This window comes from Pezoporus wallicus, unplaced genomic scaffold (assembly GCF_028554395.1).
Source record: "Pezoporus wallicus isolate ANWC-B61680 ecotype Strahan unplaced genomic scaffold, APGP_CSIRO_Pwel_v1 scaffold_3294, whole genome shotgun sequence".
Lineage (NCBI taxonomy): Eukaryota > Metazoa > Chordata > Aves > Psittaciformes > Psittacidae > Pezoporus > Pezoporus wallicus.
In genome coordinates this window covers 13,240,791-13,298,022 of record NW_026635478.1, presented here as the reverse complement: position 1 = coordinate 13,298,022, position 57,232 = coordinate 13,240,791, and the positions used below count along the sequence as shown (strand labels likewise).

General features: G+C 38.1%; 3 protein-coding genes across 7 annotated transcripts; 1 reads left to right on the top strand and 2 right to left on the bottom strand.

The window, feature by feature from the left end:
• Window positions 1–2,162: 2,162 nt before the first annotated feature.
• ABHD18 (abhydrolase domain containing 18) lies at window positions 2,163–21,095 on the bottom strand. Of its 3 annotated transcripts, XM_057428562.1 has the most exons (14): window positions 21,034–21,095; window positions 20,048–20,156; window positions 16,966–17,050; window positions 16,099–16,199; window positions 14,439–14,517; window positions 14,265–14,349; window positions 13,442–13,469; window positions 11,029–11,167; window positions 10,183–10,272; window positions 9,358–9,459; window positions 7,666–8,038; window positions 5,486–5,648; window positions 4,684–4,867; window positions 2,163–2,943 (listed from the first exon to the last, which is right to left on the bottom strand). In XM_057428562.1, exons 2-13 carry the CDS (start codon window positions 20,137–20,139, stop codon window positions 4,816–4,818), a joined length of 1,389 nt encoding a protein of 462 aa, XP_057284545.1. In that variant the 5' UTR covers window positions 20,140–20,156; window positions 21,034–21,095; the 3' UTR covers window positions 2,163–2,943; window positions 4,684–4,815. The 3 variants fall into 3 exon arrangements, with proteins under 3 accessions (XP_057284545.1, XP_057284529.1, XP_057284537.1); XM_057428546.1 differs by lacking the exons at window positions 2,163–2,943; window positions 13,442–13,469; window positions 14,265–14,349; ... (2 more) ...; window positions 20,048–20,156; window positions 21,034–21,095 and having other exon boundaries at window positions 4,112–4,867; window positions 14,439–14,522; XM_057428554.1 differs by lacking the exons at window positions 2,163–2,943; window positions 13,442–13,469; window positions 14,265–14,349; ... (3 more) ...; window positions 20,048–20,156; window positions 21,034–21,095 and adding an exon at window positions 13,214–13,334 and having other exon boundaries at window positions 4,112–4,867.
• A 3,335-nt stretch (window positions 21,096–24,430) lies between these two features.
• On the top strand, window positions 24,431–34,908 carry MFSD8 (major facilitator superfamily domain containing 8). Of its 2 annotated transcripts, XM_057428512.1 has the most exons (12): window positions 24,431–24,544; window positions 26,056–26,141; window positions 27,148–27,191; window positions 28,336–28,576; window positions 28,855–28,968; window positions 29,882–30,026; window positions 30,657–30,715; window positions 31,745–31,853; window positions 32,922–33,056; window positions 33,432–33,535; window positions 33,692–33,951; window positions 34,677–34,908. In XM_057428512.1, the coding sequence occupies exons 1-12, from the start codon at window positions 24,453–24,455 to the stop codon at window positions 34,890–34,892; spliced, it is 1,605 nt and encodes a 534-aa protein (XP_057284495.1). In that variant the 5' UTR covers window positions 24,431–24,452; the 3' UTR covers window positions 34,893–34,908. The 2 variants fall into 2 exon arrangements, with proteins under 2 accessions (XP_057284495.1, XP_057284506.1); XM_057428523.1 differs by lacking the exon at window positions 32,922–33,056.
• A 3,096-nt stretch (window positions 34,909–38,004) lies between these two features.
• On the bottom strand, window positions 38,005–55,092 carry PLK4 (polo like kinase 4). Of its 2 annotated transcripts, none has more exons than XM_057428469.1 (16): window positions 54,910–55,092; window positions 53,997–54,092; window positions 53,163–53,258; window positions 52,574–52,688; window positions 49,831–50,860; window positions 47,715–47,815; window positions 45,871–46,247; window positions 45,032–45,136; window positions 44,543–44,645; window positions 43,590–43,739; window positions 42,552–42,682; window positions 41,732–41,823; window positions 41,231–41,372; window positions 39,428–39,568; window positions 38,884–38,990; window positions 38,005–38,157 (listed from the first exon to the last, which is right to left on the bottom strand). In XM_057428469.1, the coding sequence occupies exons 1-16, from the start codon at window positions 54,937–54,939 to the stop codon at window positions 38,058–38,060; spliced, it is 2,916 nt and encodes a 971-aa protein (XP_057284452.1). In that variant the 5' UTR covers window positions 54,940–55,092; the 3' UTR covers window positions 38,005–38,057. The 2 variants fall into 2 exon arrangements, with proteins under 2 accessions (XP_057284452.1, XP_057284461.1); XM_057428478.1 differs by having other exon boundaries at window positions 41,234–41,372.
• Between the last annotated feature and the right edge of the window lie 2,140 nt (window positions 55,093–57,232).

Sequence of the window (57,232 nt, the reverse complement as noted above, 5' to 3'; positions counted from 1 at the left end):
TGTAAGACTCAGAAGTTAAGCATGGGTTAGTGTGTTCTGAAAGTACAGGGGCCTACTTAAGCCACCCGTAAAAAGGGGATTAACCTCCCGTTTCCTTCTTTTCTCATACAACTGTTAGCAGGTAAGGAAGCAGACATAGGCCAGTTGGGACTTGAGGAACACTGCAATACTGCAGTGCAGGAACCTGAACAGACCCGGAAAAAAGCAAGAAACTGATTAAAAGTATGTTGGGGCAACCCTCCCTCCCCCCCCCCCCCCCAAAACAAAAACCTAACCACAGTAAAGGTGACTAGAATTGGGGCATCTTGGGGACTTTTTGTACATACTTGTTCTGCTAACTTTGTGTAGCAGAAGTCTTACTGTATACTTCATCAGGTGGACTGGGCCTGAAGAGTACGTAAAAAGCTTCTACATTTGCGCAAATCTAATCAGTAACTCTTTGTCCACTTTGTATCATCCCTCTTGTTATTTTCCAGAAGGGCAAGTCGGACTTCTTTGGCACAGCATTTAAAATAGTCGTTTTTTTGAAAAGCAGCTCGTTTACACTACACCAAACCAAGAGAGTAACAAGTGTTAGGAGCTGCTTTACATTTTAATGCTGATGTTTCATCTTGTGTAGAAGCGTACCAGGAAACACTGTAAACTACAGGATTGCATAATGTAGTAGGATTTTACTCATGGCACAGTTTTTCATGAGGCGTTACATGCCTACAGACTATAGGAACCTTGTTTCAATACGGTGTAACTTATCATTACAGCCGAGCTGACATACAACCTGACAGCTCGAGATAAAGAAACTTCCCTTCCCAGCCAACTGTAATTAAGATCAACATTTTAAAAAAGTTACACAAGACAGAAGCAATTAACAGAAATAAAAAATAGTATCAACTGCCTCAAAACATTAGCAGCTACTAAGCAAAAATAGCATTCCAAGGCTCCAGGGATTTTCACTTTCTAATCTTCTTAAAAAGTATCTATATACATAGGATCTGTAGAAGGGTTTGGATTGGAAGGGATCTTAAAGTTCATCTGGTTCCAACCCACTGCCAGAGACAGAGACACCTTCCACTAGACCAGGTTGCTCAAAGCCCCATCCAACCTGGTCTTGAACACTGCCAGGGATGGGACATGACACGGTATGACATTCCTGCAAGAAAAAGCAACAAGACTCCATTCCTCCATGTACTGGTACCTTTCTACAGTGATCTATCCTTGCTAAAAAAAAAAAATTAACAATTGCTGCCTAGTTACTTTTGAGGAACATTATTTTTCAGATTGAAGAAAATTACAAAAGGTTCCATCTGACAATGAATAGACATGTTCTGTTCTGAATGGTGATCAGCACTTAAGTGCCAGGAGAGAAACATGTAAACAAAACACTAAAACTACCTGGGTTACCCACAGGTAACACATCAGACCTAACCCTTTCAAATGCAGACAAAATGCACTACCCACTCTATTTGTCCTCATATTTTGTCAGTCTTAGTATTAGTACACAGAGGTGTTACCACAGTCTTCACTTTTCAGACAGCATAACTTAGCACCAAAATAAAATTGATCCTCAAAGATGCAGCTGCCATAACATTTACAGCTATCTGTTCAAAGCAGCCTTTCAGCTAGCATGTAATACCCCCTTTCCTGTGGATGTCTTTCAGCAGCAGCACTCCAAAATCTGACCACCACTGTCCCACTTTGCAAGAGCAACCACCAGCAGCAAGGGTAATTTTTTCAGCTGCTGCTGGACAGTCCTACACTACGCTCTGAGTTCACTGTGATACAACACACCCTTTCTCGGAACACAGCAGCAAGCAGGAAGATGTACAGATTTTAGACCCTCTTAAAGCAGAAGGGATTTTAAATAGATCTGGGAAATTCCAGCATAATGAAGCCACTGAAAAGTACAAATGTGGAATGACAATGGTATCTTAATTAGATGATATAAGCTTGTTCTCTTTATTAGGCACGGCATGTAGAAAAACATGACAGCAGTCTCACTGTTACATGAAGCTTATCTTGTACTGTAGATTAACTCCTTGTGCTACACAGTACTAGTAGGAATAAAAAGGATTAGAGGATGACATTGAGATGCATTCTGAATTCCTGTTAATCAGAAAGAAAAAGAAATTTAAAAAAAAAAAAAAATCACACCCAGTTTGTTGTTTTGTGTTTATTTTTTAATTGAAAAACATTCAAACAAAAATGATCAAGGCCAGTTTTACAATAAATTCAAGACATACAGGATGGCTTACCTGCTCTTTGGATTTAGTGCAAGAACCTTATTCCAACATTTTTCTCATGCAATTGCTGTATTAAAAATCACATTCTCATTCAACATCAAAGTGGATTAACAATTATGTTTTCTTAGGATTTAATCTTAAAATTTGGTTTAAAAAGTCAATTTTCCAAAGGTTAAAAAACATTTACACAGCAATATTCCCCCCTTCCCAGACCAGCTAAAAGCTTCCCGTGTCTGATAACTGCAGGAATAGATCATAGAGCTCATTTTTCCTTTTTGTTATTCTAACCTGAGAAATTTCTTACATGCTTCTTAGTGGGCTTTCGCTTTTGGCAACATTACTTCAGTCACATAACGAAGTGTGATTTCTCATTCTTCTCAGAGACTAGTTTTTCACTACTTATTCCAAAAGACACTCCCACAAGCAGGAGTTGCCTTAGCATAAATCTGGTTCTGTGAATTGCACGCCCTTTTGGCAATTTAAACCTTGTTAGTAATATCATCACAACACTAACCTCAGGATGTCAAGTTCCCATCAGTTGTGTAATTCCTAGTATTGTGCGCTTTGAAAATATTTACTTTGCATGTTATACTTTTGTAGCGTAGAGAAGTCGATGGATTTTGTGCTTACTCCTCTCCTTACAAAATCTATCTTTTCCACCTACCCATGCTTTTCCCTTGCCATCAGTTATCTCCTTTTCTCATAGCTGCAACAGAAACAGAACATAAAGCACACAAATACATTTACAATGCGAGATCTAAACAAGCTGGTGAACAGCAGACAATGGTCTTGTAAAACACCATTAGTAGATGAATGAGCTTGTAAAACATAAACCCCACAAATCTTTTAGTATTCAAGTGTTCAGTTTTTAAATTTGTAAGCTTACTTACATTTGATTCCTAACCTTCTGACATAGCGTTTTAATATATTTAAATGTGCTAGTCACTTCACACTTGCTCCTAATATATATAAAACCCAAAAATGTGTAAAGAAATTATGAAAGAAACACTTGAAAGAAACAACTTCCAACAGAATGTAACTTATTCTGCATTTTCAGTAAATTTGTATGTTAAATAATTTGGGTTATTACAAATTGTTGCAGTTCAGTTTTACCTGAACTTATCTGATCTTCTAGTGAACCATGTTTTCTTCCCAGACACTGCCAGACTAAAATTCAAGAGAATATATTTATGCAAACTGAGTTTTGTTTGCTTCATACTTTGTCTATTAAAAACCCTTACACTAGTAACAAATCAATGAACTGCTTTGATTTGAAAGGTGTGGGAGTCACATACCCCAAGAAATGGCTAGATCTTTCTGTTTGTTTCCATGCAACTGGTCACTACAGTATTAAAATTAATACTGAAGGCTTCAGTTTGCAACTTCTCTGCAAACTAGCTTTAAAAGAATGTCACAGGAGATTACCATGAAATAAGATGTGACAGCTGATGCATGACAACCTTTCATTCTACTGTAGTTTGTTGGCACTTTTGATCCCCAAAAGATGAAACAACAGACTTTGGATTTTATGAAATATAATACTTTTTTTTAAATTTCCCACCCAATTAAAAAAGTGTTGAAAAATGAGGAGCTAACTTAACCGTTTTAATAACCCTTAGTCTCACATGCATGTTTAATGTTATTGTGAAACTGTATTTTGCAATTCAGCACTGAGTACACTTTAAAAAGGACCTAAAAAACAGGTCTTTATAGCACCATGTAATCTGTTGCTGACTTTACTGCTTAGAATCAGACTTTTTGTGGCACTGCTTCTAAATAAAAAATATTATATTTTTATTTCCTCTCATGTTCTAAAAGAAAAAATCCAGAAGAACAAGTTCATGTTATCCAACCAAATGCATGTAAACAATTAATTACTAGACACTCCATTTTCACTTATTTTGGTCTTGTGTAACTGTTCAACAAACTGCTACATGATTCTTCCAGAATGGCACCATTTAATTCAGTGGCAGAAAAATCTCAAACTCATTGAATGAAAATACCTCTCTCTCGTTCTATTGAACTTTGAAAGTCTCTTTTTGCTACCTTTTCTACTATAGCTCTTTTTCAATTTGTAATAAGAGAAAATCAGTGACAAACACAAGAGGCTGAGTGCTGCCAAAGCCATTCTACAACACAATAGGGACAGCAAGGAGACAAGGAAGCAAGAGGTACCTGGAACAAACCAGAAAAATACTGAACGCAAGAGAGCACCTTGGCCCAACAGCAAATTTTACATTCTTTCAATACTTAGAGTGGTCTGTTTTCAACTGATACACAATCCAGAATTCATTCAGAATTAAAGGAACACACAATGTGATTAAACACAAAGTACATGAATCATTCATGAGCTAACAAATACTGCCATTTGTTTTTCACGGGTAAAGATGAAGCAAGCGTGTCAGAACGGCATCTGTTTGAAATGGAATTAGTGCTGGTACTTTACCATTTTTGATAATTGTTACCTAAACCAGTCAAAATCAGTGATCATCTACTCAGTGTTGCAAGAGGCTTCTTTTCCAAATATGAGTTCCAGTGAGTGGAAAATGAGAACAGTTTGAATACATTATGAAGATTTTTAAACTGCGTATTTCTGAAGAAAGCGGTCAAATGCATCATAAATTGCTTGTCTAAAACAAGGATAAAAAGAAGACAATTTGTATAATTTGGGAACGGGCAGATACAATTTGTGTATTTCCATATACTTACAAGTATATTTACAAAGCTATTATCACAGTTTTGAAACAACATTCAATAAGAATGAGATATTAAGTAACCTTTTCTCCTTCTCTTTCACTTCTGTAAATATATTTAGGTTTCGGAATGAGTAGAACTGTCTACCAACTTTAATACAAGTGCAAACATTAACAGATTTGGAGTTTTCCACTCAAACATGTCTGGAGATGGGTCAGACACATGCATAACTTATAATTTCTGAGCAAATAAGGCTCAGAAGTTTTAAACAGCATTAAACTAGTGGTTAGCATACCTTGACGTTGTAAATTGCTATTCCTTTTTGTTGTTGCTTAGACCTCCTAAATGGGATGTACAGCCTTACTAATTCCTTATATTAAAATTAACAGCACAACTATTTAGTAAATTCAGATCTGATAATTTGTTCTTCAAAGCAGTATTTGACATTTGTTACTTTAGAATAGTTGCAGACTTGCTTTTAGAAAAAAAATGTTGTGTCTTAAAATTCTGGGTTTAAGCTCTCAATCATAGTTAAACTTTCCCATTTATCTTACCTGAAGAGTCCTTGCTTGAACAGGTAGGCACTCACATGACCTCCATCCAAGTACCTAATTTCACATCCAGGCCAGATTTCTTGAAGACTGCGTACCCCAGTTCGAGGAATATATGCGTCCTCCTTTGCTTGTACAACTATGATTAAACTTGGGTCAACGGGAACTAAAGAAAAAACAAATCAAAACTGAATTAATCACAGGTAAAAAACAGAAACACATCAGCTGAGATTTCTGTTGTAAAAGTCCTCTCTATTTATAAAAAAATGAAATTATTCTAAGCTTTAATAAAATTATATTTTCTGAAGTCTCTAGTGGAATTTATCTGTTTTCTGACATTACAGTAGACACTATCACCAGTAGAGGCCATTAGTAGAAAAACAAACTAATCAACCCCTTTCCCTTCCTTAGAGCAGACAATTTCACAAGTGTTTGGAGAATAATGAGAATTGTCTTTATCAACAAAACTCTACTGCAATGAGATGAGTTCTTTGAGATTTTGTTTTCAGCAAAAAGAACTAAGAGACACCTGAAATTCAGCAAAGTAGGAGCTCCATATGATTTCTTTTTTCCTCAAGGATAAGAAAAAAGACAACTTTTAACACGAGAGGACAAAGTACAATGTGTATTCACTTTCTTTTCTGCTTCCTACACGTTTTAGTTAAAACATAAAAATCCCAACTTATTATTATATATATATATTTATTACTCATAACCAGAATTGCACTAATCATATTACTAACAGAAATAACAACAAAATGATGTTGAGAAAAATAACACAAAAATGAATTTGAACACAGCACAGTTCTACCTTCACAAAGAATATATGTGGTATGATAAAGAATGACCAGCCAAGATATTTTACAATGAGGGCTCACAAATAATTTAGACCCTTTCCTTTCATGTATATCAGATCACATATAGAGTACATGGAATACTAAGATAGATTCTAGTTTTCCATTCAACATTCCATGAAATCTGACTGCTAGGCAGACTTTCTGAAGCTCTTCTCTAGACACACTCCAAGGATACTCTGGTAGGGGATGCAATGTCTCCCAGAGCATGGAGATCTAGGAGACAAGTGACACAAAGGACTACATCACTTGGACAAGTGCATTGGGATCACAGATCCTCTTAAGTTTCAAGAAAGGCCAACACTTTAGCTAAGTGATACATTGATAAGTGTCTAGATAAACAGGAATGTTTGTACTTAGAATTAAGGCTTACAGGTTTTTTTCTGTTTACTGAAATAACTTTTAAAGCTTTAAGGAAAGCACTTACCTAGTATTTGTCACAAAGCATCCCTGGCTAGCAGTGATGTGGGACATTGTCCAAATCAAGAAATTGTCCAAATCAAGAAATCTGTGCTAGTGCAGAAATATTTGGGTATATTCAGTGGAGCACTAAATGCCAGGGTCTCAGTATCAAGAACATTTTGCCATTCAAAGACAGCACTGTCAGAAACATGTCTGAAGTCAAAGTACGTTTCTAGGACATGTTGAGAGCCCTCACACCAGCATAACCCTTTCAATCAGCAACAGGAAGAAATCACTTGTTTGCATTGCCTGCAAGTGGGCCATTGAAAGGGGTTTGTCCCAGACAAAAGGAAACTCAGGTTCATGAGATTTAAGGGTTGCTGGGCTACAGCTCCCTCTATGGCTGTCTTGGGAAACACAATATTCACTAGGCTGCACAGTCCCATTATGAACTTCTGTGTATTTTTACAAGTCACAGTTGTCTAATCCAAGCTTGGTTCTCACCTTTTAGGGTACTTTCTAGCTGAAATCAGTAACAGATTTCTGCTTTACGAGATTTACTTGAATCTATTAGGAGATTAGCTACCTCTAGATATTACTCACATCACACAGATTCTTTTATTCTTAAATAATACAAATGTGCACTAACTCATATCTGAAAATAGCAACCGCAATGCACGCTACAAATGAGTAAAGGTATTGAAAGGCAAATTTTTAATTCACTTTATCATTAGTTGGCCATTAATAATAAACAGAAAAACAATTAGGAAATGGAGTGGTAAAGAGCTGCTACTGAATAACTCTCAAGATATTCTATTTCAGCTAAATTGCCAGCAGGTTTACACAACAGAGAATAGAAAAAATACCTTTCTTTCCATCATGTTATTCATTTTCCCAAACTGCACATTAAAACAAGTAAATACATACCTGAGAAGTTAGCTACATGGGTACATTCATCCATTACTCCTTTCATGAACCTTAAGGATTCTCTCTGTAAAGTGTCACTCTTTCTCTTTTTATTTATCCTGTGTTCTTGTGAGCTGCTTAAGTTTTTTTTGCTATTGCTACTGGTTGAAAATGTTTGATTTATGCACTGCATTTTAGGAGCATCTTGTGCTAAGAGTCTTTCTGATGAGGCACTTAGAGTACTTGTGGTAAAGCTGTGAACAGCTTCTTTAGATACAGTTTTGCTTGAGGAATCAAGGTTGAACATTTTTGAAGTCATGTCCACATCCTTCAGGCTGTCTACACTGTCAGGGAAGTTTTTAACAAAGTCTTGTCCCATCTTGAAGGAATCCGTCTAAACAAAGACAACCGGTCATTATTCATTAAGGGCTTCCCCTTTAAAACAGTTGATTAATCTTATTTTTAAGATAAATTCAGTATCAAAAAAAGGAAAAAAAAATATATATAAATGGTACTGTTCACAGTACTTGTTATTTCCAGCATTAAATCCTGATCGTTATAACCTCTTTATAATTTCATTCTGCCTTGCTTTTGGCTTAAAAAATTAAGTATTTACATATAGTAGCTTATTATACAAATGTTTGGGTTTAATTCTATATTAAACCTGAATTTATAATTGCATTCATTTAAGCTTAAATTTCTGGGCAATAAACACATGTGACCAGGTCTAATGTTAGGTTTAGCACTGAAAAATCTACCATCTCTAACCACTAGGAAGACACAAGCTGAACATCTTTCATTTTTGTCTGCTCCATCAGTGTTCCTGGCGTGTATTTTACTTAAAACGGCAAGTGCTTAAGTAACTATCTCCAACCCAGCCCCTCTTCTCTAGTCATAGGATATTTGAAAAAGGACTGTCACAAAGCTAAGAATCTTAGGAAAAGTGATTTATCAGAATTGGCTAGAAGACATTGTTGCAACATATAAACAATTCTCAAAAAGTTATCACTCCAATCTAAAAGAGCCATGAAGCAACAAAATTCCCCTTGGGAAAAGCCTTTCAACCCTAGTAAAAAAGAGACAAGAAAGCAAGAACTAATACATAGACAATAAATTATATTTCGTAAGGAGGAAGTAGCCGATTACAAAGCTCTCCCTCATGTGTATCCCAAATGCCTGTGCATTAAAAGTCTAAAGCTGAGGGAGGGCTAACAGCACCCATAAAAACAGAAATAGACAGACCTAGAAAAGTAACTTAATGTTGCTATGTATTAAAAATATTCTACAGCATTGAATATTTGGAAGCAGTTGCTTCAAAGGGCAATAAGTCATGTTTTAATGTTTACATGCCAGGCTCTTGGTTTTCCAGACTATAAAGCCAGTTACTGGGAAATGTTATCTACAGTGTCAATGTTTTGATTAAATTAATTTTATGTTGCAGATTACACTACATGTAGTCACGGGAAAAAACTTGTAGCAATGTCTATACTTAACACACATTGTACACACAAAACATTAACTTCTGTTTTTCAGAAGGTTTTCCTTCAAAGATTAAATTTATCAAAGGCTTGTTTCCTTACATTGTTGTTTCCTTATGGAAACTACAGGCAAACATGGTTTAGTTAACAATTGGCTACTTTTCCTGAAAGTAAAAAGTGACATTATTTATAAGATCAGCAGTATTAGCCAATAGGGAAAATAAACTATACTTACTCCACAGTATTCAAGCATTTGAATGATTTCTTCTTCATAAACAGTTTGTGTAAAATACTGTTTCTCTAGCTCTCTCCAGTTCACCGCTTTGCTCAGCACACCCTGAGATGATAAACACAAGTGTCTGGTACACAAGTAAAACCCATACATCATTTTCAGTGATACTCAGACAAAATTGATCTGTTCCTCTCTGGGACTTGATTTTTCCAGTGGAATTCTGCTCAAGTTTCCAGATAACCCTTAAATATACTGTGATTCAATCATAACCACTTATTACAGCATAGGACATGGAAACCTACCAACCTTTAAAAAAACAAGCAACACAAAAAAGGGGGGGGAAAGAAGGCAGAAAACAGTCCAACGTAGGGGTTACACACATCTAAACTGTGCTAAACCCATGATGGGCGTCAAAGCCAGTTTTTTCATTCACCTACCCCAGCAGCAGCAGCGATAACAGGATACCACTCATGGTAGTAGTGGCATTGTTACTCATTTATTTAAGCCAGGCTTGGAACAGAAGAAAACATGTTTTCATGGCATGCTTCCTCATCACCTCACAATTCAGAGCAGGATTCTAATCACTGTCCCACAAACCAGCCCCAGCCCCTCATTTGGTAAATGACCCACTGAAGTAGCTCCAAGCTACCTTCCTTATCATGTGTTGTATATCCTGAGCAGGAAGGGTGGGTTTTGCCACCAGTCACTAATAGAGGCCGAAGGGTAACTAAATGCCCTAACTGAAAAGGTAAATGTGGCCAAGCCAAACTTCTTAACTTACTTATCTGATTACATTCTAGCATATGAACAAAAATACATGTTAATTACCGTAGTAAAGACTGCAGAAGCTGTTGACCAGGAAAGACACGGAATCAATGGCAATGGTTTAGGCCAGTTTGTCACTGCCAGTGAAGCCATCTAGAATCAAAGGCACTTATTACGTATTTTAATATAGAATTCACAATATGGTAAAAAGTACTCTTTTACCTTCAATTTATTTGTTTCTACAGTATCAAACAAATACACAGTGCCAAAGCAAAACAGAGATATGTTGTTTTAATATGCTTTGTACCTATGTTGCATAGACAAATGATTATCTGTAAAGACGCAAGCAGTAATATTTTAACTGTCATTAGTCTTTCAAGCATGTTACTAACACACTGCTGTTTTAGTTTGAATATGCAACAGTGTGATACACAAAATCTTAACCACTTCACCACAGAAATCTTCTGTGATCAACTGAGGAAAACAAGATGAGTTGAGAATAGAACTGACACCAAAAGTCACCTCAATTACAACATGACTACAAACAGGAGGTATTTCACACAGCGCATTCAAGCACAGAAGTTTAAGCAAGAAGGATGGAAGGAAAACTATCAACTGATCAGTACAGACCTTCTTTCAGAAAACATTTCTCCCTCCTCTCCTTGTGGAAAATACCATAATTATAGCTTATATTCTTATTAAGGCTGCCAGGAGATAGCTGACAAAGGGTTCCATGAGGATTATACCGATTCAGCACCACAGAACATGAGAATTGGAAAATTTTTTTTCCTCACAACTCTGTTTACTTTGAAATACTTCTGAGGGGAACACTATAAAACAAATTATTTCCATATGCTAAATGATCAAATGAGAAGTTAAAACAAAAATTACTGAAATATAAAGGCTTACATGTCCTCCCATGGATATTCCTGTCATCCCTAGTGGTCCATAGCCTTCTCTCTCTAGCCAGTGCAAAAGAGCTGCCGACTCTAGAACAAGAGCTCCTCCCATCACGAACAGGTCCGAGACATTCTTTAAACATGACCGTCTTTTCTCCCAAGAAAAGGAAAATATAGCATTTATTTTCTAAGATTAGATTTTGACAGTTCTCATCACTCTATACATACTTTCATACAAAGCCTTTTTACAGTCCCAGAGAACTTTGGAGCTCAACTTTCCTGTTGATTCAGCAGGAGAAAAAAAGCAAGTCCAGATTCTCTGGCACATGTACATTTTCATCTAAGTGAGGACTAGAAACAAGATACCTGCTAAGCTTCCAGCATAATAAACATTAGAATCTCATTAGTAGTACTCTTCTGTCCTGTAAACCTATAACAGATCTTTCAGAAGTGGAATCAAAGCGATACAATCCTAGACTACACTCACACATCTCATTTGCAGAAACAGGGTTTTTTTTTTTTTCTTTTTCTTATTTTTTCCCTATTATTTACCTGTTTTACATCATTAAAAAATTGCACACAACATTTGAAGACCCATAAGTATGTCAGCTTTGCAAGCACTCATCAGTGTCACTGTAAGACTGAAATTGTGAAGCGGGAAGTTTGCACGGTACTGAGAAATTCATGTAGGGTACTGTAAAGCATTAAAACACAGAAGAAACAAACAAAAAAAAGGTAAAAAGCTATTCAGCTGAACCATCAGAGGCGCTAAAAAGGGGGGGGGGGGGGGGAAGTGTTTTACAAATCAATTAACACATCTCTAATTTAGGGAAGGGAGCTGTGTATTTTCAGTATCACACAGGTTACAAAAGGCTACTTACTGGCTTCTTCTGCCAGCATGCAATCACATTTGAGACACTCTGAAGCACAAGGACAAAGCTTACTGTGCGAGTCACAGAAATGAACTGCGCTGCTGCAGGCCAGTATTTATAAGCTAATGTAATTCTTTCCTACAGCTTTGTTATGAGATTCTTCAGTTCCCTCCAGCTGCTATATTTATTAAATAGCTACAAGCATATTAACTAAGCCTAAGCTGCTGCTCTGCAACTTTGTACCAAAGAAGTAACAACTGCTGATTGTGGTATTAGACTGAGCACTCCCCTCTCAAAGAATCCTCCTCTACAACACGCATATACAAAGTCCTCAAGCTGGACAACTGAGAACTGAGCCAGAAATATCCTCACCAAAATATTTAGTTTATCCTTCTGCATCAGACTCTCAGTAACTGGAGAAAACCCACCAATGGATGGATTTCAAAACACACTCGCCTGTCACTTTCCTATAATCTTCTACTTCTAAATGCAATAATAAATACACATTTAAGCAGTTTTCCTATCAAAAAAAGCAATTTTACAACAATTCTCTTCATTGGTTAATGTCAAACTTTTTTCTTTAAAAAAGTGATCCTTACGCCAAAATAGATAGAAATCTGCAACTGCTTTGAAAACGAAACAATTTTTAAATGGATTTTTTTCTTCCTTTAAAGTATTTTTTTAAGCTTTTGGATTCAGAAAATCCAAATAAAATCTAGAAAATGTAAAATGCTGTAGTATGAGACAGTGCTCCAGGTCAAGTCCTAACAGAAAGGACAGGGTTAAAAATAAATCACCTTCCATGCATTTTCTACTCATGTTAATGTCCAAGTTCAGATTAAAACACCAACTCATATTTGGACTTTAAGAAATAGTAGTTGACTAATACTGCAGCGTTGTCTCAGACACATACCCTGCTTAATTTTGTTAATACTCCAGTGCTTCAGAAAACGTGAAAAGCAAAAAACCAGGACCACCTAATTAGGCTTCTGAATTCATATTTAAGAAACTGAGGAAGGAAGTCCTGTAAAATACTGAACATTGCACAGCTTCCACTGATTAACAAACAAGCAACACCACATTTATTTACATGTCTGACTGCAAATCTTTAAAATACCTTGGAAAAGCAAAATCTTAGCAATTATAATAGGGAAATACATCTGCACAAAGCTTATCCACAGTTGTCTGTATTATAATTGCAGTATTTGTACATGTACAGTTGTGAACAGGAAAATAAATTGGTACATGCATTGCATACATTTCAATAAACTGGTGCGTGCATTCACACAATTTGCTTCATCTCACTCTACACTGAATGCTCACCCAGTGCAAACTTCCTTGATCACTGTGATCTCTTAACACAAGAAATGACAAAGCAGTCTAGCAGAGAGTAGACAATTTCACATTAGCAGGTTACAAGTGCTCTATGCTTGGGACATATTTTTTTCTTAATAAATTATCAAAGTTTACACCACTTTGAGCTTCTTGAAGGAAAAATGAAAGGTGGTATTTCAAAAGGACAGCATCTATGAATGTAACAGTAATACTTACAATTGATCCTTAGGTTTTCTACAGCCATGTAGAAGACTCAAGTTAAAGAAAGTAAAAAGTTTCTACATAAAAACTGGCAATTAAACAAACAAACAAACAAAATTAAATAAATCACAAATAGCACAGATTAATTAAAATTTGGAACTGAAACCCCAAACATTTAACTGGAACTTACATGTAGTTTAATGATGTAGTCTGCAATGTAAGATTTTACTTTTGTTAGGCATATGGGTAGGAAAAAAGTGTAACTAGGCATCGTATTTAATAAAACTGAATAGCAGTATTATAGAACTTACTGATGAGTTGATGACAGGACAGAAATTCACCTTTTTTTTTTTTTTCAACCCACCCCAATTTTAAATGGTAGCAACAAGTTTCCTCAAAGTCCCTGAGGTACCAAAGGGCTGCATTTGAGAAAGGAAGGCCAGAGAGGCAACCTTCTGGATGTGTTGATGACAGGAAAGAAGTCACACAGTATGATGCCGAATGAAGGCATAGCTTTCACTCTGTCATGGCTAAAGGGATCATACCAGTACTTTGATCAGCACATGGATTCATACCAGAACTTTAATCACTGCAGTAAGAAGCTGTCAAAGACATTTTTAAAAACGTCAAAAATCAGAAAAGCAGTACTTGGTATAAAAGCAGTGCATTGTATTAACTGTGTTCCACAATGTGTTTTTGCAATACACTGCTCTTTGCTTCTGTCCACTTGAGAAGTCCACTGGAAATCAATCCACAAAGTAGATATTATACCAGTGTCATAAGTCTTCTACCTTCCAATGAGAATAGAATAACTATGGTGCTTTTCACAGAAGGATATAATAAGGGTTTTCTAGCAATAAGGAAGCCATACAGGCTTCTTTAATCATTGGGCGTGCCATTAATGTGCGTCTCCTCCAGAAGTGCTAAAGATAAGATGCACAAACATATATTAAGATAAAATCTGAATCTTAAATTACTCAGTAACAATCAATTTTACATTTTGCATACTCACATGGTCTCCAGTGCCTGCTAAATGAATGCACACAGGTCTGTGCTTGCTGTTCCATCTTCTGGGTATGATGAACTGAAATCTGTGAGAAACAAATATCTATTTTAGCAAAGTAAGTGTATCTATTTACAAGCTATACCACAGAAATTAGTCTAAAACAAAAAGACAAAGTATTTTTCTAACCCATGCAGGGAAACTGCCAGAGATTCAGCAATATAATTTTTCATAAACACATACAACAAAGAAAGGAATCCAAAAGTAAAACAGAGTAAATCCCAAACAAGAAAAGGACCCAAGCTGCAAGATCGTGTCCATAAAAAAGACCACTATGTCATCATCACTATTTAAATTTTGCAGACTGGAGGAATGGAACTTCAGATGAGGAGTAGCCTAAACAAGTATGACTAGCTCTCCTAGGCAGCACTGCTATTTCTCTCCTGAGGCACAACAGCTGAAATCGAAGATTAAGACAAGCAGTATATTTAAATTAAATAATAAATACATAAAATAAAATAAATCAAAACCCCAACATACAAACAATGGAGCTATTCTATACACAACAACAATTACTCAACATCTGCTGCTGCTACTCAAGTTACTGACAGCCTAACTCCTGGGCGGGGGGAAGAAATCACTTCTGAGCCACTAGCATTTCCCCCACAAGATGGAGCACTGTTACCTACAGCTGCGTTACACTTTGGAAAAAATTATTCACACGATGCACAATGACCTTAAGGGAAATTCGTAGAGCATTTCAAAGCTGTAACAATACCGTTCAATGTAACAATTAGCATAATTTGTCTACAAAGTGTAAGGGAACATATATAAAGAAACAATCAGTATACTATATTTTCCAGTATGGCACTAATTCGTCCAACAATCTTAAGAGACAGTTTCTTTCTCTAACCCAAGGAGGGGCAAAAGAGAACTGATATTTTGACTATCAAACTTTTTCTGACATTCCTTAGTGCTACATGTTTGACTGCACATAAAACCACCAACCGATAAAATTGACAATGCCAGTATCAACCTGCACTGACAAACTTCTATGTTTAACATTTAAGTTACTAAGCAAAGCTTGGGGAAAAAAAAAAAAAACATCACAAAAGATTAGCTCAAAACGAAAAGAAATTATGCTCCCTTTTCTTCTGATTATTAGGGATAATCCAGCTTGCTGGGTACCTTTGTACACAATATTTGTATTCAGTGTATATGGAAAACTGGAATTGTTCCTTCAATTATAGTATGACAGGCTTCTTTCACATAAACAGCTTCTCTTGCTACCTATAAAACAAAGAACTACTGTCCTTCATTTCCAGTATCCTGCTCATTCGGGAAAAAAAAACCAAACAACCAAACAACCAAATTATTAAAAAAAACCAGGGTATTCCAAAGCTTTGTGCAATATGATTTCTACACCAAAAAAGTATGTACTTTCTAGGGGACTTTTAATTTATTTACGCACTAATTAAACTATTACATGTATTTATTTTCACTTTTGAGATCAAAATCTATTCCAACGTTAGTACAAAAACCAGTTTGAAATCTTTTACAGAGAATTTGTACCACAATAAATTAGCTTCACAATAAAACTACTTACAGACCATTCTTATTTCACTATAGTACTAGTTTCAGAAAGGAAATAGCACTTGGTTTCTCTCACCTTGCTATAAGAGATTCAACTGGCAGGATACCTGGGACATAATGAGCCAATGGCGAAATAAAGTGCCCCTCAAGGATTTTACAGTCAGATTGCTCCTCAACCTACAGAGAAAATGGGATGATAGCATACATTTCAGAGAATTTAACTTACTCTGAAAGCCAATTTCTTAAAACAGACAAATTTGTTATAGGATAAAAATGTAGTGAAAAAAAACCCAAAGCTGAAGTCTGTTTCAAATAGGCATACACGTTATCAACACAGTCCAAACATTTGTTTCAAACTTTGCTTTTATTAAATCACCTATTAAAGGAATTAATGAATAAAGTGTAATACTGTCCCATTTTAAATATCTTTCATAACACATACTAAGTTTTCAGCATTTTTTGAGCTTTGAGATCTGACATCCCACACCCCAACTATCATATTACTGAGGAAAAAATAAAACAGGAGCTGTATAGCCACTGCTCTATTCTCTCAGTTTCATTCTCCTCTAGCAGCCAACGTAACCACTCATTTTTCCATCCCTTCCAAGCCCATTTCACTTTTTTGCCATTGCATCCAAATTCTATCCACAGCAGATCAATTAAAAAAAAATATTAAAAAGTCAAAACAACAAACTGTTAAAAGCTTTCAGCTTTCCACAGCATTGACCAGAAGTACATTTATCTGACTTTAGAACTACTCTTAATTTCTGTCCCCTATGCACACTTCCTAGATTTAATTCAGACATCAGGAAAACATAAATTCACATGATATTAAGATTCAATTCTATAAAAGCAGCCTGGTAAATATTAAGTTAATTTCACCTTTATGTACCATCGGGAAAATAAATTTGGTTAAACTGCATCACATCTTGCTTGTAAGTACCTTGTCAATGAACACTGGGTAATCTTTTGAAACCAGTGTCTGGCATTTTTCCCTGTTTCCAATAATCTTTCTGAATTCGAATATTCTGTTGAAAGGAAACAAGTAGAGAAGATTCAACTTTTAATCTAAAAAAAAAGAGAAGATACATGCATGAAATTTCAGGAGCTAAAGTAAACCACAAAGAAAATAAAAGTTATGAAGCCAGTTGTGCATTTACAGATTAATCAGTTACCAAAGGGTAGGTATATAAGAATGTTCTTCAGTTCAAAAAAAACCCAAAACAATTCAGGTATATTGCTTATGGCTGCACAGCTCTTAAACAGCATTTTACACCTGATATGTTGAAAAGTTATGTAATTTTTCAGCCAAAGTAAGAAATAGCTCAGCTGCCCACACCAAAGTATTGTTGCCAATACAATGGTCTGAGATCTAGCTGGAAACAAGCTTCAAGCAGGACTCGGGGAAGTTCATGAATGACAAAAACTGGAGGGCAAAGTTGATAGCTGGAAGGTAAGGCTACCATTAAGCACCACCTGGGTAAGCTGGAGGAATAGGTCAACAAACATCCTAAGGTTCAATGATTAAACTGCAAAATCTTGCACCTAGGACAGAACAGCACCATGCAACAATACAGGATGGGAACTTTCCAGCTCTACAGGAAAACACACAGGGTTTCTGGTGGACAGCCAGCTGAACGTGAGCTAGCAGTGCACCCCTGCAGCTGGGAAGACCAACAGTATACACTGCATTCAGGAAGAGAGCAGCCAGCAGGCCGAGGGAAGAGGGTTTGCATTGCCGGGGGAACAGGAGGGTAATGGGGAAATCTGGTTGCTTTCTTCTGCTATTTATATGGGCTGCAGCGTCTTACAGAAAAAATGAAACAAGACTCTCCTCACAGTTACACAGCGAGAGGACAAGAGGCAACGGCTGTGCATTACAACATAGGAAATTCCTACTGGAACAGAGTAAAAGATTTTATTCAGTGTTCACGCACCAGAAAAGTTGCCCAGGGAAACTATAAATAATCTCTATCCTCAAGGGATTTATTTTTTTTTCTAAATCAAATGAATGCGTTGCCAACTGACATGAATCAGGTAAGAAAGAAGTTAGCTTTGTTTTGAAATGGGATTTGGACTAGATGCCCTCAAGATGGCCCCTCAACCTTAAATAACTCTATGCTAAGAATAGCTTGCCTGTTCTTGTGCTTGTAAATACACACGTGAGTGTGGAGGTAAACTAAAAGCAGACATGTTCTGTTTCACACTCAATCTTCCAAAAATATTGCATTCATGTACTTCCTCTACAGTTAAGAGGATAATGAAGGCTAAATCTTGCACGTGTCAGAGGAATTTCAACTCTTGTCAATAAGGATAAAGCATTAGGACATCAACAGTCATCACATCAAGGGTGTGCACACAAAACTTCAGATTACATGTAGGCAGGGTAGTCCGTAATATCAATTAATCTCAGTTAATGCTTGAAGATTAAGAAATTACATAATTTATTCTAATGGAGCCTCACAGCAATCACTTAAGAAAAAAAAAAAGGGAAAAATGCTGACACTGTTTCTGGCATGCATATAGGGAGTGGTGCTCCCTCCTCCCACTAGACAGTGTGAGGAGTTGGGAGGAGGTGGTATTCTTTCTTCTTCACGTGAATCCAAACTGTGGGGGAACAGCTCATCTTCTTCCCATTCAGGAAGAATATATAGAACAAATTCTTCTTCCACGTCCCAGATCAGCTGGCCAGCAAGCATGCCTCATGTTTCCCCCACTCCTTCTGATCTCATGTGAGAGGCTTCCCCCCTTTCTATGAAAAATGAATAGCCAATCCCATTATTACTACCAGCAATGCCTCCTTATTTCTGTTTGACATGTGTGAGTACCCTTATGGATGTCATGCAAGAGAAAAGCCTTGCCTAGAATTGCAAAAGCTAAAAGCAGAATTAGCCAGAAGTTTCCCTACATAGATAGTAATTCTGCTGGGGGGGGGGGGGGGGGGGGGCAATGAGGATGGGGGTGTTAAACTTCATGTCTCACCAAGAACCTAATAGTTTTTAAGAGAGGGTTTTGATAACACTAAAATGTACTATTTCAGATACACGCACATGTAACATAATACAGAAAGGCTGCCATAAAAAACACCCAACATTTTTTGCTTATTCCAACAACAGTAAACATTTTAAAAAGCCAGCATTCTTATTTTGCAGGAAAGTCTGCTACTAAGAGAAAAATCAACTAAAGAGACGTATAAAGCAATCCAAGTGCCATTTCAAGATGAGATATTTCACTTGGACTTAAAAACAAATAATCTCCCACATAATTTCATTGCTATCGACAGTGAACAAAATTTTATTTCACTTTTTTAAAATTTTCATTATTGACTTTCAAATACATAAGAAATAGCTTATTAGAAGAAAATTTATCATTTCCTATTTAAATCTTATGTGATGCACAATACATATTGTTCATTCACTTAATATTTAAACTTAAGAAATGCACATGCTCAACTTCCAGGTGTTACTCTTAATAATAACTAATAAAAATCAGCTAATAAAGTAAGAACTAACTCCCATTTTTTCTTTTCCTTATTTTCAAGAAATCTAAAAAGAACAAGTTTACTACTTTGGGCTACAAGAGAAACTTCTGTTTACATCTTACACTTGTAAAGCTCATTGCTATTACTAAGAAGTTATAGAAAGCTAGCCAGATCCTTTTTAATGTTACACAGAACAACTCCTCTGCAAAAATTCAGCAAGTTTTGTTTTTAGAAAATCATTTTCAGAGATGCTGCTTGAAATATGTTATTATATATGCATAAGTGAAAAATCAAACTGGACACATACATTCTCTCAAGAAGAGCCTTTTAAAACACAAACATTGAGCAAACCACTCAAAGACTTCTTTTAAAACCAGTTTCTCCCTTTAAATTAAAAAAAAAAAAAAAATGGTTTTCCAAACAGAACAAACAGTTTTGTTTGTTTTTAAAAACAGGACAGTAACAATTGCTGATACTTCAAGGGATGGGTTAGGGTTTTTTTAATAAGAAGTACTGTTTATGCTGTTATTCCTTAACAAGTCACCTTTTCAGATCCTCTGGCTTTCCCCATCCTCTGATGAAAAGTTTAGTGAGGAGAAGCTTTCTGTACAAGACATCTAATTTACTTACACCCATTAGCAGCAAACTGACATCTAGAAAAAAGAACAAATGCAAACAAGGCAGTTAAACGGGCTGAGTGGCAAGTTCATTGATTGTAACACAGACCAGGTTCCTATTCTGTTGTCTCTATTAATGAAAAGCCATACCATTTTATTCCAAGGAAGTTAACCTTGACCTTCAGGTCAATTATCTTCATGTTAAACAAAATACAAGTGCAGGTAATACAAACTCCAGGTAGGGTTTTTTTGTTTGTTTGCCTGTTTTGGTTTTTTTTTGGTTGGTTTTTTTTTTGTTTTTTTTAGGAAAATGGCATTTAGGAGTAGGGTTTTAACATGCCTAATTTAAGCAGAAATTTATTAAGTAACTGATGACAAGCCAAATGAAGAGGCACACAAGGTCACAGAACGACATCTTCAACCAGTCCTAAAGTCAACTTGTACTTTAATTGAACTGATAAAACTAAGAGTGGCATTGATCTCTGCCCTGTCAATATAGCAGCAACAGCAAAAGTTTTTCAGTCAACACAAGGCTTTCACAAACATATCTCAGAAAGGAAGCTTGAAATAATATTCAAACAATTAGAAGACTAGATCTCTGGCTATGTAATTATTCATTGATTAAAAAAATAAGAAAGAAAAAAAAAGTACTGATGCAGAGAAAGCTTGTTTTTGTAAGCTTGTCTTTGTTGGAGTCTTAAACATATATCCTAACCTTTATTTTACTCATTCCTTTTCAAATTTCACCAACTCATTCCTTATGTTTTTGAAAGTGATACTCCCATTTCCTTCAGGGAAGATATCACACCATCAAAATCCTCACCAGTGTAATTTCTCTTTTAGCAAATACACTAGCCCGAATATAGCTAAAGGAAACAAGATTTTAGACAAGCTGAGCATAAGCAGTACTTACTGAAGTAAACAGGGAGCCACTACTGTGCTTTCCCGATGAGGGGGGTGGGGGGGGGGGTGGGGGTGTGGAAGTGGGAAGAGAATTTTAATTTGGTTTCTTGCTTAGCAGGATACAGGTGATTCAATTAAAAAAAAACCTCCAAGGTCTGTGTACACCTAAGAAAACAACAGATTTAATAATAAATGGTTAGCAAGTGACCTTCAACTATTTTCTAGTATTTCCAGGTCCCTCCATACTAAATGGACTAAACTTCATTGCACTCCAAAGCAGGGTATTTTTTTTTTTTCCATTTTAATCCAAAATTCATTTATTCTGCCACACTTTAACATGGTTATTCTTAAAATACACTTGTCTGAATATAACGAGTAAAAATTGTGGTCAGATTAACAAACACATTTCTTTGCACTTCTAAAAAGCCAATGCTTAAAGTGTTTTTCTTTTTTCCATATATTGATTCTTAACACCTAGAATAAGTTATTACCAAAACAGAAATTATAGACAATTTAAGGTACATCAATACTAGAACAAGCATTCTAGAAAGCCACCACAGTTCTATATGCTGTCACCACAGGGCAGAAATAAATACTTGAAACCATCAGAGAGTCAAAGTAGGGACCTCATATTTTAACACGAGTTCGTACTCCACCAGTCGCAAACAGCTGACTCTGTCAGCTCATTATTCTGACCCGTACCTGCTTGGTCTAACAGAATCACAACTTCAATATAGTCTTTTTCCTTGCCCATTCTGGAGATATCCATTGACCACACATGCTGTTGGGTTGTCAGATGGGAAGCGTTTGGTAGCCTTTGCAGGGTCCCTCCTCTGCTTTTTGGAGCAGGGGGACAGCTTGGCATTTTCCTGGTGTTTGAAGAGAAGTGGGTGGCAGAGACAGGGACAGTAATACAGAGCAGACCCTCTACGGGGCTGGGAAAACAGTTCAGAGTGAGTACACAGGAGTAAATCAATGCTGTCAAAAATATACTGAAACTGGGTTTGCATTTCTATTGGTACACTGCTTACCAGTAACAGTGAAAAGAAATATTAATTAATGCTTTGATGCTTAACAAAGCAGACTCATATGTTTTGTTAGTTGGTTGTTTAGGCCTTTTTGTTTGTTTTGTTGTGGTTTTTTTTCAATCCTCTCCAAAAAAGCCAAATAAGAGAGAAACACAAAGATGTTGATTTTGCTGCAAGTTCAAAAGCTGGCCTGATGAACTCTCTCTATTGCACCAAGAGTATGCCAAAATAAGTTTCTAAGCAAATCCAATATATTTAAATGGAAGATTGACTGGAGTAAAAAGAGTTGTCTCATCCTATGAATATTCTAGTTCATTGACTGAATAAAGACTCCAAGGTAATTCAGGATATTTCAATTAACCATATTCAAGATTACACCACTACTGGAAAGTGTACAGGAAACATCAAACAAAAAATAATATTTCAAGTACATGAAGTATGTTGTATGGAACTTCTCAGAAACATTAGCAAGACAAACAAAACAGAAGGATGAGCCCTATTTTTATCTCAGTAACAAAAGGGTCAGGCATGCCTCAGTCACTGCCCATCAGTGTCTACATAGAAAGACAAATACAAATACTTTCACTGTCAGAAAAGGCAAACCCAGCTGTTGGAGGCTGAAGTTCTACAACTTCACAGTAGAAATAAAGAGTGTATTTTAGCAGCGAGAGTGTGAACTTGAGAAAAGAATCAGCAGAGCTTGCTTTGGAATAAGACCTGAGTTTGTTCCACAACTTGATTCCACATGTGTCACGTCACCATCCCTTTGTAAGACAGGCCAGCTGGAAACAGTGACCTAATAAAGATCCCACATAGTTGCATAGCCCAAGATACAGTACCTGTGTTATGAATATTTAATGAATATACTGCTAACGCTGTAAGCTTTACGTAACTTTAAAGTTGTGAATAGAAATTGTAATAGATAAAGGCACATTAAGAAGTGGCACTAAAACCCCCCTGCACTTTAATATAGTATTTTCCAGAGATAAAGACATGGAAACCTACAGATAAACTATACTTACGTCCTTGCTGTAGAAAGCATGTTTTGCTTTGCTTTCAGAATCCTCATGCTGCATATTAATTACACATTTTTGGCATGTTGACTTATTTCATACAAACAGACACATTATTCATCCAAAATTCAATACATAAAAAGTCAGCTGTTCCTTTTTACCCAATGAATGCCATTTTGCTTACAAGAAAAACACCACTGGAAAGTACATAAAGACTTTATTAAAGGCCCAGAGTACTTCTATTCATGAATACAAACATTCAGCTCCCATCAAGCAAACAAGCTGAAAAAGCAAAGAAGATATGCCTATTTTTGAAGGCCAAGTCCTTAAACTCCCTGCCCCATTACTATTTCTTAAGAACCTTTCTCCCAGTTAACGTTAGGTCATGCTTTATTTTTTCGGTTTTTTTTAAAGCAGTCTTTCAGTAGAAGAAAGACAAGAAACCACAAAAATGTCACGCTGACAAGCCAGAAACAAGCCCCACAACAATCTCACAGGCCAGATACAGAGGAACCTGCGGATAAACAAAGGGGCCTAACCCTGAAGCGCTACACCGCCCGCCCGCTGAGCGGCTCCCAATCGCTGCCTACCTCCCGCCTTTAAATCCACCCGCCCCGTGCTCAGTTATGAGCGATTGGGGTGCCAACCCGAGCACCTCCCGGTCCGAAGTGCAGGGCTCAACAGCCGGCTTCCCGCCGACACCCGTATATCTCACGGGATGCTTGGGGAAACCCACTCAGGCTGCCACGCCCCTAACAGTCAGTTAACGCGTCGGGGACTCAGCGGCCCCCCGGACACGGAGTGCGTCCCCCCTAGCCAGGACAGGGGTCGGTAACTCGCCGCGGGGCAAGGCCACCTCAGCCAGCGCCTGCGACGTACCAGCAGCATCCCCCGGGACTGGGCAAAGCCGTGAGGGAAGCCCCGGCGGCGCACAGCTCCTCCTCGCCCTCAGGGGACAGCCGAGCAGGCTGGTAGCCAGCCACCTTTCCCTTCCTTCCCGTCTCCTCCTACACGAACCGCCCCACGAAGGTCACTCACCTGAGAACCAGCGTTCCGGCGCCGGGCACCACATGGGCGGGCGGGAAGACAGACGAAGAGGGAGAAGGGCGGGGCCAGCCCCAGGCGCGGGCGGGGGAGGGCGGGCACGCACGCACGCACGCACGCACGCACGCACGCACGCACGCTCGCACGCACGCACGGCTCTCAGCGGAAGCGCGCGCGCGCGCGCGCGACCAGTGCACACCGACCCCTCCCGGCCCCGGCCTCGCCCCCGCCCACCGTTGGCGGCAGCGCCCCCTGACGGCGGAGGCCGCCGCGAAGGTTGGCTGGGACGGGCCGTGAGGGGGATCGCAGCACCGGGGGGGTCTTGGAAGCGGCCGCAGCTCGGTATGGCAGCCGCCGTGTTCGATCCGGAGGTGGCTGCTGAGGGGCAGGAGCCTTTGCTGAGTCCCGGAGAGGCGGACGGGGAGGACAGCGGCAGGTAGGGGCTTATTCGATCCTGCGCCCTTCCTTTCTGAGGTGGTGAGGCGGCACCCCGCGAGTGACTGGAGGAGCACCTGTGTGTGACGAGTCCCATTCCATCCGGTGTGGGCGCTTTACTCAGCCAGGGAAGGCCAAACCTGAGGCAAGCCGCCCTCCCCGGGAGCCGGCATAGGGAGGGCAGGTCGGGCCGCTGCGGTAGCCCGGACAGTTGAGCCCACTGCGCCCTGCCGGAATCTCGGAGCGGCGGCGGGTCGTCAGCCTGGACCTGGAGCGGCCGCTGCCACGGCGGGGGCTGGTTCCGGCTGTCGGGAACGAACCGCACTTGCTTGGGAAGTTTGTAATAAGCGCGAGACTCGGTTACTGTGGTGCTGAAGTCGCGGTGTGTAATAGTGCGTTTCTTGTGTGGGCAGCAGGTGGTCGCCTGGGGCTTTTTCCCTCCTGTCAGGAAAACAACAGGACTTGAAATGTTACACACGGAGGGTGGCCGCTGCCGCCGTCTTTGCTGAAGTGTTCTCGTACATAGTGTGTACCGCTTGATATAACCAAAATCTTGGCAGTAACCAAACATAGGATATCCACGTGTTTGACTGACTTCTCTCCAAGCATGATGCGCAGTAAGAGAGCGAACTGTATTTAGAAACATCATTTATGTGGTTCAGGTATAATTGAACCAAAACACTTAAATTGTCTAAGCATTTCCGTACAAATCATGGTCTGTTAGCTTTAAAATTGCACATATGCCTAAGTCTATGTAGGACCTATACAAACATGTTCATAAAACTATGTTCAAGCATACATAACCTAGGTCTGCATCTTTTGGACAGAGATTATTTTATTTAGGATACTTCAAAAGAAGTGAAGAACCATGAATGTTCTTGCTTCTGAAAAACTTTGTGGATTTTGGAAGGTGCTTAGGAATTTTAGGAAAATAACTTACTGCTCACCAAGTTTGTGACTTTTGTTTTGCAGCCCTTAAAATCTTCAGCAATATCTTTTACACACAGTTTTTACAGTGTATAAGTATGCAATGTAAAAGAATAGACTGGCCGTACCATTTAGTCTAATTGATAGTGGTTCAGGATGGGGGCTTTTTTGCTTTAAAGTCACAGTTCTGAGAAGATGTCTAGGGTTTTATGGATTATAACACACTTCTGAAAGCATGCCTATGGTGTATGTGTGCTCCAAAGTGTCTCTACAAAGAGGTTGCAGAATTGAAGATCTCTCTAGATAAAGATCTCTTTGTGTAACATTTGAATGCAGTGGTGCATGACAGTGTTTCTATTGGTTTTTTTTTTATTATTTGTCAATCTGGTATTTTTCAGTGAAAAATTAGCCTGCTTCTAAAATATTTTTTTTTTATTCATTGCTGTATGGAAGCTTATTCCTGCATGACAGTTCATACAAGTGTGTTGAGACATTTGTGAAAAATGTTTTCAGTGTGCTGTAAGAACAGCTAGAAGAGAATCTGATAATGATTTCTTTCTCTCTTGACTTCTGTTTTCAAAACAGGGATGTTGTGGAAACACAAGAGCATTATAAGAGCAGGTGGCGATCCATCTGGATTATGTATCTTACTATGTTCCTCAGTAGTGTAGGTGAGTAAACAGAGGTGGATTTCAATGTTATTTTCTTAATGTATTTTGGGTTGAAAATTGCAGGGTTTCCTAGATTTCAACTACATAGTGTCCTTAATGATACTGGTTTTTTTATAACCTTAAAAAGATGCATTTTCTGACTCTTCAGAAGAGTAGACAGTACTAGCAAATCAAACAAAAAGTTATATTTAGTAAGATATGTTAAGTAACAACTAAATGGTATATTAAATCTTTGTGTTATGGCTTTGTAATAGTTTGGAATAAAATGTAGTGGCACAGAAAAATTATTGCGCAGAACCAAACAGCACAAAGGTCACACTTTTATTATTTATTTAAAAGTGAATCCTCTAGGAAACGAAAATAGAAATAATGCTGAGTTCTTAAGATGTAAGATCTTTGTGGGAATGTGTATATTTCACAATGTGTATGAGAGCTTATTCTCTCCTGTGGGATTTTGCATCTCCACTGCAGAACATGCTACTGTCTCATTCCTAAAGAACTGACCCTGGAAACATGGCTTCAGTAGATTTTGTTTTCTGGGGGTTTTCTGCGGGCTTAGAAATTATCTTGAAAATAATAGCATACTTCAATGATTATTTTTTTAATTTGATGAATTAACAGTTTCTTTTATAAATTAATATAAATATGTCAGTATATCAAGAAGTATTTTTTACTCTGGAGACCTTGTTGTCTTTCCACTGGGAGGAAAAATCCCATGCAGTTTGCTTGGCATTTCAGTATTCCTTCCATAGGAACTCTTTCTGTTTAGTGTGTACACACCTATAAAATGTCCTTTTGTAAATAGTTTCTTCTGTTAGGAGGAATTATCACTCCTTAAAATAAGCATATAATACTTTTTTTTTTTCAGATGACAGACTGCTGCAGAGTTTTAGACTATAACGCACTTTAAGAGCAGAAGGAACCTGTAATTGGTGTTTCAATAAAGGGAATTAGTGATAAACGTGCCAAATAAAGTAACTTCAGTTGTGTTTTTACTGCATTGCAGGTTTCTCAATTGTAATTATGTCTGTGTGGCCATATCTCCAAAAGGTTTGTATCTTTTTTTTTTAATTAATAAGAATAGAAAATTCCTTCTCAGTATGTAATTCAAAACTTGGCATTTTCTTTAGGAAAAGAAACAGTAAAAGGAAGTGTGTGGTTATAAGAGACTTTTATTTTACCATCCATTTAGACAGCTTTCCTTATTTCATGTAAAATCTGTCAGCTGATTTCCTGAATTGATAAAGGTACATCATAATCCAGAAATGTTTTTCAGTGTAATTTCACTGTTTTCTTGGACAGTGAATCAATAGAAATCCCTTTATATGAATGCATTTATAGTATTAAAACATACAGAAGACTTGTTTGCATTTTGAAAAGGAAAAAGGGAAGCTGAAGGTAGCGGTTGCTCTGTAAATGTCAGATTGTTGCACACAGACCTTCTTGATATTTTTAACAGGGAATTGCCATTGTTCCTCGATAGTGTTTTAAGTTTGTTTGGTTTTTTTTTATTCCCTCTTTGTTGCATCCTTGTTAAAAGGAGCATAAAAGGTGTCTAAAACCTTAATTTAATCTGTGCTAGGACTTTACTGCCCCTGGAATTGTAGAAGGCAGTTTCAAATGCAAATTTGGAATAACATATCCTGGGCAGGGTCCTAGAGGCTGGTGCTGAATTCTTGAAGAAGAACATGCATCAACAGCCTCACAAATCAGGAAAGATTTAGGCATGTGCAGAGATGACTTCAGTGATTCCTTGCTTCTGGCATGTAAACTGCTTACTATACTGCTTATGTTTATGTCTACAGTCTGTAATAGCAGCAGTGCTGTATGGAAACTACTTTGAGTTTGCTGCAAGTAAGCCATTTCCAGTCTCAGAAGCAAAGCATTTTTACTGGGTTTATGCATTGCTGAAGACAGCCAAGCTTTATTTTCCCTAGTCAAAATACTGCACGAAAACAACTGCCTCTGAGAGGTGGAACGGTGTGTTTAAGTTAGACACTGCACATTGCCATGCAGACACACCAACTCATTTGACAATAGCTTAGGTTTGACACTGCATTGCATAGTGCCATATATGCTCAGAATTATGGTGGAGAGTCTTAGATAGTTCAGGTATTGATTCTGAAACAGTTTTGTTGATCTTATAAAATACTGAAATACTTTATCCATAGCACTGATTAATTTGTTTCTGCAGATTGATCCAACAGCAGATGCGAGTTTCTTGGGCTGGATTATAGCTTCATATAGCATTGGCCAAATGGTTGCCTCTCCCCTCTTTGGCTTGTGGTCCAATTACAGGCCAAGGAGAGAACCTCTCGTCATTTCTACTGCTATTTCAGTAGCTGCTAATTGTCTTTATGCCTACGTCCGTGTTCCTCATTCACACAACAGATACTACATGTTGGCTGCACGTGCTCTGGTGGGATTTGGAGCAGGTAACCACAGCACAATTTACATTTCTGAAAATTCTTAAATCCTATGTCTTGCGTAAGGTAGTTAATGTTGTATTTTAGTACCAGGTTTGCCACTATGTGAGTGATACTGTATTACTTAAGGAGTCAGCCAACATTACTTTATAATAAAATTTTATAATTGTGCAGTTGTGTATAAATACCAGAGGAAGTGCTGGGTTTTATATTATTTCAGAATAAGAACATAACTTTGTATATGTATGAATGCTTTCTTATTTGTTTGTTTGTTTTTCTTTTTTAAGGAAATGTGGCTGTAGTTCGATCATATATTGCAGGTGCCACTTCTCTTACGGAAAGAACAAGTACCATGGCCAATACCAGTGCCTGTCAAGCGGTTGGCTTTATATTAGGACCAGGTAAAGCATCTCTTCTTTTCTCACCTCTAATACTTTTTAGGATGAAATTGGACATTGGAAGTAGTAAACCTCAGCAGCCATGTTGGGAATCAGGTGTAATTGTGGCTTCTCAGATACTCTTGTCTACTTTATGGAGAAATGTGTTAGACTTACTTTGTGTTGTAAAGAGAGAATAGCAGTTTTGTCCTGAACAGCCTGCACTGATTACTTGTGTTCTATAGCTGGAGATTATGATTATGCAATTAGTAGAACTGAAGTGCTCTCTGTATGGTAATATAATGAAGTGAACATTTAGGGCTGAAAGTTTTTTCTCCAGCTGGTTGTTACTAGTACTGTTGATGGAGCATTAAAAGATCTACAAGAACAAACTCTGCCTTCTTTGTGTGATTTGCATAGAGTATAAGTTTAGGTAATTCCCTTTCCTAATTTGACAGGGACCCTCAGTCTGCTTCCTAACAGTAGTAAGCAAATATTCTTAAAATCTTTTTCTCAGCACCAGTTTAAATTTTAATTAAAAAACCTCCCACAACTTTTTTTCTCTCTAGCTTGCCCTTAGTGGGTGGGAGAGTTCAGTCGCAGGACCAAAGCTTTCCATGTAGGAGGAAGAGGAAAAAGAGATCAGCTGTCTGCACATGGCCAAGAAAATTAACCATTGGTACACTCAGAAGTCAGTTCCAGTTCTTAGTGTCATGCTGTTATTTATACAGTGTATTTGTATGTAACCAAATAGTTTTCTGGCTAGTTGAGATCCCACTGATACCCATCAGTTTATCTAGAGTAGGATTCTCAAAACATAAAAGGCTTAACAGGTAGAGTGTTTAAATTTTACTTGACAATTTTATGTTTATTCTGTTTTTTTCTCAGATTTTCATAATGACTCTCAATAATTCCTTAATACAATTGTGTTTTTAAGTTTTTCAGACATGTTTTACCCTTATTGGAGAAGAAGGAATAACATGGAAATTAGTTCAGCTTCAGCTGAACATGTATACGGCACCAGTTTTATTTGCGGCTCTCTTAGGAGTTATTAATATTGTTCTCTTCTTTTCCATATTCAGGTAATCAGGTCAAAAAAGAAATATTCTACCTTGTTTTAGTGGGTGGCTTGTAACAAACAATATACTGCTCAGAAGAAGTAGTAAGATTGAAATATGGAGTGTTAAAACTAGAAGCTGTTATTTATTTTTCAGGGTTTCTTCTTCTTTAATACCTGTCTTTTTCATTAAGCTCATAAATTAATCAAAGTGATGTTACAGCTGGAATGTAACTGATGAAAAAAGTTAGAGCTGCTAGATTATTCACTTAGCCTTGATAGGTTTTTTATGTTGATGGTTTTTGCGTATGTGTTTTCTCTACAGAGAAATAAGGTTAGCTTGTCTGTAGGGTTCTCATTTTCTATGTCTTTCCTTTAAGAATCTTGAGGGGGGATTTTTATGCACTATCCCATTGGTGGCGGTGAGGGGAGGGAAGAGATGCACACAGATATGTGATAACCTGCTAGAATATTTTCTTTCTTGAATATCATGGTGTTCACTGCACTCAAATGTAAACTACACAGATGATGTTTAAAAGAAGTGGGAGTAATTAGAATATAAGATTATGCTATTTAGAATTATTTTAATAGAAAATTGACACAATAGTAGACCAAATAAATATGTGTGTTAATGAAAACAGTTCTAAACTTCTAGAGAGCATCAAGTGGATGACATGGGACGGCAGTGCAAGAGTGTCAGTTTTGAAGGAGAAGGTATCTACATTTACTTGAAAACTTACTCCGTGACTATAATTTATTACATACAAGCATTTAGAACTACTATAAAGTTTGATGCATTGGGATCTTAAAGTGGAAAATAGGCTATATGTCTCTAACTGGTCCAGAAGTTGCTTCATGTCCATGTTATGTCCATGTGTGTTCATAGTGCTGTCTGGTACCCTGGGACTGTCTCTTCCAAGAGACAAGATTAAGTGAGTATGGACATTAAAAAAAAATCTCCCGTAACTTCAACTCTGCATTCGTACCTCTCTCTTCTTTTGTATCATGCTGAGCAATATTGTTATTGCATATCAGCTTTCACATACGGCATCTTATTAAAAGTTGTATAGCTAAATTTGGTTGGTGAGACTGAAGTACAGTAACTGCCACATAGTGCAACAGTTATGTTCAATATGTACCCTTTTTGTACACAGTTCAAAAACATTTGTGAGTATCCCTTTCACTTAAAGAATAAAAAAGTAAATAAAAGGTTGTTTTAAACCTTTTTAAAAACCGATGGAAGTCACCAGTTTCGGTATTGTATTAGTTTTCTGATTGAAAAGGGAACTGTGTGCACACCACACGTGGGTGTTTTGTGTATGAAAACGTATGCCCAAGTTAGAGGAGCAGAGGCTCTGTGATAGTGTAGAGAACAGAGAATTCTACTGTGTACTTCTGACCTTGCAAGAGGAAGAGAAAGTGTTTTGGCTTCCATCATTAAGATATTTAAAGAAGTTTGCTTATTTTGCTGTCACTCAGGACTTGTCAGTCCCAGCGTTACAGTGGGAAAACAGATGGTACAACCATTTTGAAAATCATTTTTCCCTTCGTGTCAGAGGAATTGAAGTTCCAACAATTTCATTTTGATTTAAAAACATTATCCTTAGATTCTCAATAACTGCCTAGCCACCTACCAACCTGCATGTTAAATACTTAACAAAGTAAAGAAATCATGACTGTTTGTAACTGGTGATGGTGGAAAACAAAGATCAGTTTAAAGTTTAGATTATTCTTTTGTTGCAGAAAGTGATGTTCCAGATCAGGATGCAGAAGGAAACATTGACCATGTTGCTGTGGTAGCAATCAATTTTCTTTTCTTTGTCATCTTGTTTGTGTTTGCTGTCTTTGAAACGTAAGTTTGGCTATTTTTTTCTCAAAATACTTTGCCATGTAATGTATTTAGACTGAGTATGCATGTAAAGGCTTTTCTGTTAGACTCATTTTCTTGACCATACTCTTCATGAATAGAAATCCATTACCATGTGCAATCGAATTGATATATACTGATATAGAGTAATGAATTAAAGGTCAGTAATAACTAAAAATACGTAGCATGCAGTTTGTGGTACATGAAACAATGTAAAAGCTTTTGAAATGGATGCAGACCCATATTCTCAGCTTTTTAAATGTTTTAAAACCAAAAAAAGTAGCCTAACTTGGGCTACCAAAAATCTTCAGAGAAAACTGTCTTGAGTACCTTTTTATTTTAGTTTTGGATAATTTCTTAGTATGATTCTTACTAGCTCCAAAAGTTCCAGGAATGTTTAGAACAATTGTTTGATACTGTAAATGCAATTGTATTCTCAGCTGCACTGTTTTACAAGGCTGTTTTTTTTTACCTCAGGAGGTATGTTATTCACTCCTAGTTTTCCGTGGGCAAGAAAAGAAGTAAAACATAACTATCATTACCTCAGACTGAAGTATACATCGTCTTTTTAACTTATAAAATACTTAGAAGGATGTAAGATTTATTTTGTGAGGTTTTCAAGCTCTAATGTGGTTCTTTTTTTTTTTTAACAATATGTCTCTGTCTTAATTGCATTATTTTTAGAAAATTGAGTTCCTAGAGATTGGTTAATTGCTAAAACTGAAACAGTATTCGATGTTTACTATTTTTATACTCACAGGACCTAGTTTTTATCTATCTCTATTGCTCTTGCTTTGCTTTTCATGAACTGTCAGAAATAAGAGTATGGCTGGTGTGGTACAGTTGTGAACTTTGTCTGGTGGGTTTAGTTTTAATAAATGATAAATAAAGGACTGCATTAGTTTATAACTAGTCTGTATTTTCTGATATTCCCATCAGAAGAAAAGGCTTCTCTACCGCTGTATGTGATGTTTTGGACAGCGTAGGTGTGAAAACAACTGCATAAAAGAAGGGTTTTTTTTAAGTTAATGTAATTTTGTCCTGTCACTTTAGTATAGCTACTCCACTGACGATGGATATGTATTCCTGGACCAGGAAAGAAGCTGTTTTCTACAATGGAATAATCCTTAGCATGGTTGGCATTGAATCCGTTATTGTTTTCATGGTGGTTAAAATGCTATCTAAAAAGTAAGTTGTTGGAGCTTTTTGGAATTTTCTTCCTGATGTTAGCTAAATGTGAAAAGCTTTATGGGAGGGCCAAATCTGCATCACTCTGATCTTTTACTCATTAATGAGTTTGGGTTCACTATGATAATGAAGTATTTTGAATTTTGACGTGGCCATGATGCTGTGGTTGTTCTTTATTCTGTTAACATAACCCCCTTCCTTTTACCCTGGGATCACAAGAAAAACAGATTTCAGGTTACTGTGATTTTTAAATTTTTCTTGCAGGTGTTTTGGCCAGGCATCTTTTCCACAAACCAATGGACTATTTCATTAGATCCTTTATAAATTTTACCTTAATTAAATGATCTATTTAATTGTAATTTCATTGTTTGATAGGACTGGTGAGCGTGCCATACTCCATGGAGGCTTACTGATTGTCTTGGTTGGATTCTTTATCTTGCTGCCTTGGGGGAAAAAGCTACCAAATATCCAGTGGCAAGGTATTCAAGTCTAAACTGTCAAGTCTAAACTATCATCAGAATGTGGGAGGGATTTTAAAAAAACTTTTCATTATTTTGGTTTTTGTTGGTTTGTTGTTTTTTTTTTGTTTGTTTGTTGTTTTTTTTTTTAATGGTGTGCATAACTTATTTTTGCAGAAATAAGGAATAACTCCATTCCCAGAACAGCTGCCACTGAAATGTTAATGCCTTTCTGGAGTTTGCAAGCAAAGCCACTTCCCTCCAACCACACAGTAGAACCTGTGGGCTGCCCTGTCACACAGTCCTGGTGCCTGAATACTCCCATGATCTATCTGGCCCAGTATATCAGCTCTGACATACTAATAGGATTGGGCTATCCTGTTTGTAATGTCATGTCCTACACTTTATACTCAAAAATCCTAGGACCAAAGCCTCAGGTAAGCATGATGCCTGAACAATTTATTTCCTTTTCTCTCCAAGACTTGCACCCTCTTTATTAGAATGAAGGATCTAGCTAAAATTCATTTTGTCATCAGCCAAATAATTGTATATTTCAACCAGAGTAGAAGTTTTCAGGACTCTAATCTTTATTAAAACTCAAGGCAACTCCCAAGAGGAACTGAAAAGCAAGGCTTGTACTACAATCCTACAGTGTGGAAATTTCAGGACAGCTAAGACCAAAGCTTGTGGCTTTCATGATTGTTCTGGAAGAGCCATTTTTGTAACAACCAATTATATATTTGGAACATCAGTACAGAATAATGTTCCTCTTACTAAGTTTATTACATGAAGATTAGAAATATTGTGATACCTCCAGTTTTTGATACTTTACAGTGGTGAAACACATAGCAAACTGATATTGCTGCTTAAAAAAATTTTTCTTCCTTCTTCACCAGTTACCTCATTTTTTTGTATGTTATATTTTGCTGTAAGAAACTAAATGCTTTAAGCTATAGTGCATGTAGCTCAGTGGAATCTGAATTAATGCTTAAAAGAAGCTGAGCAGTACTCTTGGAAACAAAGTACTCAGTATCTTCATGAGTTAACAAAGAGAAGCAGTTGCTTAAACACTTCTAAATTTTCCAGTTAGGATAACTGGTGGCAATTGGTGGGCAGCCCAATAATTCCTGTATCACTAACGTAAGCTTTTGATCTTCTGTAGGGTGTCTACATGGGATGGTTAACTGCCTCTGGAAGTGGAGCACGAATACTTGGGCCTGTTTTTGTAAGCCAAATATACACTCATCTGGGACCACGCTGGGCATTTAGCTTAATATGTGGTGTAGTTGTAATCTCTCTCTTACTCTTGGAGATAGTATACAAGAGACTAATTGCATTTTCTGTCAGATACGGAAGAATGCAAGAAGAGAATTGTTAAATATGTGCGTTTTTTTTTTTAAAGTCAAACCAACCAGAAACAATACTTAAATTTATTACTACTTTTTAATGAGGACTCTCTGACCTTGTTGGCTGTATGCTAAGAACTGTACATGTGGTACTTACACATTGATAGAACACGTAACTTGGCCATACCCTAATAGATGGTTATGCCTGCCTGCAATGGAGCATTTGTATTCTGCCTTTCTAGCAGCAGAGGAAGAGATGCGAACAAGTGAGATGTGAACGTTTGAAGTATGTACAGTTTAAATGATGCACCTGTGTATGGAATGCAGCTGTGAAGGTCGCAGGTTATGTGCATCCTTTCCAGAAAGAAGTAAAAGAAGTATTATCTTGATTCTGTGAATCGGGATTAGTTAACTCTTTTCTAACTACAAGATTAGTTGAGCTGCATGCACTTTGTATGGAAACATCACTGCTTCAGTGAACCTCCGGATGTTCAGTTTGCTAGCTTGTAAGCACTGGTTAATACAACATCCGTTACCTTGGAAACTGGTACTTGTCAGCACGTCTTCTCCAGGACTTCAAATGAAATGTGACAGAATTGTAGAGAAAGGTAGGTGCCTACTTCACAAGTTGCTCATGTGGGATTTGGGTATTTAAGTTGGTGAAGAGCCACTGAAAATCGCAGCCTTAGTGGGTGTTACTTGAACTACAGTGAACCGTATGTGCAATTTTTTTCTGCTGTTTTGCTGAATGCCTTTTTGTAGCAAGAAATATAACCTGCACAGAGTTGAAATAATGCACAGCCTTTCCTAACTACAAGAAGGAAATACTAAGCATGATAGTTTACACTTTCATTGCCATTTGAGAGAATGAATACACTGTGCTGAGCAACCAGTTCATATTAATTACAGAGAACACTGGCTCTTCACGTGCTGTTACATGTAGATTTTTTTCCTGATAATACAGTATGAGAAACAGGAATTTACAGTGGTTGAATCATTCAGTCTCTATTTTAAAAAGTGAGATTATTTTCTTTCATAATGGGGCCTAAGCTTATCTGTATGGGTTTATCTATTTCAGTACTGTTGGGTAAAAATAAATCTGTAATAACTTCAGTATGAGAGTTGTAGCTGCTGTTTACTGTGTCTAATACTTGATGCTTACTGAATTTAATAAATGTAATTAAGTATTCCCATGTCATCAATTGTTCAAATACTAAAATGAAAGGGTTATTTTTTTTTCAATACTGACAGAAGGGAATCAACAAGTTTTATTCTCTCTGGGGTTTTCCTGCTGCAGAATCACAAAATGCTGTGAGAAAAGACTTTGCTTTTATAAGCATATCTTTTATATTCCAATTCATAATAAATGGTACAAGAAACACTGTGTTTTAGTGATGGAGACAAGCTTCCATATGAACTGCTTGGTTTCAGCAACCAAAAGTTCCTTCAGCCATGAGAAACTGGTGAGAAATGCAGGAGTTCTCAAAATGGCTAATACAAGATTGCATATTCTACAGCGCAGTTTGTGCTGAGTGTTAGGACAAACTGTGTATGTCATAGGTGGCTTACTGTTGTTCTTCAGGCTAGCTAACTTCAAACTTAAAGAGAATATGCTTGGGTACTTGGAGGGATTGCTTTACCTGTAACTTATTTAAAGGATTAAGGATAAAACTAGATTCAAGCTTCTTCTCTGCAGTGAATATCTGTAGAATACACAACATCTCCCTGCCCACCTCCCCCCCCCCCCAAAAAAAAAAAAGGTAGACCAGGCCCATTAGTATGTTTACATGATTAAAATAAGAAAGCAAAGCTTTAAATTCTTTGGCCCTGAGTAGTTTGTATTTTCCTTAGGCCAGCTGTGGTTTAAAATGTGGCTTGGTTGTAGTGGATTATCACCCCGTTTCTTATGATCTTACCAACTATTTTTTCTAAGCCTTTATGCCTTTCTGCTGCCTGTGGCTTAGGCATTCTTCAACTCTTTGTACCTTCAGCTCGCGCATCAAACTGGATTGCATATGAAGTAAAAATAATCAGTGTGGCTGATAATGCAAGCTTCTCACGTTCAGTGCTGACCCACATCTTGGCAAGGTTGACTTTCTACTTCAAAACTCGGTTGATTTAAGAGTAACATACCAAAAACATTTCTTCTAAAAAGCCGCATTTATGTGCATTTACAATGTTTGTATCTACAGGTACATGCAAAAAACCTTAAAGTGTGCATAAGAGCTACAGACAGTACTTGCTTTATCAAAGACTTGTAATAAAGTCAAGCAAAATGTTTAAAAGGTGCTACTGTTAATGCTAATAATGTCTAAGACAAGGTAAAAGTGTCTAAAGTTAATAAAATTCCTATAAAGTAACAAACTGAATTAGTTACTATATTATATGTAGTTTGTTTTCCTATCAAATGTGATTCTGGTTTTATTCATATATAGACCAGAGGTAAAAATATCAAATACACAAACCCTAGTGCATTTTGTCAGTTCAGCAAGTTAGAATTAACATCATTCAACAGTTTTACACCATGTCTTCCCAAGCTTCAAGCAATCCTAAACTCCAGCCACATACTGCTCTAAGATACCAGAGCAGCTCCTGTTATAAATGTAGCTTAATACCTAGAGGAAAGGGCTTTCACTAAACCACACACGAACATGAAACAGATCTGGACAATTGCCACTGCATTTATTTTTTTTTATATATAAAATGCTTGTGCAGGAAAGTTAAAGCTGCTGCTACAAAAAGATCTAAAACCAGGTATAAAACATATACATATTTACATATATTACTTGCAAGACGTAAAAAATAAGTTATTTACACATACAAACACTTCAACAGCACAGATGCATTTTCCTTGATTGCTGGCACTCAGTAAGCAGTGGGGAAGAAAAAAAAAAAAAAAAATCCAACAGATTCAGATTATTTCCAAGAAGTTGGTGCTGTCTAGAACTAAGCTGCTCAAAGTTTTGCTTGAGCAGGTTTATCCATCATTTTGAGGGGAAAAAAAGTTTGTATGAAACTTCACAAGCAATTGGCTACACGTAAACAGAGCAACTCTGCCCTTCCTATTTTTTCTTTTTCCTTTTTTTACCAGCTTTTGGAAGAATTTCTGTGTAAGCTGAGTAAGAACAGTCACATCACTTGAAAGTCAGTGAGTGAGTTTATTAAGCTCTTTTGTCCAGACACCTGCATTGCTTTAATCAGTGGGGACCAGCTGGATTGGTAAACATCACAAGAATAGAAGACAGACAGTGCAGCTTCTCTTTGATGTATTCTGGCAACTTATCATTTTCTCCATACCTAGAAAGGCAAATAAAGCACAGAAAAGAATTAGATGCTTGAAATAATTTGTATCTGGACAGCTTATTTTGATACTTGCCTGTAAAAAGACAAGACACTAAATCAAGGAGATTTTAAGCATATCAAGACACATTAATAGGAGCTTGAAGGCTGAATTCTAGGCTCCCTTTCCCTGTATGTATTCTGAAAAGTGTTTCAGATCAAGAAAATATCTAAACAATGTTTAAGCTGCACTAATATCTGAACAGACTGTATCCTACTGTCTCCAGCTTTGCACAGAGGAAACGTGTTACTCAGTGGCTGTATTCATATGGGAAGTGCCCACTCTCCATAGTGCTCAGGTAAAGCTTTGCCTTGCATCAGTGTCAACATCTTGTCTCCCTAATCTGGCAGTATCTTAAAACAACAACAAATATTAAAACCTTGCTTTTCTCCCTCTCCTGCCTTTAAATACTGTACATGAACAGTGGCTATACTCTGGAGATCAAGTAAATGCATTTGCAGCTGGGTTTTATTTTGTTTTTGTTTATTTATTCAGAGCTCAGTCAAAACTATAGTTTTTTCTCTTTATTAAGCTTATATAAGCTAATCAACTGAGAAGTGATTGAAAAGCTAAGTTCTAATATTTCCAAACCAAAATGAATAGCAGCTATAAAGTTGAAGTATATCTTGTGTCTAACCACCTTAAACTGACAGCAACTATTTTTATAGCTGTAATAGACTTACCTCGTTGTCTGGCCATCTGGAGATGTGTAAGTGATGGAAGAAACACCTGCTTGGGCTACTAGTTGGGATCCATCGTTAAACTGAACCCATACTGCTCCACTGGTCAGCTAATGAGAGAAATTGCATCATGATTTGAGGACATAAAAGACTACATACCTAGAATTTTTCTAATAATTGAAGTGACTTAAAGTCTCGTGGTCAGTCTTTTAAAGATTGCGTGTATACTACTTTGGAGTATGCAGTCTCGCACAGTCTCAAGAATCAGACTTCCTGAAATAGGCAATAACTACCACAGAAAAACTGTGGTAACTGAAATACTTCAGTATTATTTTGGTTTCTTCTACTTACCTAGTTCAGCATGGTATTTATCCAAGATCTGTATTAGGAACAGTTCTGCCACATACCCGTTTTCAGATTTAAACTGTACCAGAGCACGTATGAGTGCATCCCTCCCAGATCAAGTTTAAAGTTAATGACTTAAAAATATGTATCTCAAGTTTAATAGGAAAAGAACAGATTCCCCTCCTTTATGAGTATTCCTCACCTGAGAAGCCCAACCAACGTTTTTCACAAAGACAGATTTTAAAAGTTGGGCTGTATTTGGGCTGCATTCTGTTTGATGAACAGAGGAGCATGTAGTTTCCACAGTATTAGTCAGGAACATAGGCTTTTCAAATGACACCACCTAAAACCCAGAAATACGTAGTATTAGCAGCCTTGGTATCAATCAACTGATTACACACGAACTAAAGTGGTCAACTACCACCCGTTTTAATCTTTCTATATATACAGAAATATTTAGCCTGTATGCTTCAGTTACCAGCATTACATTACAAAAACCCCACAGGGCTTCATAAGACTCAGTATTACAACAGATCTTCCTACCACTTCCCTGTACTCCAAGGGATTACCCTCCCTAAGCAGACGTTTTCTACTTATGCCCCATTTTTTTTTCCTTATTTATCACAAAACACTGTCTATCTGCAGCAAGTGTTCAGCATATAACAGATCAATAGCACAGTAGCCCTCACTCAGATGACCACAATATTTTACAGACATATAGACATTGCTATTAATTGGAAATTAGAGTATGAAACATAAATCCAAGAGTTTTATAGCACATGCAAAGGCTGTTCTAGGTTTACAGAGCAACAGTGATGTATTAAGGACTTCAAGACACCACCACCACTAATGCCTAGGAGGAACACATCTGCTTCCTTAGAAGTTCTACTACTACGGTACCTCCTCCCATAGTCAGAGAGGAGACAGATGAGGTGGTGTGCTTATTAGTATTTAAGAGTCAGGGTTCAGTGACAAGATGCAAGTCAGGGGATGCCTCTGAGATAGGAGAGCTTGGTCAGGAAAGAGATCAGGATCCAGATAATTACAGGAACCTGAAAGAAACAACAAGCTGTACCACAGGATACAGAGACCTAGTTCAAGTATCAAGAAACTGACAAAGATTCAAGAGTAAGGTGGAAAGGCAACCAGCCATTGTGATATTTTGCTTAGAAATAGACATTTTAGAAGAGAAAGCAAACAGTGGAAGTCTATATGACAAACAAAGAATGAGTTTTAATGCTGAACCCTTGAATTGGAACTCTGGTGATGGGTAACCTTAAATCAGTGTAAGAATCTATACTAGTACTGAAACCCGCAGGCATTTTAGTTGCCTGCTTCATTTCAGCCAAGCAAAAACCAGCAGATTCTGCACTGAGGACATGTGCTACACAATAAAAAGAACAGAAATGCACAGCCACATAAATTCAGCAAAGGTAGGATGATAAAAACTCAGTGTGCCGAGACCCCAACATAATTCAGTCCAGCTAGGGAAGTTGCATCAGGGCTGTGATGCAGAAACTGAATCTTGGTGGGTCTTTTAAACCAGCTAAATGAAATTACACACAAAGCCTTGTTGGCCGTACATATAAATGTAGTTCATTTACACGTTTTTTTATATGTGCTAACACTTAATTATTTCCGAACAGCTGCCTCAAGTGCTAATATCCTTTGTGACTACCATGTGATATACAGGCCTGAGGGCACGTTAGTGCTGTCCAAAATAAACTGAAGATGCACTATGTAACACGGAACAATTTTCGAACTATGTTCTCATGAAGAATTTGTGGTAAAGTTTTGGAAGACTTTGATCTTTTCAGATGACTCTGAATCCAGCTATCAAAAGTTAGCTGAAATCAACATTAACATTTCTAGTCAATATGCTCACAAATGGCTAATAAAATCTTACAACCCATGCAAACATAATTCCGTTAGTTCAAATAAACTAGCAATATTTGAATTCCTACTGGAGAGTAGTGTCCACTACTGTATATTCTTGTGTACTTACAGAAGGAGTACAGTTTGGAGATTGAACTGGAGTAGAACCAGCAGCTGTATTTCCAGCCAGTGCCACAGCTTCTTTTACACAGTTGATATTGTCCAGCAGTGGAGGTGCTACAGCCTGTGGTGATTCAGTATTGCCAGGTTTTCTGGAAAAATAATGAGAAAAATTGGGAAAGGGTCTGTACAAAAGGGACTAAAACAGGTGAGGAGATGTAGCTTTTCCTTCAGTTTACCACGGACCGTGGAAAGCACTTGACAGCACTGGTCTGCACAATTCTTTCTACACATGCTAATTCTTGCCCTGTTTTAGTCTACAAGTGTATGTTGTCCTAGTATCAAAGGAGGCTTTGCAGGTCCAATATAAGGTGTTCATACATGCTTTCAAGTTAATATTTATCTTGCTAGTGGCTATAAGCCTCTGTTAAGCAACTCTGGCTTCTGCAAACATTAGGCTGCTTAGTAGAAAATACTTATGCATTTGAATATTCCAAGTGAAAGATACTACCTTCCAACAATTATTGGAAAAAATGGAACACTTGCACTCCTTTTTTCTTCTTCCAAAACAGCAGATTCCAGGGCAAGGCATATACGATGTCCCTGGAATTAGAAGGGGCTTGTTAAAGATTTTAACTGAGAACTGAGTAACTATTTCATACATGTTTAATAAAGGCAGGTGAGCCTACACAAGGAACACAAGTTTTTTTCAATAGCTGCACTCATGTATGATGGAGGCAACTCAAAAAACTATACTACAGCAAGACTTCTTCATAACTTCAGCATATCTGGAATTATGCTCTTAATAATTGCGTCCTCCCCTTTTAGCAGGACTAGATGACCCCCAAATTCTAGTCCAGGAAGTAACAGAACATCAGGAGGACCAAACAGGAAATTTGTACTATATTTTTACTGTTTCCCAAGTTCATCAACAGAAAAATTACTCTTCTGACTTCTAATTGGGCACCATAAAACAAGAGATGGAAAGCACAGCAGGAAGGCTAGACAGACACTGGGTGGGTTTTTGTGTTTGGGGTTTTTTTTTTTGGAGCGGTTTGTTTTTAAGCTTGTATAAGGCAGCTTCATCTGTTCTGCTCAAATCATTTCTCCAAACAGACAAACCTGCTTTACACACTAGTAAGACTCTCCTCCAAGTCTTCATAACGAGGCATTGTTACCATTACTCCACATAGATATTTGCTCTTTGTCATCCCTGCTTATTAGTGTAATGAAAACTATGAAAAGCAGCATCAGAAGCACATTTGTGAAAGAGAAACTGAATTCTCAGAAAGTTGCTTTGTATTGGAAAAGGCCTATATGAAACAATTTACCTCATTTGCATGATCCATATAAACTTGTATTTCCTTCTTCAAACCTGCTTCGCTTTCTCCTTTCAAAGTGAAGGATTTCCCCGATTTTTCAATCACACGAGTTACACCAGCTGTCTTATGTATCTTTGCTCCTGTGGAAAAACAACAGGTAAAAGCTTAGACTGTGAATTTATAAGATACCAGCATCTATAAAGTACATATTTTGGCCATTACATTCTACTCTACTAAAGTGTATCTCACAGAGTTGCTTACTGCAAGAATAAAACCACTCCTTCATAAGCTTTATATCTAGCAGAAATAAATAGCCACTTAAATTGGGACTGGGATGTTAATGGAATGTCCTCTATGGCCAAAGATCACCACTTAAATGGGCAGAATAATGCATTTACTACGTATTTTAAGAGCTACCCTTCTAAACGCTAATCTGAGACAAATCCAACATCTCTAATAATTGGTTAGAGTAGGCTCTATTGTATCTTAGTATGGTTTTAAAAGAGATACCCATTCTTTCAATAACAGTTCTACACTGAATCACAGAGCTGGTATTTTTTTTGTCATAAATCCTGTTGGGGTTTATCTAAGCATGTGGCAAATGAAACTAGTTGATAGCAGTCTATAGTGAGAAAACAACTGTCAGTGCAGTCAAGTTTATAAAGGGCAGAGTTGGAAAAGGCAGCCAACTGCTTTCTCCAGCAAGTGTTCTTTGTAACACTATACCTCATTAACATTGAAAGCTTGGGAGTAGGGACCCATCTTTCACTAACAGGTTATCTACCAAATGAAGATGCAAAGAAGAGCTCATTAATAAAACCAAGGTGTAATTTAAATGACACTTTTGCAACACTTATTCCCTGGAGAAGACATCAGTGAGGAACTAAGGAATAATAAAAGTCATCTGCAGATGCTAAAAAGAAGGCAGAGTGGCAAAATAGAGTCTTCTTCAACCCAAATTGTTTATTTTTAGTGTTCAGGAATATTTTAGTGCAGCTTTAATAACATGCTATAACTATTTGCATAATTACAAAAATTAATACATACCATCATAAAAACAAATTTCAACATCTGCAGTGGGTGAATTTTCCATCAACATGCACTTGGCATATCTTGTGTAGAAAGTAACTTTGGGGGTTTTTGTTCTTACCAACTGCACAAACTTGGCTGCATACTGGTATTTTTTCCAGTACTTTTCTGAAAAAGAAAAATTTTTAAACTTTTTGATAGAAGTCAGACTTCTCCCTGTGCACCAGCTTGAAAAGTATTAATTGAAAATATGCATTACTCACAACCTTTGTCTATCAAGTATTTAAGTACCTCATGGAAGTATGTTCAAAGAAACAGGCTTATTTTCACCAACTTTTAGAAAAGTATGCATATTAAATAGCTTCACATGAATAGCTTTAATTAACACAGTTCAGAACCTGAATAACAGTATAGTGCTGCACATACCATTTAACTAGATACTGTAGTCCAGTTGGCTTCCTAGCTTTAGGTAAAACCTGGCTTTGATCTCTAGTTAGCAGAGAAATCTGCTTGCCTCAAGAACTTAATATTGTCAGCTTATATTTGTTCTTCATCTGTCTACATTAAATACTCTGTCAACGCTTTCAAATATATATTCTTCCTTTTCCTCCCCCAAGTTATGGATATTAAGAAGCACAATATAAAATTGCTGATTTTAAAATGACTTGATAATATTTCTTCCACTCTTATTTAAGCAGCTTCCAATATGAATAAGAGTAGGAAAGATTTAATTTTAGTACACTACATTGTAAAGGGGTGACTCCTTTTAACTTCCACACAAAATAAATTAAAATCCTCCCTTGTGAAGTTTCAGAATGTAATTCCCAGTTAAACTGTAGCTTGACCCTTATTCTGAAAGTTTTATCTTCACAATTATCTGAAAAGCAGTGGCTAAAAGCTAAAAAGTCTCAAACAAGATTTATTTAAACATCACATTCATCATCATATTTTTTAAATAACTTTCAGGTTACCTGGCAAGTTGTCAAAATTATACATAGAGATGCCTTCCGGAGGAGCAGGAGGTCTGCCATCAAGAAGGAAGCCTCTTCCTTCATTTGGATGATAAACTGCAACCTACAAAAGGGGTAAAAATGTGTTTACAGTTGCAATTTACAACAGCACTCCCTACTGTTAAGGGCTAAGGAATTAAGTCCTAGTTTAATTAATTACCGTAATTTACCATGACTGCTCTATTTCTCTAAGTAATTATATAACAGCAGCTGTTTCTCAACAATACTTCACCTATTGCAAAAGTCAAGTCCAATTCTGCTTGTTAGTAATTGCTTGATACCTGCATTTGTGTAGCTGCACTATGAGGGGGAAAAGGAGCTTACATCTGTACATATGTAAACACTGCATCTCCAAGCAAATTATCACTTAAACGAAAATAAAAAACCTATGAAAGAACAGACTACTCCAAGGCCTTTATACAACACTGAAGAACTTGAAAGAGTACTCACTATGTTTCCATCACAAGATATTCTGAGAACTTCTTTCACAAATTCTTGTGAATGGTGTTCTTTTAGAAACTCCATACACACTTCCCCAGTATCTAGAATGCTCACCTAAAATATATTAAATATACAAGTTAAACAACACAACCATTACTTTTGCTGTTAGTGCGATTAAAACAGAGCACTTCAACATGACTGAAGGTTATAAGCCTGGTCAGTGGGGGTGGGGCTTCCTGAATGACAAATCAAACACAGACAGGTCAGATCTATCATGTTCTTTAAAAGAACACATTGGGGGGGGGGGAGGGAAAAATGACAGGATAAGTGATACTATAAGAAATGGAACAAAAGGCAATGAACTAACCAAAAAATTTATGCAATCAGTAAGGATTAAAAGAATTGGTTTTCCTTTCCTACCCAATGGGAAAAGGCAGCACTACAGGAAAGATTTACATTTTCACTTGAGAACAAGACTGTTTTCACTCCTAATCTGGTTATTCATCTAATCTGTTAAAGTGTTTGATGTAGTTAAAATCTTAAATGCAGCTGTACAGCTAAGCAGTAAAGTTCTAGAACTGTAGGAAGTATATATGCACTTAGTATTTGTTATGTCTACTTTACAGTTTCTTTGCTTGTAAGCTAAAAGCAACACCATGTCATTGCAGGAACTGACCACAAATATTCCACATGCAAAAACTAAACTGCATTTTACTAATCTATAATGTAATTTAAAATTACATTAAGTTTTCTGAGAAAAATGCTTTTAATTTACCAAGTGATTTTTAAGAGATAATCACATCGTATTTAATAGTGAAGTTGTTTCCCATTTAAGAACTGATACATACCACTGCATTTTTTGTTTTTTGCCTGATGGGTTTAAGCCTATGAGCATTGAGAGGTGACACTATACTTCGCAGTGTAGGTTTCTGATGTGCTGGTGGTTCTTTGCCCCACGTTTGGTTTTCTTCTGAAGCTGACCAAAGGGCACATGTAGAAGACGATGGCTGGATTTTCTCAGATTTACAGAGAACTCCAGGGTTGTATTTCTTTGGGTTTCTCTGGTTTAAAGAATGTGGACAGTCACCAGATGCATTGTGATTCCTTATATCTTTTAAGGTGTTCCATGCATTTTTTGATGCATCTTGCTGCACATCCAGATGATACCGAAAACCTCCATGTGCGTTACTATTTCCCATTAGGTCTGCAGGTGGTCTCAGTGGAACTGAAAGCATCATAAAGTGCATTGTAGATTCAAAGAGTCACAGTCAGAAGAAAAAACTGGTATTGTGTTTTTAAAGGCTTTTCAAAGTATCATCTTAGAAGGCTCAAGTGGAGAATGGGATTTCTTTAGTCCTTAGGCCATATCATTAGGCTATGAATTTAGTATGGTTCAATACCAGTGCTAACAAAATTCCAGTGCTACTTGAAATAAACTGTTACTAGATTTCAGTTAAGAGTGCCTTCAGTCTTAATATAGATCCACTCATTTTGCAAAATAATTCATAAACAACATACTGAATTCAAATAGATACTTAAACAAGAATTAGTTTGCACGAATGTTTAATTGGTTGGAACAGTTTACTTGGCGCTCAGATAACCACTAGTACCATTAAGTTCCAGCTTATCTAACTAGTGTGTTAGCATCAGAGATTTTAGCAACCAAGATGTTAAATGAATGCTCCAAACCCCTTGTTTTATTTCCAGTCACTTGTTAAAAGACAAAACCCTGGTTTTATATTTAAACTTCCTACAATTGCTTCCCTAGTTTTGATATTTAAGCCCTTCATCAACTTTCTCCTCACTCCTCCTGCCATGTGGCAGAACAGTTGAGAAGGGACCAAAAAACCCAAATAGGATTATTCAGACCATATGTCATATTATTCCAATTCCCTCTAGACAGAAGGGAAGGAGTCCAGTAATATTAAAACAAAAAAGTTCAGAATGGATTTGTGATTTAGTTTTATGATTAAATTACATTATTTGTACATGATGTAACATGATGCATAACAAAGAACACCTTCCCTTCTGTGTCTTTTGTGTTTTCCTCCACCTCTCCTTCTGCAGCCTCATTATCTTTCTCATTCACTGAAGTCCCATTTTCTTTTAAGGCATATTTGTACAACTAAATTAACAGTGCTTTTGAGTCACCTGACAATCTTTTGTTATGTATTTACTTACACACTTCAGGTCACAACTGACTAATTATGGCAAGTTCCAGAATTTGTTTAAGATTTTTTTTTTTCCCCCTCTTCCCCTACTTTTTAATCCCTCCTTTTTCTAAAATACTAAAAGAGAATGACCTTACTTTAGGAAGCTAAGTATACAAATTCAATGTACAATATCTTCACTCTTATGAAGGCAGCTACATACAATTCTTTATACCAAGACAACAGCTTAAGAGGAACACCTAGCTACAAAACCTTCCAACTTCCCGTCTCAGGAAACACATTTGCGACAGCTTAGACAAAAAGAGAAAACAGAGCAATGCTTTCAATGGGATATTTCTTGCTTAGTTATGATTCTACAGATTAGTGATCCTGGAAATCATTATGCCTCTTTCAACATCTGTGTCAATTTTTTTGTTCAGTGACAAGTCAGTTTAGGGTCTCCTGTCCTTTTCATTTGGGAAATCTCCAACAATATAATACAACTTTTGACTGCAAAAATACACAACTGATTAGTAACACACCATTTGTTTGCATGCTTCCAAGCCACTGCTGCATTGTTTCAGCATGGGACTTCTGCTCTAACAAACCAACCTGGGGCTTCATTGGGCAGAGATAATTTGAGCTGCAAAATAAAAGTTACACATGTAAACAAGATTGCAAAGGCACTTGCACAACAAAAGCTAGTGTTACAGCTGCAGAAACCAAAAGACTCTAAGAATATTTGAGAGACAGAGGTGGCATTTTGCAGCTCTAGACAGCAAAGGACATATTCTTTTTTCATGGGAAATGTTCACTAGGTAAAGCATTAAAAAAAACAAACCAAGCAAAAAAACCAAATGGAATTAAAGTTTTTACTAATTTTTAGGACAAATTTAAGCCTTCTAGCACTAACTAGTAGACTCTTAGAATTGACACATATGAACAGAAAGAGCCATTGATAATGCTGCCAGCCGTGGCTGTTCCTGTATCTGGTTCTTAATCCACAGCCTAGCCACAGGGATGATGCCCTGTGGATCTCATTCAGCATTAACAAATATGCAGTTGAAATACATAGGCAACCTTATCACCTAAAATAATTTGAGTTTATGTAAAATATAATAAACCCCAAAAATTGCAAAGGGCTTTCTTTTTTTAGCAGCTTTTTAGACCATGACACATAGATAGTGACAGGTAAACTCAAACTGTAATCCACATATTGAGGAATAAAGAATACACACAAAACCAGTTACTGCAGACCTCTTGTAAATTCACACTAAACTCCTGTGAGTTTTTCTATCCCCATAGCCTGTCCTTGTCTGTTCTTTCTTCTCGCAATGATCATTACTTCACTAAGGACTCAGTTCTTCCCCAGCCCCTCCCACATGTAAGCATATAATTTAGGTCTTAAAACCTTCCATTTAAGATTGTCATTCAAGTCAACTATAGATGCAAGAGGCTTTCATATAATCAATCATATAAAAAAGTAGTTACCATTTAGTTAATCCCCATACTTATATTAATATTCTGCCACATTTACATTCAGCATGCCTCTATTAAGAGTCATGGAGAATACAAGTGAGCACTATGTTAACATTTGCTTAAATCATTTCTTGATTCATCAAACATTTCTCAAACTAGAAAGAATGCACATGTCCACTGAGCTTGCTGAACAAAGCTTTATGTCAAACACGAATAGTCAAGAAAAACTTCTTCTTCCATTTACTTTTTCTACAAGGAAAAATGCTCATCTGCTTTTCCCCTGAACTGATTTGCAAAAAGAAAGACACATGAAACCATCACATGAAGTTACCACTTCTTAATGTGAAGAGAAATGCAAGAACTAAGATATGCAATGGTCCGTGTATTGAAAAACCAGAAAGCATTGTCTGTTGATGGAAAAAAACCACAACAAACATCAACTGAATTATCATAAAGAAAGGCTCTTGTTGCCCTTGAGGCAAAGATGAGGCCTCCAACAACACAAGAAGCATCCCAGCATCATTTGCAGGTTTGACACCTGAATCAGTTTTTATCAGCTGGGCAAGTCCATCAGCATACAGCAAGTAGTCAGGTTTTTACACAGAAACTACAATTGAAGACACAACCAAGGGTCAGATAGAAAAATAATACTCCAAGATAACTTTCTAGTACACCAGTTTTATAACCTGTCACTTAATCTTGTACTTAATTTGGGTTTGTCCTTTACCTTGTCTAACCTTTACAGGAAAAAAAAAAAACAGCTAACCAACCAAAAAAAGCAACCCCTAAAAGCAAACAGAGCAGAAAGAAAAACATTGGTAGTAACACTCTAAATGCCTTCTACCCTAGTCTAGGTCTCTTCTGTAAAGAAGAATTAACAAGGCTAATACAATTACTGTGGGAAAAGAAATACTCAACTTGCTGCACATAGAAATAATAATAGAGTATAACCTGGATAAATAAAAGCAATGATTTAGCTAGCTGTTGTGCTGTATCTATGAACTTTCAGATAGGGACAGTGCAGAGGTAAACCTGCAACAGCATCAACTATGCTCTCTCTTATGTGGTATACTTTATCTATACGCGTAAGGACTTTGGGGGCTTACTACAGCTTACAGAAGAAAAATCATGCATTTAATAGATAAGGCAGCTATAAATTTAATAAAAACTGATTCTTACTGTGGTTCATCTTTTACAGGCGGAGATAGTTGTCCTTCAAAAGAACCAGAATTACTGGAAATCTTCTCCTGAAATATTTCTCCTATATCAGTATAGCTGTTTGCAGGTGAAAAGCATTCTGTATTTTCTCTTGTTCCTACTTTAGGCTTAGAAAGCAGTTCCAAAGAGTGACATCTCTCAACAATATTCGATATGCCTTGAGTCTGACTATGGGATGTGCCAGACCTATCTGAAGAGTGGGCTCTTCGGAGGTAGCGCGAATGTGGTCTCTCTTCAAGTTGCACGGTTCTTCCCCTGCCAGTTATGCCAATTTCTTTTCCCTGAATTCCCCACTGATGAAAAGAACCACTTCCATCTACTGAAGAATTACTACCGGAATTCTTGGTTTTAGGAAAAAAAGTAATTTTATTTGGGAGTGGCTGTCCAACTAACAGCTTCTTCTTTTCCTTCAAGCAACCACTGGTGCTGATGCTGGAAGAGCCTGTGAAAGTTGTAGAGATGGTAGCATTTCCACTGTCCATGGAATCTTCCGAAGTTCCCAAATCTTTACTCCGTGCAGAGCTACACCTAGACATAAAGGGATGATCCAACACTGAGGAAAGACTCAAACGATCGGCTGGGTTTTTGCGAAGTAACCTATGTATAAGGTCTTGTGCTTCTCTTGATAAGAAGACTGGCATTTCATAATCTGCTAGTACTACTTTATTCAGAGTGTTCTTGACTGTGTCAGTGTCAAAAGGTGGCTTTCCAATAAGAAGAGTGTAAAACATACAGCCCAAAGACCACACATCAGATTCAAGTCCATGGGGACTCCTTGTGGCTATCTCTGGAGAAATGTAATTTGGAGTTCCACACATGGTGTAATGCTTTTCATGAGGCATTTTCAGCTGAGTTGCTAGTCCAAAATCTGCAATCTTGACATTCATATTACTGGTGAGTAAGATATTAGAAAGGGTGAGGTCCCGGTGCAGTATTCCATGAGAATGAAGATAGAGCATACCCGTGATAATTTGATGCAAGAAGTGTCGGGCTGTCAAAACACAAAGCCAGATGTTTTAGTCATGTAAGTGAAATCAAAGCAGTGAAAGTAACTTTCTGAAGTCTGCTATTGGTCTTGCTTATAAGGATGTTCAAACATCACGCTAACGAGAATAGAATTTGGTTTTTGCTTTAAGCAACATAACATGACTTTAAGTTCATTAAAACATGTTCTTTAATGCAGTAATCATATTTGTTTCATTGCTAACAGAATAACGTAAACAGGACTGGAAATATTTTCAGTTGGCCTAAACTTTTTAAAATTAGGTTCTTAAGAACTAAAAACGTTAAGTAGTTCCTCATTTTCAGAAACAGAAAATACACAAAAGCAAGCACCTTCACTATGTGCAAAAATATTAAAAAATATAGAAGACAATTTGGATGATATTTGTTTTATCATTAGCAGACTGGCAAGGCTTATAGTATTAAAAATTCTCAAAAGTTCTAAATTCACGATATTGGGATAGCCTTTACATTCAATTATATTAGAAAATCAGGGAATATTCAAGAGTTACAGCTTACAGCAAGAATAGCAAAACCTCATCCAGGCTAAAACACTATCATTTATTTATGATGTAGCAGTTACAGCAATTTTAAGAATCATTCTTTCTAGAGCAAACCTATTTACAACCCTCTTTCTTCTCTTAGCAGTGGGCAAAGACAGGTGCCTAACAAATGTCAGTAGAAACCTCTCCTCAAACGAAGAGGCTTTATGGCAAGTCTAGAAGCAGTAGAGGCAATAACCACCGAGTCTAGATCAGCTGTAACCAGAACAGCTTGTTTGGCTGTACCCTTAAACACTATACACTGCAGCTTGCTTTGCTGGGGTTCTTCCTGTTCATTTTAACTATTGTGGTTAGGCTTTCAGTGGTCTTGTGTTCTAACTGAAATCCTTTGTCAACTGTAAGAAAATGAAACGTGAGTAAATTCATAAGTGAAATGATTTCTTATTTGCAAGACTTTATTCTCAAAGCACTATTTGAAAGAATAACATAGCCACAAAGTTTCAGCGTTACTCTGACAGCGAGCTCTCAATGAAAGATAGATATTTCAGTGCTTTCCATCAGAAACGTACGTAAAACTATAGCAGAATTTTTCCCCAGCTACTAGTCCTTCAAAAATTCTAGATGGAGTGTTAAACTGGATATCTCCTTGCTAACTTAGCCATTCGCAACACAGTTAAGTGCATTATCTTTCATTTCCACACGCAGCTTGAACACAGTAAATACTTCCAATACCACATCAAGCAAACTAATCTGGAAGGTTTGCTAACTGGTGACATGCAACACAGTAATGCTGAGGTGAAGAGGTACAGCTCAAAGGGAACAGATCTGTGGATGTGAAGTTGCCAGTATTCCTCTGTGGAACTTCCCTGTCTTGACCTACACTTCAACTTCACTGAATGTACTAAAGCAAGCTCTACCTTCTACGTACTTCCACCTTCTAAAATCACTGTCTCTTTTTAAACCCCGAATAGCCCAAGCTACTGTAAAATGGCACAAACAAAACCAAAAGAAGAAATTCAAGTGAATGTATGCGTTAATAGCACTTAATCTCTAGATTATCACATATCACAAAATTTTAAGCTATAGGAGGTTCAGTGATGGCAGTTTTAAATATTCCTTCACTAGAATTAAATACTGAATAAGCCAAAAAGTTAATGCATTGAGAGCTACATAGAAGAAGAAAAAAAAAATAATCTTACCTTCGTCTTCGGAAAAGGGTTTCTTTCTGTTCTTTATGTATCTGCTCATTTCACCATTGTGACACATCTCAAGTATCAAGTACACGTAGTTGCTATCTTCAAAATAGTTATAAAGCTAGAACATAGAACCATAGAATAGTTAGACTTGGAAAGGACCTTAGGATCATCAAGTTCTAACCCCCTGCCATGAGCAGGGACACCTCACACTAAACCATGTCACCCAAGCCTCATCCAACCTGGCCTTCAACACCGCCAGGGATGGAGCATTCACAACTTCCTTGGGCAACCCATTCCAGTGCCTCACCACCCTTACAGTAAAGAACTTCCTCCTTACATCCAATCTAAATTTCCCCTAAGTTTTAACCCATTACCCCTTGTCCTATCACTACAGTCCCTAATGAAGAGTCCCTCCCCAGTATCCTTATAGGTCCCCTTCAGGTACTGGAAGGCTACTATGAGGTCTCCACACAGCCTTCTCTTGTCCAGGCTGAACAGCCCCAACTTAATAAAACAATGAAACATTTAAATGTACTTTATTGACTATCCAGCGAGTCACATATACTCTTTTCTACAAGAACATGATTCTTACCTCAAGTATAGATGGATGCTTTAGCTGACAGTGTATTTTCACCTCATTCTGAACCCTCTGTACCATTCCAACTTTGTGCATGGCTTTTTTATCTATCTGCAAATGGATCACAATATTTTTCAAGCACTGCAACACTGATACAGGAACATCAGTTTCAAGCAAACTTGACATTTTTCATGTTCAATGCACATGTGCCTGAAAACTTCTAAATATAAACAAATTTTCACATAGTTTAACCTCATATATGCTTTTCATAAACAAGTATCGTAAATGGAGAAAACACAACTTTCTGAAAGTAGACAAGTGTTAGCATTTTCAATACTAATTAAGAACTTTCATGAGGTACTTATGCAGAGAAACCTGATTCTGATTTTGACAGGCAGATATGATACATATAATTAAAGTTAAAAGGTGGTTAAACTTAAGTATTATAGATTGTAAGTAAATCTGGCAAAACACCTGCAATGTACAAGCTCCCTTCTCAAAGTCTGTCCTAGCAATAAGGGAAAATTTTCAAGGCATTTTTTCCAGGATTTCTTTAGGCACATAGCTTCTGAATGAAGTTTTTGTGGTCACAAATTTCTTAGTAAGAACTATAGTGCTGGCTGGTCAACCAGCATTGAATATTTGAGCTTAAGCTCTTTTAATAGCACTGTAAGCATTTATGTTAATTATCAACACAATCTATTTGGTTGTACTGCATCTTTCAGGATCAAATCCTAATCTAAATAGTTACATACAAACAAGGAACCTAGGCATGAATGGCCAATCATGTAACCTCGACCTTGTTCAGTCTCTTGGAAAACAAGAGATTCCCTTGGCTAGCTGCCTTACCATTTTGATTGCCACTTCCAGACCGGTTTTCAGGGATACTGCTCTGTAGACCCCTGCGAAGGAGCCCTTCCCCAGGAGGTTCCCCACCTTGAAATCCTGCAGCACGAACAAACCATGCCCGTCAGACCCAGCTTTGAAGCCTGCCTCCCCTCCCACGCAGAACTCTCCACAAAAATTGGGGAGAGCCCACACCTCCGATGCTGGGGCAGTCCCTCAGCCGCCCCAGGGCTACCTGGACGGAGCTCTCCGGGAAAGGGCGGCGGGCCGCGGCGGGGCCGTGTTGCACACCGCGCCGCATCCTCCACCCCGCACGGCGGCCAGCCTGCACTGGCTCTGGCACTACGCGCTACCTAGGGCGGCACGGACAACTTCCCGCCGCATCTCCCGCCGCTCCCGGGGGCCGAGAAACACCCGCCTGGGTTTCCCGCTCCTATAGCGGCGGGTGGGGAGTGACCTCCGCACGCCCCGCAAACACTGGCACAGAGAACACAAAGCACCACGGGGGCCGAAATCACCGCGCAAAACGCGCGCCGGCGAAGCTGCCGCTCTCCAAACGGGTGTCACCACCCCGGGCGCTCCGCCCAGGCCACCCCCCCCCCCCCCCTCCGCGGGGCTAGGGGAACACGGCTCCACAGCCCCAGGGCAGGGGGCGGGCTGGCTGAGTCTCCACACCTGCTCGGCCAGCGGCCCAGCCCGGGAGGCACCTCGGTCCGCCCCGCCACAGCCAGGGGACAGGCGGCGAGGGCGCGGTGGGCCAGGGAGGAGCCGCGCTCGACGTCTTGCCACCACCTCCCACAGACCAACCGGCCGGCAGAGGACCGTAGCCGCCGCCCGGCCTCTCCCCGCCACCGGCCCCGCGCTCCCGGCAAATGGCGGTGCGGCCGTGAGCTGCGGGGGGGACTGCGCTCCGCACCTCGATTTTCTCGCCGATGCAGGTCGCCATGGCGCCGGCCGCTCTCCCTGGGTCCCGCTACCAGTTCTCCTCGGGGCTCCGGCCGCGGCTACCCATTACGGCACCCTCGGCCGTTCGGCCCGACCCAGACCGGCTCGGTCCTGGGCCCCGCGGCCGCTATCTGCCCCCAGCACCTCCATTTTGAAAAACCGCGCCGTTACCACCCCCCCCGCCCCAGGTCGAGGCTACGTCTGACGCAATCGCGTCACACGCTACCGCGCATGTGCGGAGCGCTGCGTGCACATTTCCCTGGCAGCCGTTAAGACGCATGCGCGGTTGGGGTTGTGCTCTGGCGGGGGCATGGCGAGTGAGTGAGGGTCGTCCTTCGGTGTGTCATTAGGGCCTGGGCGTCAGCGAATACCTGGTTACGATTGCTCTGCCTGTGTCTGGTTATCCCTCCTCAGAGCAGGGAGAGCCTCCGCGCTGCTGGTGAAATAACAACACTGGGCTTTGCCCTGCTCCCTTGAGCATCTTGGTGGAAGAGCTGTGGCCTGGAGAGTTGTCTGAAGCGATCTGGCAGGGCCAGTTACTGGTGATGTAAATGAACATGGGCTCTTCAAATAATTAGTGCTGTCTGTGGGAGTCTCTTTTGCAATCAGCAGGGAAGTTTTGTTGTTCCTTGGTGGTTTTGAAATATCTGGGCTAAATACTGGCATGAGCTCCAACAAAGGTTTTGAGTGCTTTCCTTCAGCTCATTGCCTTATCTATAAAGCATCAAGAGCAGTTTTTCCGCGTTGCCTCTTCTGATGCAGTGCCTAGTAATGGAGATGCAGGGTGTCTCAAGTGTATGCACTAGAAACAGCGATGGGCTTTGGTACAAGATGGTGTGATCTGGGGTGAGTGCCTATCTTCTCCGGGGTTCTCAGGGGCAGCAGCAGCTTCAACCACCTGGCACCCTGAGGAACCTGCAGCAGCACAGGAAACCTGCTCAGAGCTAGCTGAGAGGAAGAGCTGGCCATTGGGGTTTGTCCCCAGTCCTCCTCTTCCGAGTGGTCATTCCAATAAAAGAAGAGGATCAAGCTGAAGATTCAAATCCTCAATTCCTAATTTATTTTTTTTTTTTTTTAAGGTACGTTGCTGTATTTCCTCCCCCCCTCCCCCCCAGATACTTGAAAAACCTTAGGTCAATGAGGTTTTCTCAGCTGGTGCTGGTATTGTGTATAGCAGACTACTAGAGCGTATGCTGAACAACTAAAAAGCCCCGATTTAATTCACTTTTCTGCTTGAGAAACCGCAAGAAGGGTGCTCTGATTCTGGGGCATTAATGCCAAACTAAGTGGCATACCGGAATAGCAGCACAGTTTCAACATAAACACAGTGCAAGACAGTAACAAATTTTATTGCCAAGTGCACTAGGGAGCATTGAGCTGAGAATGGTGATTATTTGTGTCTAATCCCTACGTCTCAGATTCTTTCTATACTGTTTAGTGTGAAATATAGGTGGTTTTTAATTGAAGCTTAAGTATGAATGTTAATTAAGGCAAAAAGGAAGTATTTCTTGCATTGAAACGCTACTAAAGTGCTGTTATTGAAAGGGCTTTTAATAGAAGAAACAGTGCTTCTGAGAGTGGATTATGGTTTGCAGTCAGGTTGTATTTCTCTAATGTGGGCATAGTATTTTTGACCTGCATATATTAAGGGGCACGGGACATAATATAGATAGCAGATACACCAGCTTCCTAACGGAAGGAAGTGTATGCTCTGAAAGATGGTTAAAAGTAGGTTTGAAACAGAAGGGGGAGCTGTCAGCACACCAGGCAAAGGAGTAAACGCTCCGTGCAGACATAAATTTCCAAAACAGAAGAGAATTCCTCTTTTTGCTGTTAACAGGAGTTAATGAAGTGTACTTTTTTCCACGATCTGGGATTTGAAAAGGGGCACTTGGTACTGTAATGATCTTGTACGACAAAACATTTAGCAGTAAGGACTCTTTCTGAGATAATCTTTTATATTAAGGGACCAGGTCAGCATTCTTCTGCTTGCATTGATCTTAATTCTTCGTCATGAATCAGCATCCCTTCAAGAAGCAAGTTTTGTCAGCTTTTTATGATTACCTTTAAGAGGCATATCCTTTACTGTCTGTAGCATCATCCTTCCAACGACCACCTTGTTTTTCTGGCCTTTGCTTTTCTGATATATATATATATACGTAACTGGATAGCAACATGCTCGCTTCTTGTAAGTGTAATAGCATGTCCCTCTCTGTTCATTACACATCTTTATTTGTGCAGACAAAGTTAACATTCTTGCTAGGTTACAGTTTGATTAAAGAATTAGCAAAGTC

Coding starts and splice junctions, on each gene's coding strand:
- ABHD18 (XM_057428562.1), bottom strand. CDS start 20,139: ATGGGTGTAAGTAAATTAGATGTCTTGTACAGAAAGCTTCTCCTCACT. Junction 14,350..14,438: donor TAGCAGGCACTGGAGACCAT/GTGAGTATGCAA, acceptor TCTTATCTTTAG/CACTTCTGGAGGAGACGCAC. Junction 13,470..14,264: donor ATTGCTAGAAAACCCTTATT/ATATCCTTCTGT, acceptor TGAGTCTTCTAC/ATGGCTGTAGAAAACCTAAG.
- PLK4 (XM_057428469.1), bottom strand. CDS start 54,939: ATGGCGACCTGCATCGGCGAGAAAATCGAG. Junction 44,646..45,031: donor TATCTTGTGATGGAAACATA/GTGAGTACTCTT, acceptor CCCCTTTTGTAG/GTTGCAGTTTATCATCCAAA. Junction 38,991..39,427: donor ACGTTGGTTGGGCTTCTCAG/GTGAGGAATACT, acceptor TTCTCTCATTAG/CTGACCAGTGGAGCAGTATG.
- MFSD8 (XM_057428512.1), top strand. CDS start 24,453: ATGGCAGCCGCCGTGTTCGATCCGGAGGTGGCTGCTGAGGGGCAGGAG. Junction 26,142..27,147: donor TATGTTCCTCAGTAGTGTAG/GTGAGTAAACAG, acceptor ACTGCATTGCAG/GTTTCTCAATTGTAATTATG. Junction 30,027..30,656: donor CTCTTCTTTTCCATATTCAG/GTAATCAGGTCA, acceptor CTAAACTTCTAG/AGAGCATCAAGTGGATGACA.